Source organism: Epinephelus moara, chromosome 20 (genome assembly GCF_006386435.1).
Source record: "Epinephelus moara isolate mb chromosome 20, YSFRI_EMoa_1.0, whole genome shotgun sequence".
Taxonomy (NCBI): domain Eukaryota; kingdom Metazoa; phylum Chordata; class Actinopteri; order Perciformes; family Serranidae; genus Epinephelus; species Epinephelus moara.
In genome coordinates this window covers 26,932,719-27,002,741 of record NC_065525.1, presented here as the reverse complement: position 1 = coordinate 27,002,741, position 70,023 = coordinate 26,932,719, and the positions used below count along the sequence as shown (strand labels likewise).

The following is a 70,023-nucleotide window of genomic DNA, read 5'->3' as shown; positions in this document are numbered from 1 at the left end:
GAAGGGTCTCCAACACCATCAGAGTCACAACCAAACGTTCCAGGCTCAACGTGACAAAGTTTTTACCAGACAGACAGTGTGTGTCTGGATGAGAAGCGAGGAAGCCTTTTGGCACTGGGTTGAAGGCTGGGAATCCTAGCCGGGTTAATAAAAGTAGCCCGTGGGGCACTGTTTTTCCAGGCGCTCTCTGTGATGTTTGAATGTGAACTCAAACAAGCCTTCATTATGTGGCCACAGCCCTGGAGCCCCTGGTGCTGGGAGAGAGGCCCTGCCACTGACAGCCATGGCCTGCTGGCGGGCGCAGACGCCTTCCCCTCTGCTATGTCTCTTTCTCTCTTTTCTCTCCCCCCGCCTCTGATCCCTTTCTCCACACTGCTCTTAGCCTCTAATCCTGCATTCCCCCTCTTTCCTCTCTGGTGCAATCCTTCCACCTCAATCCCTTTACCTCTCTCTCCCCTACTCTTATTCCTCCTTCACTACTGCCTGTGAGATTTCTCTCTTTCCACGCATTTTTCCAATCATCCTCCATGAAGGACAGCTTTTAAACTGGCCCTAGGACCTGGAAGCCTCTAATCCACCATCTTTGTCTGTGGGTTTAGTTTGGTATGAATGTAACTTTTTACCATACAATGACAGCTGCCAGACATATGGGGGTATATGCCTCATCATGTTTGGTGGTCCACATCATGCTGACCCTGCACTAACATCAAATAACAGCACCTGATTTTTCATAACATACACTCGTCCATCATAGTTAAGAGCAGCACATCATAATCTCAAATTGACACTTGTGAAAACAGCCATTATCGTTTTAACACAACATTATCATTGGCCCGGTCAGCTGCTGCAGATGTTGTTTCGTGAGTAGCTTGGAGCCGAGTGCTGCACAGAACCCTTTATCCTCTTTAGTCTCTGAGTCCATTTCTCTCTTTTAAACTATTATGTTTTGTGTCTCAACTCAAAATAAGCCACACAACAGCTGACTAAGGAGAACTTCAGCCTTTTGAGAGGGAGATGGAAATACAGGAAGAAAGCTAAACAGAATGAGAGGAGCAGAAAGAGAAGGACACACAGAGAGAAAGAGAAGGGAGAGATCTGTAATTAGAACCATCTTTTCTCCAAGTGATTGCAGCCCAGTGTTTCCCAAACCAGTGGTAAAAATAAGCCCTCCTCCTCTCTCTGGCCTGATCCAGAGACACCCGCTGTGTCACTCAGGCCACATCCAGACAGAAATGATTAAGAACACTGCCGATATTAAACTTCTGGGAAGTCAAAAAGGCTGAAATACGAAAGGGCAAGATCTGGAGAACACCGCACAGCATGGTGCAGGGGAAACATCACAAGAGTGCATAATTCACTGTGAATGAAGAAACTGCAGCATGTGCTGTAAACAGACACATCTATTTATCTATTATGTGGCTGGTTAATCTTACAAAATATTTGATGATATTTTCATGGGTTTAAACCATTGAAAACAGACCATGGCCCTTTAAATTGTCGGAAACAGGAGCACCTAGGCTAATAATTTGATCATTTGCATGCTTTAAATAAGCTTTGGTTTGCTCTACAGGTGCTATGTTGGGAGATGATTTGTAAACCCACTTTGAGATGACAATATAAAAACACATTTTTTCTATAAATTTGGCTCTGGAAGATAATTTTCTCTGGTGCAATGCTAACACTTTAGCATAGAGTATATTGAGTGATACCAGGCTGACCCAAAGGAAGAGGAGCAACCTTTATTAATTAAGTTAGTTGAGGCTTTAGCATGAAATAGTCTGTGGGTACATAATTGGCAGTGGGGTGTGGTTTCTGCGTCTAGGTTGGGAGGCTGCTGTGGTTTGCATGGTGCTGTCACTGCAGGGAACTGGGTAAACAGTATTAATGTGACTAATAGTGACTATGCACACAGGCAGCGCCATCCAATCCAGTGCTCATATGCTGCACTCCACTGCATGGTACAGCATGGCTCTACATAACTCACTATTTTTTTTTTTGTTTGTTTGTTTTTCATTAGCAAAAGTTGTGAAGAGGACCTGGTACCTTTTGTGGTACCCCTTAAGTTCCAAGCGAGCTGAGTCAATACTAGAAGGCACTGCAGACCACTAATTAATCAGAGAGTCACAGAATCGTCATTCGTGTAACAAGGGACATCCTGCTCAAACCTGCCATTTTTAAATAGCCAAGCTAATGTACAATAGTGGCTGCAATTCACCGAACCCAGAGTCAAATATTTGTAGCCCACAAAACTACAGTGTACACCACACTGTACACTGCAGCGTACAACTGACGAAGTGCAGACGTTTCTCTTTTGGTTGCAGATGAAAGGATTCAGCGACTGTCACATTGTAGATGTTGACATGACATTTTCATATGTTGCTATGACAATTATCTAAGAAATCTGCCTACACCAAGGAGGAACTATCTGCAGTGGAAAATAAAAATACAGAGAAAGTACCTAGTACCAAATGTGAGTTGAGTCAAGTCAAGTTGAGCCAAACCATGCAGTGGAAATGCGGCAGTAGTCTGGTCAGTATTTGGGATTGTTTGGTATTTAGTTTATGTTCATTAAAGCCAAGTAAACATGCATAAACCTTCTAGAAGTGTATAATTATAAGAAGCTCATTACATAATGCATGTAAGATCAGCACTGCAACTGTGTTTTTTCCAGCCACTAGTCATATACACACACCGAAACTGAGTGCAAGCACTGTAAGCATGGTGCTCTACATGATCTACCAAAGATATGATAGCTGCACATTAACCAAAGGACGATCTTCCCAGTAATGTCAGTCAGGCGACATAATAGAGGGCATCTTGTCCAGTTGTCAGACAGCTCAGCCATCCTGTCACCACTGTCACCAACATGAAACTTTGGCCCATGGCGTCCTATCCCCTACACTGGAGTCTGATTGAAGCCTGTGTGTGAAGGGCCTCTGTAACATCTAGCCAGAGGCAGGGAACAGGCCCAGGCCTAATACTCCGCATAGCTCCACAACTACAAAATGATTCATTACCATAGAAACCACTAATGTGAGTCATCTTTTGAATAATCATCAATTATTCATGGAGCAAGGCTCTCAGACTGTTTTGTCTGCTTTGTAAACACAAACTAACTTACTTCCCCTCATGGTTCCCAAAAGTGAAACATGCGGCTGGTTCTCATCCTGCTCCATGTTTACTAACGGACTTTGACTAAGTGCTTAATGAAAATATATTATCTTGTGCTTTTTATACATATTTACTTTACAGACCCTGAGCAGGCTTCAACTCCACTATTATTAAGTCTGATAAATATTCAGATATTTATGGTAATCATATCTAAATAGACAACTGTAAAACTACTAGACAGGATGTCACCCTCCTCCATCATGGCCACAAGGATGAAATAGTGTTTAATTTGTAGCTATGTCGGAGCTGTGAAAGCTGTGACACCTCCTGCAGTGATGAGGCTGACTGACATGGAAACACCAAACACTCTCCAGGAATCTAAAACACGTGTTTCATCAAGTGGTGTTGATAAGTCAGCATATTCTGCCACTGAGGATCCTGGGGGTATCAGTGTCCAAGAACCCCCACTGTGTTGGGTCTCGCATCGGGCTATTACGAGGAATCTTGCTGATCTCTCCTGTCGTGAGCACTTCGGACGGGTCAGCTAAACCAGAGGGTGAGAACTGCCACCAGAGTCTGGGCAGTGTTAAGTCAACATCGCTAAACAGTTTGTCCTGTTGAGAGGTCAGCCATCCTCACTTCCCTGTGACCTCTGACTCCTGGCTTCTTGCCTCCAGCACTGTGCTGTCTGCTCTGTCCTGCCTATCTGTCAATCTGCCCGTCTTATTCTCCAACAGCACCACAAACCCAACACTGTCTGTGACTGAAATGCAGATCTTTGCTATGAACAAGAATAGAAAAAAGCTAACAGCTCATCTAGTGAGAAGTCTGAATGAAATGCAACTGCTTGTGTCATGCTCCGTAGATAAATGGCCTGGGATAGAGGCCAAAGCGGCATAAGCCACAACAAAGACATTGTCCTTAACATGCTCAAAGGAATAAGAGGGATTTGTTCTAATAGTTAAAGCCCAAAGTGTTTTTCGGGGTTTTTTTTAACAAGGGCTTGTGTGTGACTAGTCTCAAGTGGAATTAGCCTTTCAAAATATGTTTTTTCTCCCTTTTTTTCCTCGCTCAGGGCCAGGATGTCTGAAGCAGATTTCATTTCTTCATGAGGAGTGGGTGATTTCCTTGTGTATATAGAGACATGGCCCAGTTAGATAGCACTGTCTGCACAGGCTGGAGTCAGGGCTCCTCGGCCCACAGATAAGAGTGGGACGGTTTTGTGTGTGCATGTGTGTTTGTGTGTTTGTGTGTGTGTGTGTGTGTGTGTGTGTGTCTGAGAAGAATGAGAGAGTGCTTACAGATCCAGCATATCTGAGCAGCCCACTGGGCAGGCCTTAGACTCTAGTTTTGTGAGACTAATGGTTACTGAAAATAAGAAATAGAACTTCAGCTTGTCTACAAAGAACACCTGTTTACCTGTTGACTCTGGGTGCTGGCCCTTCTACAGCGCAGCATCTCTCCAACTGGTAGAGACGTTTTCATCAAAATTTCTTCCAGTCAGTGTTGGGGTTGTTACTCAAAGACAGGAATGGATTGCACAATTCTTGTTACTTTTAAAAAGAAACACATTACTTTACTAGTTACTCCCTGTAGAAAGTAAGTCATTACACTACAAAGGTAACATAAAGTTAACAATCATGGAACATTAAACCTTACCTATGGCCGCATAGCAGCAAAATACAAGGAGCAGGGGAATGATTATGGCACTGCAGCAGGCTATAACTGCCTTAAACTGAAACTATATCAATATAAAAGAGGGTGGCCTTCCTCACACCACATAGTACAAATAATAACTGTCTGAAAATAATAGGCAGAAATAAAATAATAAAAGAGACTAAACTCCCTAACACCAATAAATTTTAACAAAGAACCTGTTTAAATGGCTTGAACTTGAGTCGCTTGCTCACCAAACCATGGCTTTAGTAAACTATTCCTGCTTGTTTGACGTGTTTATCACCAAAGCAGTGATTATACTGCATGAGAAGAAAATCCCCAAATCATTTTTCAGGCAAACTGTTCCACCGCGGAGTCAGCACAAGACTGCTCCATCTGTAGAGCTTGTCCATGGGCACTGGATGGCGTCGCTGTGGTTGGCACGTTTGATGACGTAACCCAACACTGGTTATAGTATGGCAAATAATGTTTATGCCACAGGTACTTGTTAGGGTAGAGAATTTCACGAAGAAATTGTTTGTTTGAGTTATAAATGTCCTTAAAATCTAGGTTATTAATTCTACAACTAACCCTGAAATTAACTGGTAGCTAGGGCAGCACATGAGCATCAGAAATTATATGCATTCAGTATAACCCAAGTTAACATGGGTAAGGAATGTCAAAAAAGAAAAACATCTCTTCACATGACAAGCATTAAGATCGACTAAAAATGAATTTTGATTAAAGGTTGCGACATAATCTGCTCAGCTCTGGATCAATGGTCTGATGGCCATGTCAGTATGGCATTTTGCTGAATGAGTCAGTGGCACTGAATCAGCTACAATAATTTTAATTGAGGGCAGACCCAGCTCATTCTTAAGCAATAAACCACCAGATAAAAGTGCCTTAGAGTTTATAATTCAGAAAGAGACATGGTACATGTACCGAGCTGAACGTGGATAAGAGATCGTTTGGGGGAGGTTGGGGTGGAGAGGTGGGGTTGTTGGGTCTGCAGTGTCGGACAGAGCTGGAACACTGTCGCCTATTGATCTGCACCCCTGGCACCTCTATGCAGACTGTTGTTGAGAGCAGGTCTGCTGGCCTTTTCTTTGCAGAGCCGGGCAGATTTGAGTGGTGCCGCAGCCCAGCAGCTGGGATGTGCAGTGAATACAGTCTGCACAGATAAACAGTGCCTTGTTTAGCCGTTTCTTTGCCGCTGCTGAGCCAGCTGATAACAGCGGCGGGAGGGCAGGCGGCCCTTGGCGGCAGTGGACAAGGCCTGGGGAGGCAGACACTCTGGCAGCAGCAAGCTCCCTTCCCACATCCCTTACTCCCCCCCAGACGGGCTAATCTCACCTCTTTTCTTTTCTGTCTTTTTTCACAGAGGAGGACGGTGCCAGTTAATTGCCAAGTGAGAGTGAAAACTATCAGTCAGCATAGCGAGCAGAGAGAACTGCGAGAGATGATATCTAGGAGACAATCAGTGCTGGAGCAGTTAATACATACTGACACATTCATTTTCACTTGCGCAACTTCACACAAAGCGCATACATACACGATATTTCGTTCTGTCGCTCAACAAAAAAATTTGCAATGTAAGGCAAGATTTTATTGGGTTATGATGTTTGGAAACCAATTGATCTGAGTACCAGATGGAATTACATTCATTTTGCACACAGCAGGCCGCCATGTAGAGGTTTAAGAAACAAAGTTACAGTGTGGATAGGTCTACTGCAGGCCCACAGCGTACAGAGGAGAAAAGGGAGTTGAGCTGCTCTCCCCCTCAACACCACAAGCTGTCATCTCATTGTCTTGGCCCGGCACCAGGCGCTGGAGTAATTGCAGCAGTGTGGCATTGTGGGGAATACTTTGCATTCCTACTTTCACAAGGAAGTTTTTCTTCTTTCTCTGCCTCACACTGCAACCTGCCACAGATAAAACACTTCTCAAACAGCGCTGTTTCCACTGTCACTCTGAGACAATGTGTGTGTGTGTGTGTGTGTGTGTGTGTCAGGGGCAGGAGAGTAATAAAGTATCTTCCTTCAGTAATGAATTCCATTCTGCAGTGATAGGTGAAAGGTGAAGGTGGCAATGAGTACGTGTGTGGCTTTGGCGCGGAAAACGTGGGATTATCAGAAATCATTAACTATAAAAAAGACATAAAATGGCAGGGAGTGGCATATAAAATCTGCCAGTGTTTGGATAGACTGTTAGCAGCACTACCCTACCATTTAACTTGAGCTAATTTAATATCAAATGCTATAAAAAAGTAGGAAATCAAAAACAAGCAGGCTGAACTCTAAACTTTGCATATCTTGTTATGAATTAAAGTGAATGGCATTTTTCCTCTCTTCTTTGCCCATCGACCCCCATACCATTTCAATTTATCATTGCAGCCCTTAGAACCCTGCTGATAGCCCAAACATACCAGAGGATCGGCAATCAATAATGTGGGAATGTTTTGCCCAGAGCCCCCTCGCCCTCCCCCCATTTAAGACCACCCCCCCCATATTCTCGACTAAGGAGGCCACATCTGTTTTTGATATCCTTGCCTCCGTGCTGCAGAGTTACACAATCATGATCAAGTGTGCTTTCTGAGAGGCAGAAACACTCACAAATACAGACAAGGACTCATGCCAATACCAACACAAACATACACCCTTTTATGGCACACCAAAGGAATGAAGAACAAGATGTCACTGTGATCACTGGGCTTGGTGGATATGTTTAATAACATGTAGCTGGATGCACGCATGTGGCTGGAGGCTATTATGAAATCAATAACCAAGTTGAGAGAACACGTTTTTTATATAGAGAGAAATGAATGGGCATGTTTTGTTTAAAATGTTATGGCTCTACTGGGTCACACAAACCACGATCCAGGGTTGGACTTTCCTTTTTTTCTTTTCTGTCTTCCTTTAACAATATTCTCTGCCATATGTCCATTAGTATTAAAAGCTATATCATATAAACTTCTAGTGGGTTGAAGCTTATTTAGTCTAAATCACATTAAAGTGGGCAACAGTGACCTGTTTAAGATTTCACCCTTGCATTTTTGAGAAATGGAGCAAAGAGGAAGAACAAAATGAGGTCTCAGATGTCACATCTTCTCCCCAATTGAACGCCACAAATCACTTCTAAATTAAACTTTGGAATAATGCTTATTATGATGTTTTGTCATTGTCAAACTGGCCTTACATTTGCTGAGTTGTTTAGTTCTCTCTGTGACATGCATAACATCTTGGACTTCTTGTATTAGTAGGATTACTAGTACAAGAAGTGTATGCAGGGTTTTTTAAAGGCGGGAGACCTGCTTAAATAGGTGATAGACTCCTTTACCATTCAAGTAGACCAGAGCCATGTACTCTGCAGTAGATGAGTATGTACCAAAGAACAGGTTAGTAAACAGTATGGTGTATGGTGTGATGGATGGTGTTTTGTGGCTGAGCATCATTGTATTATGCCGGAAAAGGGGCAAAAATTAGCATGTCCTCCTGGGAGTCTTATTTCCATCTATGCAAACTAAAGCCGATCTGGGCTGGAGCGGATAAATACCTTTGACTACTACAGAATCATTTGTGCCGGGAATGAAACTCAGTCGTAACCTTTCCCATTAAATACAAAAGCCAGAAGATAGCGGGTGTTAGTGTGTTTTTTATGCAGTGGGAAAGGGGCTTCAGTGATAAGATTAAAAAAATATATATGGAAAGTGACTTGTTTGGTAGGAAAGAGTTCAGCTGCAGCCATTGAAACAGGGGCATCCTGTCAACCTTTGCTCCGTGTATTATTGTCGCCACTTTGTCTTTGTTGTTTGCCACAGAGGCCACATTTTGAGAGAGCTACACTGGAATGGATCTCCTACTGAGAATTCCCCGATATGTTACAAAACTGGAAGGACGCCATTGGCTGGTTCAAGCTCCTCATGCGGAGTATGACAGCCGTTATGACTCCAGATCACCTTACACTGCACTTCCCAAGTGGCTCCGGGATTCCTGCAGTTACACTTAGATGTCACGTTATGAGCTCTGTGGCGTGACAGTGGAATTTTTCAAGAACTTGTATACCTCGCTGTGGGTTGATAGCATGCTTTTGATGACCACAACAGTAAAATTGTGAATGAAGCTAGTTGCCGTGTATCATGGTCACTCAAGTATAAAGCAACAACCTTGAGTTTCAAATTGAAATTATGTCTTTGTAAGTTAACTAAAGGTATACACCAAAACAAGCATACAAAGTAGCCATACACTGACATTACTCACATCAAAAGTCCATATATAATGCCCATACACACAATCACTACAGGTACCACCCCAAAACAAAACAAAAAAATGATTGAAATTGCTCCCTGGCTGTCTTGCCACCTCTCCTGACAAAGATGACCACATTTTTGCGAGTATTCCTTTCTTCCATTGTGATCCCATGTTGGCATTCCTTTGGCTCTTTTTACGACAACGCCAGCTCAGACTGGCTCAGCTCTGCCAAGCACTAACACGGCGCTGTTGGTTTATGGCATTCTCTGATTCTGTACAGCAAGTCCTCCATTATAATTATCAGCGCAATTAGCTGATTCACAGCATTTTAACACTGTGCCCGAACATACTCAGACATCTCATCAGTCACAGTTAAAAGCCTTCTGTCTCAGTGGGAAGTTATTCAGCATACTTGGGAAGGCTCTTTCCTGTATAGGCGGGTGCCACAGAGACAATGTCACAGTCTGGAGACTCAGATTCGTAAATGACACTGACTGATGGAATGCATCACACCTTTCCATGTATCACCTGTCTAATTTGGAGTGTTTATGCTGTGACAGGCACATTATTAGAGACTAATGGAGAAAGAGAATAGCACAATGTTTATCTCTCCCATACTGGAGGAAAACAGAGCAGGTTTTGGGGTCCGATTTGCCCTCCAACAATTGTGGGAGACCTGTATGTGTCACCAACCAGATGTTGCGTACTTGTGTAGAACAGGAACATCACTGCCAACAGCATGAATGGGACTTTTGTCTCCCAAGCCAGGTGGACAGTAGAAAAGGAAGCTCAAACTGTAATTATATGTTAAAGGTGCACAGATGCTATGCTTTTTTTTTTTTTTCAAATTATGAGATATTACCTACAATTATATCTGAATGACTAATCTAATAAACAGTCAAACTGGTTTTGGCATTGACAGATGCTTAATAAAATACATGGTATGTGGACTGGTCCTAAAAAATAATTAAAAAATTTGTGCATCTCATAAATACCTTTCTCATAAATACATCCCTGTGCCTGCAGGCTAAAGCTGATAGAAGCCATGAGCTTCATACTCCACCCAAACCTGCTCGTCCACCACCAACAAGCAGGGGCGCTGGCCATGATTCAGCGCAGACAAAGCAAACAATAACCTGACCTTGATGATGGAGATAGAGTTAGTATGTCACCAGAGGCCGGGTGATAACATTTGTGACCTATGCCTCTGGCCAGCTTTGTGCCTGGCTGGCGCTCTGCTGGTGCCATTCTGTCTTCGGCACATCAGCTGATAGAATGTTTCTTGTCTGTTTCTCACAGCAGATTGCAAACTGTCTAGCCATCCTTGAATACCCCCCTGCACCCTCAACTCCACCCATCACGTTACGCTCGACTGCACACTGCAAAGCAGTGAGCGCTCCCAGTGCTATCTGCTTCATCACACCCTGATAGTGAGGAGACTGGCGTCTGAGCTGGCCGATAGCCGTCGGGCGCTCTCCGTTCAAAAATAGAGATGTGCAAGAATGGAAAAACAACAAGAATTAAGCCATTCTTTCCTCTCAATCGGTAATGCTGTTGATAATGCAACAGCAGCTTATTTAACGCTGTAGTTGCATCAGCAGAGGTCGTGTCAGAACACACACATACATCCCAGTTTGACTCACAGCTTTTCTTAAAAGTAAGGATAAAGAGGTACAGTATATACCATATTCCCAGCCTGCTGGACTTAATATCTCTGAGGTTGAGTTCTATTAAAAAAACAACAACAAAGCAACATAGTGTGCAGAGGAGAACGTGCCTCACTACATGTCTCCCTCTTCCCGACTTTTCTCTTTAGGTGAAAGGTGAGGTGTTTGCAGTTCAGAGGTTGAGTACTGGTCTGCTCTGCATGTGCGCTGCTGCTTCCTGTCGACTGTATGTCTACTGGTAGTCTGGTGATGGGGTCATCGCACAGGACTTTTGTATTCAAAGAGGAGAACAAACAACGGAGACCTTGACCCTCCAGACCCTCCCCCAATCTCCTTCCAAAGACTGTCTAAAGACTCAATGACAAAGCTCATGTTCACATCAGCGATGTGTGTGGGCAGTGTCTGGGGAGAGATTCTCACTCTATTCCCATGTTAAGCTTAAAGATCAAAGTTTCAGAGAATTTCCCCTCATTTCATTTTTTTCAAACAGCAGACAACATCACAGGAGTTTGTTTTGAAATAAATCCACAGCTACACTGCAAGGCAGTGGATCCTTAGCTTTTCCAGCTGACTGGCTGCTTTGATTGTAGCCATGCTAAGCGGGGTCAGTGGAGACTCGCAGTAAATGGCCATGTCGCCAGTGCTCTCTGCTGCTGAGTTGACTGACGAAATAATGAACCACACAGGCCTGTTTGATTTCCTCTGGAGACAGCTGAGCGGGAGTCTGATCCACATACAGCCCTGGCTCCCACTAACCCAATCTGCTTCACCCCGCTCTTTCTCTCTGTCTCTGACCAAGAGACGGCGTCTACGCAGGCCTTTTTAGGGTACATCTATTCACTGTGATTTATAGTAAATTAAAAAGCTGGGAGCTCAGTTGCACAGCTAAAATGCCCTCTCTGGCTGCCTGGCCATGCTCCACACTGTCTGAGCTGGATCCCATTTCCTCTCGTGTCCATTTCGTTGCTATTGTAGCAGACCAATAATTCACATGAAATTGTGTGTTTCCAAGGAAAGGTTCATTTAGCCCTACAGTTTGTGGTGCATACTGATTGTGTTAAAATTAGACAGCTGGCATGTATGAATATTTTATGTACCACAATATTATGTAGCTGTACATATAGACTCTGCTGTCAGGTGTAAGACAGTGAAAACAGTGATTTTGGGCCGACTGTGCTGCACTATGGCAGTAACATAATTATGGGTCAGTGATAGTACAGTGCAAAAGTCAGAGAGACTGGTGAAGGCACAGTCGTGAAGGAGCACACCAAATCCAGTATTTTTCTGGGAAACAGAGAGGTTGGCTAGCATGCAGGGAGCCAGTGGTGATGTGTCTTGGCAGGCACAGATAGGGGCAGTGTAGTCATGGACCCAGTCATCATCATCTGGCCGCACATTCCTACCCTATCTGTGCAGTAAACTGGATCTCCTTCTCTCTCTTATCAGCTGTCAGGAATTTTCTATCAGAGGCCCTCCTTCTCTCTCTCTCTCCCTCACTATCTCATTTGCTCTCTTATTCTGACTCCCTTGCTCTTTTTTTCTCCTCTCTTCCTGTCCCTTTCTTGAAGCTGCAGAGCTGACACAGAGCAGAAACGGTTAATGGTCATTAAGATAAGGAAGCAAGGAGACGTCAGGCGGCTCCTAGGACAGCCTGGAACCCAAACAGCTCCGGTGCCTACTGCATCACCACAGCAGGAGGCCCTCTGCCCCCGGGAATCACCACTCACAGACACATCCACAAAAAAAAAAAAAAAAAAAGAAAAATCATAATGAACACAACAAGCTGTTTGTGCCCATGTCTTTAGAATTGACACCTGTTACTTAGTGGACGTTTTATGAACAAAAAAGGCCTAGTTTATGTCTATGAAACACTTCCATGTAGTATTTAGCCAACAATCAGTCAGTTGTTAGATTTCTGTATCCTTCCCCAAATCAAGTACTATATATTTCATCAATATCCTCTCCTTAGGCAAAAAAACCCTCTCTTTTAACTAAAACTGGACTTCTTTTCTATCATATTCTGTCTATTTGTATTCTAATTTATCCAATTGAAATATATGTTAAGTTATTTGAAGTTCCTCTGTGTCTGAAAGGTACTTTGCAACATTTTTTCTTTACATCATCTTAAGCTGTCATTTTAGTCTTTGACAGCGGCAAAAACTAAAAAAAAACGAATGCGTGACTTAAATATTCCTCTCTAGCTGGCACAGTGTATGGCAACGCCCCACTAATAGTCACATTAAATTGTAATCATACATGAGCACATTTCAGACTGACACCAAGGTTTATTGTTTCAGGTTCTGGTATCCCTGATACATTCTTCTAAAGAAAATTCTATAGACACTTAATTTTAGCTGTCTAAAAAGTATTTTGACAACATTATACTCGGGGGTGAGGCTGAAAATCAGAAACTACTTCATACAACTGCTTTTTTTTTTTTTCTTTACAGTTTTATTGAAGCTCTTTTATTGGTGTATCAGTGGAACTTTTCCCCAGTAGCACTTTTATTTCATGCCATTATTTATGACAGAGGTGAGTTAGACATGGTCATTAAAATAAGAAGATAAGAAGCCTCAGGTCATGTTTAACAAGAATCAGTTGAATTATTTCACAATGTTTTCATTCATTCACACTATCTGTATTTATAAATAGGCTTATTTGTCTTATTTAATACAGTAATATTTCATACTGACATTAGTGATGACAGTCTAATTTAATACAAAACACAAGAACATTCATGGTTATATCACAAGTATTAAAAACGTTCTTAAAACACCATCTTAAGATCCTAAAATATGTCCAGAGGTTTCATAACAATAGTTATTTCTACAGTAGTACTTACATCAATTTTATATATAAGTTATATCATGGGAATTTTATAAGGTTATCTCTGTTGAGTAGAAGTCAAATAAGCAGAATCTGTCATTTAAAGAACAAATACCAGTACACTGCACGTTTCTACGTGCACACAGCTCCTGAGAAGATGACCAAGTGCGGCGTGGTGCTGTCTGTGCTACTACAAAAGACACAGTTTTCAGAGCTTAATTTGTTTTAGGTTTGATTTTGTATTGATTTAAGGGGTTTTCAGTAACCAATGCAACACTGTAACAGAGGACCTCCTGGATAAAATGACCCTAGATCCATTTTTACTTGAGGTCTCAACATGCACAGAGAAACCATGACGCCAAATATCTGCTGTGAAATATAGTATTTCCCTGTAGGAAGTTTATGGAGTAATTTGGGCTCACTGCTGATAAAGGATTATACAGACTTCCATTTCACTACTGCCCTGTCCTGCATGTCATCTTAACATCTGGCCTCCACAGACCACAAGCTAAAATATGGCTACAATCCATGCCACTGTGCCCATAATCCTGTAGTATCAAAGCACAAGCAGAGGGGTCTCTCTTTCCTCCCTCTCCCTCCCATTCACCCCTGTGTGATGACAGACCCCTGAGAGGAGCCCTTTGTTGGTAATTGAGCTTACCTCATTTTCAAAATACCAGGAGCCCTGCTGGATAATAAAAATGTGCCTATACTGGGGTACATATTTCTGGCAGAAGCCAAACAGCGCTATGCACAGAAAACAGAGCTGTACTTGTTGAATTAGACCAGAAAGAAGGAAAAGGTTTGTTTTTTTCATTCCCTGACTTTTCTTTGGTCAAGATTTTTTTTTTTCCCCGGCTGCCTTAACTACAGTGGGAGAGCCTTGCGTGGAGTCTGGATCGCTGGGACCTTAGTAATATCCACCAGGGAGCCTGTAATTACTCAGACAGCACTGCTGCCATCAGGCCACGCCTCCAGCACTCTGCAGGCTTGGCGGCCTGTAAACGTGTCAGTGGCAGGATGTCTCTCCTCCTCTCCCTTATACACTTTCTTACACACAAGAAGGTCAAGTATACTCTCTCAATGAATACAAATGACAGAGGTGACCTTCCATGTTTACTTATTTGCTTTAGTTGATGGTAAATGACCTGACGATGCTCTTGGCCCTTCAACTGCAAAAACACAGTTATGTATCTTAATATGACTTCTCTCCACGTAAAGCAGTGTAACTATGCTGGGTTTCTAACTTTAAGACAAGGTGACAACAGCTCCTGGGTGGTGTAAGAAAAGTTTTTCAATAAATCAGCACATAACCTAAATCAAGAGCCTCCACTAGCCATCTCCAACAATTCAAATCACTAGGAAGTTCTCCGGTTTATTTGCCAGAAGAGATAAAGCAGGAATGTCCAAGATGAGTTCAGATAACAGTGCAATGTGTACAATATCTTCCATACTATTGGTAGAGCAAGCGACACAGAGTTGCACGTGACCATACATAGGCTCACAGGAATGCTTTTCTCCTCCTAACTTGCACACAAACTTGAGCACTAACTACTGGCTATCTTACCATCAGTGTGGAGGCTGGCAGACACGAGTCTTTGAAATGTGATCCTTGTCCCAGCCAAGTCCTGCCTCCCTCACCCTAATTGGATGATTATATCCAGAACAACATTATTTTAACTCGGAGTGAGACGGGGGAGTCCTTTAATGCTAAGTAAATTCCTCTCGACTTGCTATTTGTACCCGTGGCAAAGAGTTACCAACTTCACGGTGTCAGGACCAGGGAACAAAGCAAGGCTTGGCCTTGTCAGCGCTTTAGCTATTTCAGTGTATCAAAAAATCCTAAAAACAGACAAAGCCTTTTGAATATTTGCTTAAACTTTCAATGCCCCATAATCATGCCAGTAATGATAGTGTGTTTGCTTTGTCCAAACACCAGGGGCTCTGTTCTAAACACACAGAAACACACACATACACATGAGCATATACACACAGGGAGCGCTGGGACGATGATTGATGTGAAGAAATTACAGGCCAAAGGTACTGCGACTCCCTCTAGTCATTTAAATACACAAAGTACATAAACATAGGAGGACTACACTAAAATCATATTCAATTTATATTGAAACAAAGTATTAGTAAAATCATAATGTTTACAACATGGCCAGCCAGTTGCTGGCAAAGATGATACTCAGTTTGAGTCACTTACAGTCAACCAGAGTATACGGCTGAAGCAGAACACAATAATTTTGTCCTTATTAGTGCTGGATATTACTTAGCTTATGTTTTCCTACAAGTCATCAAATGACTTTAAGCAAGCGTTTCTTAATAATGAGAAACACCCGTACGTTATATGGTCCAGGGATGCAAACGTCCTTGAGTCAGTTGCAATGTATTCCTGAGTGATTTTGTTGGGAGACATTAAAAGCTTGAATAAAAAGACGTTTAAATATCAAAGGCTTTGGTTAAAAAAAAAACAACATCTACCCGGAGGGGAAAATTGTACAATTACCTACAATGTGCCAGGCTGCTTGCCAGTTGAAAACCAGGTCATGGAAAATGTACATATCCAGCACAGAGAAAAGGCAAAACCACACAGTTACATAAGGAGTCCAATAGCATTGTCATTCTTCATTTACAAAAATAATCTTTTCTTTGTTTACAACACCAAGAAATTTTGCAGGCAGTGAGAGTCTGTGTGTGCAGGCACAGGCGAGCTTCAATTCATGCACAGTCATTTCCTCTCTGTTGACTGAAGTGAGTCAGAATAAATTACTGTAACACAAACACATATACTAAATCAAAACCTGATGTATGCATAACCCCCATCACCTCTGGCCTCTACACTGTATTAACAGTCTGAAGTCTGCCATGGCATTACCATGAAGGCAGTCTGAAACCATGCTATTACATGGGCTTCCAAACAGAGAGCATCCTGTCACGACACTGAGTGCGTGAGAGTGAGAAAACGGGAACTTGTTTCCTGAACGCTCCACAGAGGGAATTAGCATTAGCCTTGTCACAAGGTCAGGGTTCACATCAGGGGTATGGTAGCAGGAGAGAAGTCACGTGACCACCTTGCTGGCAACTAATGTTTGAGGTTATTGGCTGCCAGGCCTTCAGCAGGTGAACAAACACTTCACTCTATATTCTGAGCAACATGCGGCAGCTTCTGGGGAGCAGATGCTGTCATCACCTGGCACAGGGCTGGAGGTAATGCTGCTTTCAGGATGGTGTTTTCTCTTGCATCCAAAACTGTCTTAGTGGGTCTGTGTCTAATTAAGGTTTTGATCCCTCTACAGCATCCTAAAAAGCAATCCCTACAATATGTTAGCAAGGTCCCATTAAAGTGCTATTAGCTCCACTTTGTGCCGCTCATGTGTTATCATTGCATTTAAGTTTGAGCCAAGCACCTATTTTTCTGAAGAATAAATACCAGATGATCTTTCCAAAACTCATAAGGTTGTTTAACAACACTTATTGCTTTTCTGAAGGCAGAAAAGAAATCCTGAAAAACTCTTCAAACCAGATGGATGAAAAAATATTCTGTCTGCTGCATGAATAAAACCTGTTTCCGACTTTTTCCTAACCCAAACAAGGAAGGTAGCCCGGAATGACGTATGTCTTTGCTCAAATTGTACAAAATGAACCCAATTAAATAGTTTATTTATAGGTTAAATTGCCTTTACAAATGTTACTTTCCATTATTTTATATGTTTATACAAAATATTTGTATTTCCTTGTACTGCACAAAACGAGCACTGAGATATATCAATGCTACCTGGACAGGAAATAACTTGGGAAAAGCGAACAAAATATACTTACATCAGTCTGTGGGGTTTCTGGAAACGCCTTAAAAAGATAAATAAGTGTTGTTAAAAAACTTTCTGGGGTTTTCAATAATCACCTGATATTTTTTACTACTCTTTTTAGTACTATAAGATGTGGGATTCAAAGATACTTGTTATTTTATGGTTAAGCGTATAATACAAAGCAAAACATGTACATCAATCAGCACAGCCCTGACGATGCTCTTCACTTAAGTATAAACTGAACACGCTCTCTGCCTGTTGGTTAAGTAAGAACATGTATGTATGATACAAAATGACTTGAGACATGTGTTTGCCAGACCTGGGTGGCATTTCCTCTGAATGCAGCAGACAAAGGCTAACCCAAGAAACACATGACGCAGAACAAAAAATAAATCATGAGTGAGGGCGTATATAGACTAAAGAAAAGTATCTGTCATCCAGAGCCTTGTTTGTTTGTACTCTTTCCCAGGCTGCCTGGATTCATTAACACATAGCCCTTGGCAGCACCCACTTTGGCACCGGGTTGAGCTGGAGGACGACCACGGCTGTGCAGCCTCCGCACACCAGGAGATGAGGACATGTCTTCTCCACCCATCCACACTTAACCTTACCCAGCCCTGCACAGCACCCTCCTCTGGCACATATCAGTCCTCTCCACCCTTGCTCCAGTGTCAGCTAGCCAGGTCCTGAGGGCAAATATGCTCAGTACTTGTACGCTCTGGTTCAACAGAAGCAATTAATACAAAGTTGAGCCTGAAGTACGAAGATTTTAGATTGCAGAGACAATAAGCATAGTGGATGCTAGGTGGAGTAAATGGGTGGGAGTAGACAGCCATTTAGAGACCAAGGAAGCAGTCCTAAAATGTTGTGTTTCCAGTCATTACCGCCTTGCTTTGTCTAAACCCCTCAGTTGGCCAGGTACACCCCCTCTGCTCCTCCTAACCCTCACTCTCACCCACAATGCACCTGGAGCAAGGCCAGGGCTGCTGTTAATTTGGCCTCATTATTAAGTTAAATGCAGCGCGGGCGGCGGTGCTAGAGCTAATGAGCAGTGCAGAGCTGGCTGTGCTGCTCCCAGCCTCCTGTCCCAGCCATTAGAAAAATTAGAGAGTGGAAAATGAGTCAAGGGTTGTGGAGGCCTTAATTGAAGTCTTGAATGAAACTGTCTCTGATCTGAGTAAACCCTGCGCTGACTGGGAAGGTCTAAACCCTCGCTCAGAAACAGAATAGCTATGTGCATTTGTGTCGACAAAATCAACATGGTGAAGGACAAAGCATTTTAGGTAGGAACCTATACATGACAAACAGAGTGCCTACATAATTTAGGTAAAAGAATATACTTTCAATATCTTATAGCCATTGTGTGTGTGTATGTATATGTACTTATATGTACATATGTGTGTTAGAGAGACCCCTTTTGGTTGTGTTTATGCATAAGATGGTATCTGAGCTGTGTGGGTGGCAGGGTCCCTGCTCAGGGGGAGCTGTGGCTTTAGAGGAGAAGCTCAGAGCAGGGGCACTACAAAAATACACACGTAAGAGACAAACAGGGCACTCAGCGTATCAAAAGACAAAGTTACACTTAAAGCTTTTAAAGAGTGGAAAAAGCACTGATTTGTATGGCATAAACTGTTCAAAGCTGTCCACTCCTCTGGAATAGTATCCGTCTTAAGTCATCTCAGCGACCGTCTATCAACTAGCCACTCAGTCAAGACCGTGAGAGACTGGGAGGTTTAGGAGTCTCTATGTTTAGATGACTTTGAGGGTTTTTCCTCTGCAGCCTTGCTAAATTGTCCAAACACGACCACACTGGCATTCATTTGCACTTCATCCCAACACAGCTTATCCTGACCACACATTGACAATGTTTTTCTGGGAGATACTGCGGAGATAGCTGGCCAAATCTTTGAAACCAAATCAGCAGCTTACAGAGATCAGCAAGAGGCTCCATTTCGATATTAAAAGAGAGAGAAAGATCAGTTCTCTGTTTAGGTTTGGCTGAACCCTGCAAGGAGGAGATAATAGCCTGAGGTTGGAGGAACATGGGAGGCAGATGACGACGGTGATGTTGTGTGCGTGTGTAGTTTGTGGGTGTTTCCTAAAATCTGACAGACATCTTTGCTTAGATTTGTCTCAAGGGTCAGAGATTGTAGTAACTAAGCTGTGCTCAAGTGCCTCATCCAGGCTCTTGTCTCCCTCTTCTTTTTGCTCCAGTGTGTGGCTGGGGACAGTGAACAGCAAATTCCTGTCACAGTATTGTCCTCCTGCAAGCCCGCTTCTGATGGAGAGCACTTAGCCATGTTTATAGCTGTACAGGTTCAAAGAGAGGCCAGCAGCACAATGGAGCAGGGCAAGTTGGCTGCAGCACCACTGTGTGGGAAACACCATCACACACACACACCAAGGAATCAAAACAAAGACACAGAAGGGGAAAAACTCTGCAAGGATTAAGGAAATTACCATTTTTTCCCATTCTGTTTTGCCACGTTGAATTCGACAGAAAACATTTCCTCAACACAACAGTGTTATTAGCCAAAAGGTCCTCTGGCAAAATAATGGAGCTTTAAGAAACTGACAACAGACATTAGGGTCGTTAGTGCATCAGTCAAAAACATTTTGTATTCAGTCAAAAATATTTTTCAAAAATATTTTTCAGGCTCTCACAAAAGCTGGTCTCTGATTGGAGAATGCCTCTTTCTCAGTGAGCCATTGGCTGGGTGAATGGGTGGGGGGCATAAGGCCATCTATAGGGCAGTGTTGTCAAAATTATTACATCAATGTGCATGACACTGCTGACTGGTTGTAACAGCTCTTACTTTATGTTGACTTCCCGTCATGAGAACAGAAATCTATGCATATTTGGCGTCAGTGTAGGTGAAGGGCAGACACAAACGCCACATTAAAGGGATAAAACTGGAGTTTGGGTTTTGAGTAAATGTTTGGCTAACTCAGCTTCATCACATGTCCGGCATTTAACTAAATAGTGTGCTGACATTGACCATCACATACAATAAAGGCAGCCAGTCTTCTCGTGGTGGCCTTCTCACCCCAACCAGCCCCTGTGACCTGTCCTTCAGCCCCCCCTCCAATGCTTTAATCCAGCTAACCTTGTCAAAACCACCAGACCTCATTCAGAACAAGCAGATGACTCTCTGCACGCCAGTGGCCTCTATAAATAGAAATTTCATTGAGGAGCAGCAGGCTGAATGGGAGGTATTGTAAACAGCGGGCCAGCCTAAAGCCTTACACAGGACTAACCTGGGAAAGTGATGGAAAGTGACATGCTGCAGCCATGAGGCATGCAGTACAATAACAAACTGACACCGATGTACCACTGTCCTTCACTTCAAATGTAAAGGTTTTACCTCACGCTCTTCACTTCCCAAAACCTACTTGCAAAAAGCATACTAAGAACATTCTTTGGATGAAGCAACAAAACAATGTGGTTTATGTTTATTTCTAAAGTAAGAACACTGTCTCTGAGAGATTTAAACTTTCCAAACTTTCCTGTGACCCCCTTAAACAATAAAAACAAGAGATGTTTGTGGAAAGGCAAACAGGACTGCTCACTCTGCATTTTGTATAAAGAACAGTCTGCAACAGTCCTTAACTGACCATGAAGCAGACAACTTTCTTTTACAGTATATACTTGTACAGTACATAGTACGTCTGGTTCTTCTCCACAGATAATATGTATACAGTTGCTTTTAGCCACAACTCTACATCAGCATGTGTTGGGCACAGACCCAGCTGCCTGATTCACTGATCATTAATTCAGTTTACTCTCATACACAAGGCAGTGTAACAAGCCCACTCTGGCATGGGTTAAAAGGTTTGGCATGGGAATTACGTCTTCCTCGAGGGGGAAAATATGTTGGATAAATCAAAGGATTATTTTGTGAACGAAACTGTGCCATTCAGTGACGTCAAAATTTGGCTGACATCTCATTCAGTCAGTTCAGCTATTTGCAGCGTGATGGATGTATTTGATGGGCAAGACAATTTGATCAGCGAGGCAAAGCACACACATCTAGTCTGTCAGTATGGGCCCTACTGTTGGTGCAGCAGAACAGCAGGGGTCTGACTCTGACTTTGACACGTGTCTGGGGAAGGAGCAGAGATTTGGAAAAGTGAGGAAGCAGATAATAGGTGCTTCTGTCCACCTCTCACTCAAAATCTTTAACACATGGACCAACTATAAAAGAGCCTGAACAGCCACCTACCAAACCACACAAACAGAGAGAGAAAAAGTGAGTGAGAGCCAGAGAGAGAGAGGCTGAACCGTTTTTAAGCCACTCATTTGATTCACAATTCACACGCAGATCCCAGCCAGGGGGTAGGGATTTTGAGGAGGAGAGATCAGTAGCCAGGCTTAACGTAAAATGTCAAATGCTTTACTTTGACTTCATGGAAAAAAGACAGTTCAGAGAACCCGACAGACCACATGCTACCAAGCATTTTTCCCTACTTATTTGAAAAAATCCCAGAAGCAACAGGTACAGACTGGCTCTTTCACCGAGCTGTAGTAAAACAACGAGGTGCTTCAGCCCTGAAGGCCAGTGATACCTGATCATCAAACTGCCACCAATTAAAGCATTAGGAGAAGTCATTTATTTTGCCTGTGTTTAAGAAGGTGCTAAACTCCATGAACCATTCCCTCATACCCTTGCTGAAATTTCATCCAGAGCAGCTCTGGCCCCACAGAGAGAGAAAGAGGGATATTGAGGGGCTAAGTGAGACGAGGGCTCTGGAGACCAGGCTCACCGGAGTAGACCCTGCCAGTCCAGGGCCAGCCAAAGACACGACAGCCCCCCTCTATCATTCCTCCCCTCTCTCCACAGCCCGGCTGGAGGACTTGGTACTACAAATTCAGTGTTCACTACAGAAAAAATCTGCATGCTCAGAACGATCAGTCATGGAGGGGCTACCAAAGCACACGGGGGGTTTGAGGTGGTAGCTGACGCCCTCCCCCTTTTTCAGGCTATGACCTAATGCAGGTAAAGGGTGAGGCTTGGTGCTAGACTGCTCCCCTCTCTTCAGCCCCACACCCAAATCTCCCCATTTAGGTATTTGTTGAACCTCCTGCACTGAAACCACTGCCTGTACAGAAACAGATCGGGTGTTGGGCAGCACACAAGTTTCCATGCATGGTAGGCAATGAAAGAAGAGCTCAATGTGCTTTCAGCCTACCCAATTCCAAAACTCACTGAAAGTAACAAGCATCCTGAATAAAAAAAATGGCGAGAATAAACAGCCTTTCAGGTTATCTAATTCAGAAGACACAACTGTCCACAAAAAGAAAGGGTGTTCTTCATAAATCAACATAGAAACGCAAATTGCCATCAGTGAACAAAAGGAGGAAAAAGACACGATGGTGAGATGAACTGTGGTGCACAAACAGGCTGTCTTGTTGTGTGAACAGGAAATAGTGTGTTTGCATGCTGTCTTATCTGAGAGGTGTTTCCAGGTTCTGCTCAAGTGGTTTATCTGATTTAGCCCCCTGAAGATTGCCAGCTAACACCTCAGCTGTCATGGGTTTACCCAGCTCAAATTAATACATCACCCATCTCAGAACACCTTAAACTGAATGTCTAAAACACCAGCATGAAGATAGAGTCTTGATTTACGTGTGGAAGAAACACCGGATGTGGTAGTTATGAAATACCATACAACAATATCTGTAATTTCTTCTCGAGGTGAAAACAAAAAAGGTATAAAAAATAATATTCTGGTCAACAGAACATCAACACATGCTTGCTAGTTGTATCTAAAGCAGTCACTCTTGCAAAGGGCTCACCCCTTCTGATGAACAGCACCCTCTGCTGCGTAGCCTCTGAATTACCTATCCATCCATTTCCCATACAGCTTTGGCTGCTCATGATCAAGGGGGTTGAAGCCTATCCCAGCATGCACAGGGTCAGAAAAGTCACCAGTTCCTAGTGCTAACATAAACACGCAAACAGAAATTCACATACACCCTTTAGCTGAACTAGATTTGGAGTAAGTCAACCCACAGGACCAAAAGCAACAGTGTGAAAATATATCAAAATATCAGAAAATAACATTTATGAAGTGTATTTTATAAAAGCTCTGACTAAATGAACACATTCAATGCTTTTAAGCTTGTCATTACCAAGAAGAAAAAAAAACACAATGTCCGCATTTTGTCCTCTACAGTGAACGCCATTAATCACATTTCTGGGAAAAGAACATAAAAAATCCCGGGAAAACACAGTCAGCCTATTCTTTTATTGTTGATCAAAAGTCTTATTAAGTACCCAATGAGTCACATAGAGTGCAGCACTGTATCATCATGAACAAATCTTATTAATCGCAACATCCAAGTCCAACAGCACAAATCTCTGGAAAACTGACCACTTATGACAGCCAACTTTTCTCTCCTTACAAGCCAGAAAATAAACACTACAGACATCAGATGATGTATGGATGAAAAATAAAAATGCCGTGAGAATCGACAGTCGCACAGATGACCCTGTCACTTGTATTTGCCATTTTAATGTAAATCATATTACTTTTGTCTGAATTGCTCGAGACAGATGATTATGCATAATTCCTTACAATCAGGAGTGGCGGTCCTGTATCAAGAGTCAATCCCAAACTGGGGAAGAGGATATTTCATCCAGCAGCTCTGCACAGGGCTCCAACAATAACACCTCCCCACTGAAAGGAAATTCCTCCACCTCCTCTGCTCTCGGCTGGAACACACAGCTCTCTTAATCCGGCTCTGGTAATGAGGTCATTTCACAATATAATTTTCTCCCTTCTTTTTTTTTCATTTTAACAAATTAAAATCTGGCCAGTTACAGAAAGTCAACTCTGTGAAAGATCTTTATCTTAAATAAGATACTTTCTTTACAAAACTTTAAATGACTTAATAAAGTGTAATGAAGGCTATATTTCCATGAGAATCTTTGATCCTTTAGATGTTCAGCAGTGTTTCTGCAGCTAAGATCAGAGGCCTTCAGTGAGGTGGGAGTGGAGGGAGAGGAGGTGGTAAGGCAGTAATGGAACAGACAGAGATGTTGTTGAGAGCTATGCCCTGCCAAAAGCAACTCTGATCACCGCTCTGAAACCATCTGATCGCAGGAGCAGCCAGTCTGGCCTTAAGTGGAGGTGACAGTGTGTCTAGGAGACACGTTACAAGTCAGAGGAAATTGGAGATAAACAGATAAAAGAATGCAATCTCTGCTGGAAGTAGCAAGGCACAGGGGGCAGGAAATAAACCTGTATTTAAGCTGATTACCCGAGCAGAGTCCCAGCCCCTTTCAGCAGCTCTGTACAGCCCGGGCCTCACCACTACCAACGTTGTTAATTAGAGATTTGCTAAGGGGAAAAAAGGCAGCCTTGTCAGACTTGCAGGAGTGTTAGTGATGGCTGGCTGGAGGGGGACATGCAGGGCTCTTAATTGGGTCTGTATGCTGTATCGGTGGCTGGCTGGAGCGCTGGTGATGATTGCTGTGAGCAGGTGGCCGTGGTGGCAGCTCCATGCAGGCCGTCCCAGGCCAGCCTGTCTGTTCTTGTCAGGACCTGGAACACTGAGCAGACAGCTCCTGAGCCCCGCGCTCATTACGCCAAGTTGCCCACCCTGTTGCCTAGCAACGCCCTCACGGCCCCTCCACAACACTTCCTCCCTAGTCCCACAATGTAACCCGTAGTCGAGGAGGACTACTTCCACACAGTCCAGCTATGGGAAAAAAGATGATTACACTGCTACCTCTCAGTGTCCTCCTGAAATTCAACATGTAGTACTTCAAGCCAGCCCCAATGCATCATCTTTTCCAACCTACACTGTTCATCAAATAGTAATATGTCAGTGCCAATCAATGAAAGTTGCATAACCACTCTGACTCATCACCGTCTCCCCAAAAGTGTGTTTTTATATGAAACCATCTTTATTATGTTTGCTGCTGCAACTGCAAAGTGACACTGAAGACTTAATCGGAGATTCATTATCCACTTTCATCCAAGGTGCGTGTCTGGATTTTAATCAGACTATGTCTCAGACAAGCCACAGCTGGTCATACATGACGTTTGCGATTACAATCTGCCTACCAACAGTACATCACAACACTTGAGCACACGAATGCAGACATGAACATGTGCAAGCTTTCACACACGCACAGGAGTAGTTAAGATCTTGGAGGCATTCTTGCTAAATCTGCTGTCGACTTTTTCTGGCAGTAATCTCCATTTGCACTAGAGTGTATCAAAAGTAGGAGTGGGGAGGGGGTAACCATATGCATACACTGCTTACAACTTCAACTGCAATCCTGCAACTGCAGAGAGACAATTCAGCATTCTAGAAATCAGTGTTCACCTATATTCCTATATTCTGACAAACGGTATTGGTGCTAACATGAGACGTGTTGGCAATACCTAAATCCTGTGCAGTTTTAAATGACACAACTGCCTGAGGCAAACTTTACAGGGAAAACTCTAGGACTGTATGGGGGCAGAGCATTTTCAATGCAGTATTTTTGTTCTCTTTGTGTTACCAAAATGTCATCAGTTCATTTGGGAAATCCACATCCCAAGAGGACCCAGCATTTCTTTTGCTGCAGTTAGATTACTTTGGACGGTAGTCAGCCAAAGTTTCATGATTCAATGGAATTTTGATGAATGCTATAAATGAAGTGTAAAAGAATCAATCATGTCAGGGTTTGACTGGACGGACTTTGGAGGGCATGTGGAACAGTGCCTGAGCTGGAAAATGACAGGAAACAGTAGAATGACATCAGTTATGGCACAGTGCAAGGCCTGTTTAATGAAATGGAGAAGTCAATGGGCTTCTATAACGCCTTTTAAAACATGGAGCACACCTCGTGACTCCAGTTGTGAATTAAAAAAGGACATATTTCATGCAACCGCAGAAGAAATTGGAGCAGAGTTGGAATCCAATCAAAACCAACATCACCCCCTAATATGCAGTGACTAATCTGGCAGTAATAGATGTTATTTTCACTTTTCTCTTCTCAGAGGGTTATGGCTCGAAACTAAAGCGAAACCAACTTCTTTTGTGCTGTGCCTATAATCTGTAATGTCACCTCCACCAATGAGGTTATGTTTTTAGTTCGGGGTGTTTGTTCATTTCTCTGTTTGTCAGCAGGATTATGGAAAAACTACTGGCCCGATTTTCATGAAACTTGGTGGCAGCATGGGCCAAGAAAAAACCATTATATTTCGAAGCGAATCAGAGTCACAGGGCAGAAACGAGAATTATTCTTCACTTTCGTTAACATTGTAATATGAGGCCTTTAGCCTTGGCGGAGGTCTGGCCTCTCCAAGTGCCCCTCTAGTTCAAGTTGATTTAATCCAGTCAACAGTTCACTAAATGACACACAGTCCCCACAGTCCTGTCAATGCTCTCAGTGCAGGCTGTCCGCTGTTGAAAAAGTTCAATATTAAATCATAGCCCCACCCTGAAGGCTCTCTCTAACATAACAATCCACACCAGAACTTGTCCACATTCTGTGGTGCCGCTCCAGTTACTGAAGTCGTAGAGAGGGGAAAACTCTCAGCCCTGGACCCACCTCACTGTGCCAAGAAACCCACAGCATGCGAAAGCTGAAAACCCAAAGGGCGATCATTTGTCACGGGCAGTTCACACGTCTGGAATGTCTCAGTTTGTGCACTCAGAATATCAGACAAGATGGGTGGTGTTCCTAAAGATCAGGGCCACTCTCACGTCGGACGATCAAAGTGAGCAGGGCTGGCGCTACAACGTTCACACGCAGCTGTGTCTTCCCTGGGGTTGCACTTGGGCCGCGGGTGCTAGACCTCGCTGTGGAAGTGCCTGTAAATAAATGGTTTTGTCACTGTGTTCACACATTCCTCTGACCAATGGGCCTGCTCTGCCTTATACCTCTATTAGCATAGGCTGCCATCCTCACAGCTGACTGCTGACATCACCTCATTACATGCATATGGACTTCACAGAGGGAATAAAGCGAACTTGTAATCTAACACTATCAGTTAGGTGACATGGAAATGGCCTACAGCTATCTATTCAAGTAATTTCAAAATTGAACAATCTTTGAAATCATTGTTAAAGGAACAGTTTGACATTTTTGGAAATACTGTCTTCTGGCTGTAGCTTCATATTCAATGGATGTATGTGAGAGTCGTCAATTCTCATGTTACTCTCAAAATGAAAGAGAATAAATGCAATTTCCAATTAACAGTTTCTTTAAACATCACTATGACCATGGGGAATGTGATAGTTCACTGCATGCCTCTGGCTGAAGTGGTACAATAGGAGCAGATGGTTTGGTTAATGAGTGAGGAAATCAAGAGGAAAGGCAGAAGTGCAGTACCTGTGCTATGGTCTTTATCATGAGGAATGTGAGGAATGCCCAAACCTCTGTAGTCAATATTTGCTTTAGATGAAATGATAAGAACAGCTCAGTCTCTCACCAGCTACAACTGGGATGCAAGCCAAAACATTGAGCCCAAAAGAACACATTCTAACCTGCAAAATAACCAGCCAAACGTTTGACTTGCATCACCTTCAGAACATGACACACAGTCCCACACAGACAAACACTGATAACACTCTGTTACCTAGCTGATGCAACGTCATGACCACAGCCAATCCTATGGGAGTAATCTGACCTTGTGTTTTTATCTGACCTTTGACCCTGGCATTAGCACCTCAGACTTTCCCTTACCCAGTGCTGTACTGAGCCTTAATTCACAACCCTGTCATTTTTCACTCATTTATGCTGTGGTGAACAGGGTCAAAAGGGTTTGTTTATTCTCACCTTTCTCCAAAAGATCTTTTACCGCATTTTGTATCCAAGCAGTTGGATATTTGAGATTGAAAAGGCTCACTAAAAGGAGAAAAATGAGCCTGCAGACTTACTAATAATGAATCATTATGAAAAGAAAAAACGACAGCAGAAAAGGAAAACAGTGGATTTCCTTCTGGCTGGTTTGACATTACAAGGATGTTTAACTTAGGGTACCAAGGGAGGTGAACTACACAGACTAATACACCAGGCTCAGGAGAGCCAGAGAGTGAGCGAGAAAGAAAGAGGGAGAGGAAAAGGGAAATGTAATTAATCACACTACAGTCAGAGGGCCTGGTCTGGTGGAGGTGTTCTTGAGCTCTGGGTTTGTTTGTCAGTCTCGAGAGAAAGGCCAGTGGAACAGCAGTGCTGTGTATGGGTGGTCAATCAGTTTACAAACTTCAGCTGTGACAGAGGCATTCTCTTCAGCCCCAACCTCCCTCCTGCCATCCCTGACCAAACCACATCATATCAGGGCCCAAACCTCATGCCATGATCTGAGGCATTCCCCTGACTGCAACATAAAGAAGCTCACTCGATTTAGCTCAACCTAAATCAACAGCCTTTTACTGTGGTTACGTTGGATTGCCTTACATCCAGGATTTGCCAACGCTTTTAGCCCCTTTTCCATGCATCCAACTTATGTCTGACAACCAGACCTCCACCACTTTGTCACTCTGCTTTTTCACTTCCCTGGGATCACAACATGTCGCACATCCTCTCCAATTTGACCGAATGTAATTAAACCTCTCTGGGCAGATCAATTTAACTATAAAAGCAAAATAAAAACCACATAGGCGGACAGAAATCAAATCTGAAAATGGGATAAATGTGCTTTCCTGAACTTTTCATGATCAGGGCACAGAACCAAGACCGTCTCCTGGTACGTTAAGTGCTTCAGATAATAAAATGCTGACGGCAACAATGACTCTCCAGATGGACAAGGGAGCAACACTTGACTTTTACTACACTTGCTTGACGAATGAGGACAGCATCATGGCTGCAGTGGGCACCTACGTATACACTTACACCTACACACATACAAGTGTTGATAGACAAAAACCACACTGTGAATCACACCACACCGCTGTGGTTCATGAGGTGTTTAACACTATTATCAATCATCTTCTGTGATGCAGTGACAGCGAGCCCACTGGGATTAAGCAGCTGACTGATTTAGTGTGAAAAGTTTCAATGTGCAAAGACCTAAAGCAAACCGGACCATTACTCTACATCTTCACTTACATGTAGAGGATATCTGCACACTACAACGATTGCATAACATGAAATATGAACATGGTTCCTTCTTATGGCACTGTATACTGCATGCAGGGGTATGCAGCATTTCTGGAAACATGTTTTTAACCACATAAAGTCCATCTGTTCACACATGGATCTGTATGCGTGCACTTACACACCCACGTATGCTTAACCAAAATATGCACTAATATCTTTCTGGCTCTGTATACGTGCCGAAGATTGTGCTGATTACGTTAAATGCGCTCTATTTGTCCCACTGCGTATGCGTGCCACTTTGCATGAATATGTGTGTGTGGGAGTTCAGGACGGGAAGTGTAAAGTTGAGGTAGTTCCTTGGAAACAAAGGCTCCTCCACATCCCCGCATCACCACGAGTCCTTTCCTTTCATAGGCGCCTGAGGCTCCTGTCCACATCACTGTAATGCTTAAGAGGGGACATCCTGGAGCTGCCACCCCCACCTTTCCCTTCACCTCCTCCTATAGATTGCTTGACCTATAGTGTATCACAGTCATGTGAAACATTGACTAAAATGTTCAACTCTGTTACACACAAGCACGTTTCAGAATAAGGCTCTGTTTAACTGGGCGCCTTGTTCCTGAACCTGAGACAAATGACAAGCAATGCTGGCCATGATCTGTTTTTTCTCAGCTGTGATTGCACGACAACCCATGATTCGCCGGTGAGTCACCGACCCCATCGACTTCACAAACGCTTCACTGCTGCTTTACAATCTTATCTCTCTGGGCCTCACCTTACAATCTGTATCATCATCTTCCCTCCCTCTCTCCTTCTGCATCTTTCATCCCTCCTCTACTTCCATGCTCTTACTCTGTGTTTTACTGCCACGATTAAAAATTGAGTCATAACTTCCTGACGGCACTGTTCAAAAGTCACCCCCCACCCCCCCTTCCCCCCACCCCCACCCCCTTCTTCTCTCTCGTTCTCTCCAAGTTCCCCCGCCTCCTTTCCTCCTCTCCCTTTTTGGAGGCCCCTCATCCAACACGCCCAGCGCTGCATTCCACAGACAGTGGGAGCACCTTCAAACGCTGCACAAGCATAACAGACCACCACTCGCAGCGGCACGCAGGGTGACTGAGCCCCGGCCTCAGCTGCCACCAGGCCTCAGCACTGGGCTCAAGCCCTGCCAAGGAGAGCTTTGATTGGGGAGAAATTGCAGTGTAGCAGCAACAGAGTCTCCGTGATGACAAGGTAAAGCAACTGTAGCTCTCAAGGAGCAGAGTGATAACTGTACAGTATTAGCCACCTCTGAGCTGATGAAACCAGCTCCAAGTAAAACCCTCATGCCAGAGTGGGGCCTCTCGTGTCTGTGCTGGGAGGGTGGCAGCTGCGATAGTGGGGTGCAGGCCTCAGAGCACCTTTTCGTCTGACCCCCAAATCCTTTAGGTCTCTAGTACACTGACACACAGCTCCAGTTTCACCCTCCCAAGGCTCACTATGTGCTTGGCTCTTTAAACAACAATGTTCTTGTACATGGTGACATACCACAACATGGCAAATGTACAGTACTGTAATGAACACTCAAATTGTCCATTAGTTGATGAACACAAAATTGATGTCACTCAGCAGCAGCAAAACAGTGGAAGTAGAAACATCAGAAACATCACTGAAACATCACTGCCTGACTTATTTCATCGCAAAGATCATGACTCATTTTGTACTTTGGAAAACCCCTACAGCTTTTACATGTTTAAATTATAGGTGGCAGTTGCTCAGTCCATGGGGACTTGGCTTGGGAACTGTAGGGTCGCTGGCTCAAGTGCCCATACGAACCAAGTATGGAGTGTGGACTGGCAGATGGAGAGGTACCAGTTCACCTCCTGGGCACTGAACCGCTAAACTGATCTAGGGGCGTCATTCATGGCTGACCCAGTGCTTCCACCTTGTTGCATGTGTGTGTAGGGAGGCTTTGCAAAAATGATGCATTTCAGCTGCTTATTGCCTGTAAATTGTATAGACTGCTCATAATATTGTCATTTTCTTAAGTCAATTCACCTGTAGATACTGTAGAACAATAGTCATTTAAGGGCTTTAAATACAAACTGTTTTACATTGCAATTAAGTTGTAAAATTTAATGGTATGAAAAAAATTTGTCTTGTAAGTCACCAAGATGCTGCATGTTTTAACTACATTTTACCTTGAAATAAGTCAGGCATAGTATGACAGAGTAGAGTGCAATAATACTAGTAAAAATAATTTTCTTTTTCTGAAGAATTTATATATCTTGCCCATGCCTGCTTGCAGTACAGCTCAGTTCAGAACAGTAGTGACATGTATACTTGATATCAAACCTTTATCAGAGACACATGGACACCCTCTTGTCAGCTCCCATCATCTGCACTGCTCTGTTTCATCTGAGAATGCTCCTGGGTCTTCAGCAGTGGCAGCAGTGGTTGCACCGAACAGCTGCTGCTTCTCACCTGGAGCACAGACAACATACAATATTTCTACAAAGTGAAATTACAGGCCCAAAGATCAAGACAACAGTGCAGTGTACAGATGAGCTAAAACAAGAAGCATGTGCAATGAGGGTAAGTGAGCTACATCTCATCCCGATGACATAAAATAGTGCGACTATACTGTACGGCAAGTCAGTGTTTGTGAAAATGTAAGTATTGTGTTTACAGGATATTAAAAATAAAGCAATTCTAAATCATTCAAATAATATTTTGACAGAATACTACTCACAATTTACAGTTTCATCACATAGCCTTGTAATGACCTGCGTTGTTGAAATTATTGTCTAGCAGCACACCAATAGAAAGCATCTGGTTTGGGGAATTTGAGGAACCTACGTCCTGCAGCAGTCCTGTTTTCATGTGTGTGTGAACAGAGACAGGTATGTCTCTCTTTTTGGCTGGGCTCCATTGTTAGACTCCAGTCGTGCCTGCCTGCTGTGATTATCAATGCACACATCTGGATGGAGTTAGTCAAGGAATCCTATAAAGAACCTAATGGGCTCTTCTAACATTTTTTGAAGACTGATTAAGAGCAGTTTCAGATCTTGTTCACATCAATGAGTTCCATCTGTGATTTATTTAAGTTTTCACTGGATTCGTTATCTACACTCCATGCCTCCTTTTAGTGTACTTTGGGGGGATCTATGCTTTCTAGGCAATATGCATGGCTGCTGAATATTTGCTTATGGGGCAGATCAGATACTTGAATAAACATGAAAAGCTGCTCCATCATCGTAACACTGAGCAAGCATGAAAACTGTAGATTTTTCTGTAGCATGAAAACTACCCTTCCTTATCATGCATGAAAATGCATAAAAACTCTAACAGATATTGCTATAAATCTGTTTGCTTGTCATCAAAATATGTTTGCTTACTTTTATTGTGTGAGTGTCATTCATTTTTAGTCTTACCAAACACAAATTAAAGCCACTATCTGGAGTCACGCCAGCATGAAAGGCAAATTTACACCTTGCATATTAGCTCAGTTACAGCCAGCATACAGTCTGGTGAAGTAGCAAACAGGCCTCGCTTTTAAGGCCTATTTGCCTTCCAATAGTGTGACCCTTATGTTTTATGGGGGAGACTAACACCGTGAACTACATTTGTTACAAATTAGGCTTCCTACTGCTGTAAAGTTGACACCTGCCACTTCAAACCTTTCTTTGGAAAGGAGGACGGCCATTGATAACCGACCAGAAAGAAATAGCTGCATTAATTCACGTTAACGTTAATTAGCCCGGCTAGCTAACAAATGTACACCTGGTCAAATGACAGCAGGGTACCACTAAGAGTAACTTACAATAGAATTGCTGTGGTCTTTTAATAAGTATTTATTTAACTACGTGACTCTTCTAAAACAAAGCTAAGTTTTCTTACCGTCTAATAACCACATTCTGTTCAAATAATTATCAAACAATCTTACTTTTAACCCGAAAAAGCAAAGCGGCCATTACCGTTATTTGACCACGAGATGCCGCCAGAGTCAACGTTCCTTCACTACGAATGATGCCTTTAGGTGCTTCTCATGAGGTCGGATTTTCGGAAAACAAGGGATAGTTATGCCAGTTGTGAGTTATCTTCGACTGTAATTAAATATTAGATTAACAGCGAAGTACAATACATATATTGTTCTTTAAATTCTGTGATGTGTGAAGCCATTTCTTTTGAATACATTTTCTGGCAACAGGTTCGTAAAAACTTTCGGACCTTTTAACAGCAACTGGCTTTTACTGTTCACTGACAACAACTATTAATAACGTTGGTATTAATGGTTATTGTTGAATCACAGGTTTCAAGTAAGTCGCCGTCACTAGAAGACCTCTGCTCTGATAGACCTATTTGACACACCGTTCGTTCCTGAGACGAAAGTATAAAATTTCCGATAGCTTTAAAGCAACACCAAACCGGATATGACCGCACAACCACAGGAACCAAACTTTAGCTAGTAGCTATACATGTAGCATAACAGCTAGGCTATCAGTATTAAAAACAAAAGCTGTCGGGAGCCCGTTATTTTATTTCTCACCGATTTCGACCCTATTATGGAGCTGTAGGCAGAATTTATAAACAAAGGTAATAGTCTCAAACTGGGGTTTATTCCTGCATGTGTCGGGGAGAAAGTATAATTTTGGGGCACCGCTATTTAGCCACATTGTTTTCCGTAGCTAGCAGCAACAGTACAGTGTCTTTGCCAGTTTTTGAATTTGACATCATCTGTCTCTGTGGAGATTAAACGCCGATCTACTCGTAAATAAATGTGGTAGAAGCGCTATTATATTGCACTTTAAAATACTTAATTTTAGCCGACTACATTGTCTGGAAGCTGGTAAACAGAGTTCATGAATTGTAATATTTTTAAATGAAATCTCAATGACTGGAACAGGATCAGAAAGAACCAGCTAACTAGCCAGATTTCCCCATTATATTCCATTCAGTATGGTCTTACATACTTATAAGACTTGACAGGTTAGAAAAGTTGCCACCCCTAAATTTACCCCTTTGTAATCAACATAAAATCAGGCATGATACTGCATCTCTGACCACTGATGTCTTCCCTTTCAGTGTTTAGGAATGGTCTGACTGCAGCAGTACCAGTAAAGATGCACAGCCGTCTGCAGGAGTTGAAGAAGGAAGAGGAGACTCTCCTCAAAATCAAAGTCATGCTACAAGACCAGCTGAACAGGCTGAAGGTGAGTGAGATAATCCGCAGAGTGAGTATATTGAGGTTTGTGTCTATGTTTGTGATACCTGTGGTTTATATGCCATGTGTTCACTCTGTGTTTCAGTTTGAAGAAGGGGCCTTGAAATCCATCATTAGTGCTCAAACAGAAGAAGGAGCCTCCCAACGCTCTACCCCAGAAAATGAGGTTAGTCACTGTACCAGAGAGAACATCAGGGGACAACCCTGCTAAATGTCATATTGTTGTTGTCACCGCTACTATCCAACTGTTCCATCTTACTGGGGTGTTACAGTTTGCAGGCCTGCATAACCTTACTGATTACATTTACACCCACGCAGATGGTTGCTCTGCGTAATACCTTTAAGACAGGATACTGGTAAATATATTTATGTGCGTAATCGGAGTACTTTAAAACCCCAGTTTACATACAGTACAACTACAATATACACAGCCAAATAATCATCATTCACTGGGTTTATTCTAATCCCTTAATTTGTGGAGAATAATCACAATTTTTTTTTTTCAAAATATATTTTTATTGCTTTTTGGTTCCAGAGTAAACACACATCAAGCATTTAGCATAGAAAAATATTTCTGAAATGTACATAGCACCTCAAACCCCCCTCCCCCCTCCCTCACAAAACAAACACTCAGCACGTCACATGAACAGCTCAGCCATGGTTATCATCTAAAGCAGATATAGAAAATAATAATAAAATAAAGCCCAGGATTTCAACTTTACATGTACACAGCAATAGAGGACAGATAGTTAAACCACCACTAGCTGTCTTTTAGAAATTCTAGGACAGGGCTCCAAATTCTGCTAAATATTTGAATCTTGTTCTTGTTAGAGAACCGCAACCTTTCTAAGTGCAGGACATTCATCAGCTCTCTTATCCACATAACATACGTTGGTGCGCTGTCAGATGTCCACAAAAGTAAGATAAGTTTTCTTGCTACTGCCATACCATACGCTATAGCCTGAGATTCGTACTTGTCTACTGCAAGTAATACACTCGTGGCTCCTTAAACAGCAACTAGTGGGCTGGGTTCCCAGGTCTTCTCAAAGGCTTTAGAAAAACATTCAAAAATACTCTTTCAATAAGAAAACAGCTTCCGACATGTCCAAAGAGAATGTGTCAATGACCCGTCTGTCTCATTACACCTGTTGAATAATCACAATATTACAGTACACCTAAAGGCACGGAGTAAAACATTTTAGGACTGTTTTTGTTTGTCAGTGCTTCATTTTACTCAAAAACAGCCTTCTCGGGAGGCTTGTTTGAACAAATTGCTTCATAAATAATCGAATTATACTTTGTTTACCACAGTGATAATTTTATAGATGGTTTTATTTGTCTTGTCCAGACAACTATTATACCTCTGAATTAGAAACACCTCTCCTTTCTACTGCTAATGCACTATACACTAGCATTCTATTCAGCATGAATAAAGAGATATGGACAAACCAAGGGTGTCATTTTAGATGGCTGAGAATCATTTTCCCAACATGACTTTATAACACTCGCAGGTGTAGCTAGATTTTTTATTTTTTTTTTTTTTGCTGCACTTTACCAAACTGTGTGAAGAGATAATAATGTGTCTCCAGCTAGGTGTTGACTCCAACTTTTTTTTTTTTTTGTCATTAAAATACAACAGGGCCCAGAGTAATGTTAAATAACTATGAAATTTACCTGCAAAAAAAGTGTTTTACAGTTTTTCTCCTGTTCTCATTTTGTCTTGCACACTCAGTTTGACATTCATTTGTGTTAACAGGTTTTATGTTTTTCTTTTTTCTTTCTTCTTTGTTTCAGGTTCATATCAACCTCGATGATGAGAGCGAGATCAACCGAACCAAACTGCTACTGAATGCTGCTGTAGATTTTGACATGGAAGAGGAGGAGGAGGAGGAGGCGGAAGATGATGAGGAAGAAGAAGAAGAAGATGATGATGAAGAACAGGATGATAATGAGCTTGGGTTTGTGCCTGAGGAGGACGAGGAGGAGGATGATTACTGAGATTCTCAGTATTTCACGGAGCTTTAGTGTTTGCACCACTGAAGAAGAACCATGCGTAAACGGACGTCTGTTTATTTGTTCACCTGTTTATCACTTTTGAAGTTTAATTTATTTGGATGGAGTGAGTAACAGTTACAGTTTAATGGTGTGTGGTGCTAACAGTACACTCTCCTCTTTGCCTGATTTAAGGCATGTCATCCACAGCACACCATGTTAGAACTCGTGTCAAATTTTGTGAGAAATGTCTCACTGAAATGCAGTAAGACAGTGTTATTAGGTGCTTATAGCTTACTAGACATATTGTGCATTTTGAGGATTAGCATTAAAATGTATGGCTGGGCCATATAAGAAAATAGTGTGTATGCGTTGTGTAAGAGATGGTAATTGTAAGCACAAAATAAAATGTTTTGCATAGGTTCATCTGACTGATTTTTACAATGTAGCCTACACTCATACTTTGTGTCAACATCCTTCCCAACATACAGAAATGTTTTTCAAATATAATGAATGGTTAATTATGTGCAATAAGAGGATAAATCTTATTTTCAATTAAGGTAAAACATATGTAAAATTGTCCTAACCTGACCCAGGCAAATGGGTAATGCAGTGCAAACACTTTCCACCAGCAAACCATTCAGCATTTTCTAAACAGCTAAAACAATACAGTGAGCTTGACAATAAGGCCAGCTTTCACACTGACAGCAGGGACAGCTCTGGAGAAGGGTGGTGCTACAACAGGCACCGTACAATAGAGAGTGCACCGATAGATATATACAGCTTTCTACGTGGTCTGCTGTTCCAGGAGAGGCTCCCATTTACCCAGGGCTAAGCACACACACCTGCTGCAAATGAATTCCTCATAAGGTAGGCAGTTAACTGGATGTTTTATTTGGTATATTTGCAATTGTAAATCAGATTTTATGGAGTGATGCTTATAGATTTTGTGATGAAGGAATACTGAGACAAAAAGTGAGGAATTACATGTGGGAAACAAAAACAAATGTAAACAGGAATGTGTGCTGTAAATAGAATTCACAATTGCAGGAGCTTTAGATTTTTTTTAGGTTTTAAGTCTAAGCTTTTAATATATTTCTGATGTAAAATCCATGAAGTTATCATGGTGCAATGTCTTAAATTTTGCATTATGGTAAAGCTCATGTGTCACACTGATTGCAGGCGTATTACACCATAAGACCGGAGCGTGATATGATGCAACTAAAAATCTGAAATTGCAATTATCTACAAAGAAAATTGTTTATTTTTTGAGAGTTGTAAGAACTCAAAGCTGGACTCTAACCATGGCAGTGTAACATATCAATAATGTCCTTGTAATTATCAAATGATGATGTTATGAAAGCTCCAGTACCCACATTTAGTCCATATGTGTGAACAGGTTTATCATCCACTGTCATGTGATTGTGCACTGTAAATATATCAACCTCTCTGACATTAACTTTGCTTACAGAGGTGAAACCATCTTTTGTATGGGATCTGTGTGCCTCAGCAAGATGAGTTCACACTCCATTGAGTTTGAAAAGGGGTATTTGGCTCTGCATTAGGGATGCGGGACCCCCCATAGTCCATCGCGTTGGATGCTTTCAGACTGTTTGATGAACGTTTATCGTGATTATACTTATCATTTTTGTTTGTTTTTTAATTTTCGACAATTTTTTTTCTTTAGAAAACAGGAGTGCAAGCATGTGTTTATATGTTTTAGATATAACCGGATTATTGTGATTAAGAGGTGATGCTGAATGGTTCTCCCCTGTGTGTAGCCGTCAGTGAGGGACTGGAGCAGAACCAGACAGTGACTGTGCTGCAGGCTCAGAACTACCATGCTGCCCCGCTGTGCATTCAGTGTGTGTCATGTGTTTGTGTTGGTGCTGTGTCTGTCTTCGGCTGAGGACTTCGACTGGACAAAGAACGACCACGGCTCCTTCTATTATGGCACTTTTCCAGCTGGTAAACACAACTTGGTCTTTTCTTCAGTGGGACAGAGGCGGTGCATTTTAATGATTCAGTAATTGGTGACATTATCCCTCCTGTAAGAGCCGGTCATCTGGTTGTTGTCAATTTTGTAATCATTAGGATTTTCGTGGGGTGCCGGCAGTTCAGCCTATCAAACAGAAGGAGCCTGGGACAAAGATGGAAAAGGACTGAGCATCTGGGACGTGTTCAGTCATAAGAAAGGCAAAATCCAATATAATGACACCGGAGACTCCTCTTGTGAGGGCTACCACAAAGTCAAGGTGGGGTGATCAGGTGTGGTGTGTCTGAGGGATATGGAGAGAATAAAGTGGGGCAAAAGAATCTCTAAATGTAAATATTTCACTCCACTGTGTGTGTGTGTGTGTGTACAGGATGATGTTGCCCTGATGAAGGAGCTGAAGCTTAACCACTATCGCTTCTCCATATCCTGGCCTAGACTCATCCCCACTGGCATAAAGTGTGAGTAACTGAACTGAACTGAGCAACTGAACTATGATTAGACTGTTGAATGCTAAAGCTGAGGAATTATTGACACTTTAATACCATTTGCAGCAGACCATATAAATGAAAAAGGAATACAGTACTATGATGAACTGATTGACCATCTGCTGGAGAGCAAGATCACCCCTGTCGTCACTTTGTATCACTGGGATCTCCCACAGGTCAGTATCCAAAATCCTTATAATCCCTAACTTCAGCCTTTTGCATTACAGCACTTTTCTTATTTAACAAGGTACCGTACTGTTTCCTTTTCCAGGTCTTGCAAGAGAAATATGGTGGATGGCAGAACATAAGCATGGTCAATCACTTCAATGAGTTTGCTAACCTGTGCTTTGAAAGATTTGGCAACCGAGTCAAGTACTGGATGACATTCAACAATCCATGGGTAGGTTCAAAATCATCAGCTCGAAAATGCATTGTCACAAAGCTGAGAACAGGGTTGTTTTTCTGAGTTTTTAGAGATGTGTTGTTGTGCCAGGACAACCTGATACACAATCAGATACAATAGTAAAACACCAACAGGTAACATTTTACTGCACAATGAATACTTTTACTCTTCATACTTAAAGTAAATATTACTTAAAACACTTATATACCTGTACATAATTAAGTAGTATTTTTTACAACATAGTATTAGTACTTTTACTTAAGACTCTAAGTGCTTCTTCCACCACTGTCATAGAGCATGGATTAATATGCATCTACATGTTTGTAAAAGTACTGCTGTCTCACTCATACTCCGTAATCTGCTCACCTGCTTCAGTCTGTCGCAGTTGAAGGTTATGAGACTGGTGAGCATGCTCCTGGACTGAAGCTGAGAGGAACAGGAGCGTACAGAGCTGCACATCACATCATCAAGGTAGGAGAATGCATTCAGCTATTAAAAACACTTAGCAATTAATGTACTACTTTAAACTGAAATGTAAATACATTAATCTTTTTTTTAGGCCCATGCCAAAGTTTGGCACACTTATGATACACAATGGAGGGCGAAACAAAAAGGTAAACTAAACTCTTGAAAGTGACTTTGTTCAATATTTTCTCATCAACAGTCCTGTCTGTCTTAATGTTGTGAGCTGCTGTTCACACCTGCAGGTCTGGTTGGCATCTCTCTGTCTGGAGACTGGGGCGAGCCGGTGGATATCAGCAACCAGAAAGACATCGAAGCAGCTGAGAGATACGTCCAGTTCTACCTGGGCTGGTTTGCTACACCCATCTTTCATGGAGACTACCCTCAAGTGATGAAAGACTTCATTGGTGAGTTAAAGTTCCTCTTGAGCGTACCTGCTCACCTTCGACACTGGTCATCACTCACACCATGTTGTGTCCGAGAGGGCCTTAACTGGAAGAGTTAATGTAATATATATAATTATGATTGATGATGATCATATTGGCCTGTGTTGGTGCCTGTTCCGGCATTGGTGCCCTACATACAGCGCCTGCTACAAGTGCCCCTAGCAGCTGCGCTTGCTAATAGATAACATGAGCCTTTGGTTTGACTAGGTTATAAAACAGCCGATAATGTGTTGCTAATGTTGGATAAACTTTGTTTTCAATCATCGGCTCTTACGAGTTGAAGCGAAAGTGAAACTTGCAAATACCAATACGTAACTACACCTGGTTTTTCCTCTGATGTACCCCTCTTTTTGCTGTAGCGCTATGCTAATGGTATGGAAACCCCCACCCCAAAAGTTGACAGGATTGGTTCCTTAGGTATGTGAGGTATGAAACCCTGGTTCTTTAAATCCGTGTTTTTGAGATTGACATTGGTTAACTGCAGTTTTAAGGAAGAAATTATCAGCAGTGGTGTTGGCTGCTTATTTCACTCATACAGTATGTCTTGTAGCATATAAAAAAACCAACATACAGACATATTGATGACTAAAAACTTGATTTTCATCGTAGGGGGTCTTTAAATTAGAAACAGTTAATCCTAAAGTAATATTAGTCATTGGGAATGAACTAATCACTATTTGTAACTGTGTGCAGGAAGGAAGAGTGTCCAGCAGGGCCTCGGGACGTCTCGCCTGCCAACATTTTCCCCCCAAGAGAAGAGCTACATCAAGGGGACGTGTGACTTCCTCGGCGTCGGCCACTTCACCACCCGCTACATCACCCAAAAGAACAACCCATCAGGTCGTAGCACCAGCAGCTACTTCACTGACCGTGACCTGGCTGAGCTGGTTGACCCACGGTGGCCTGACCCTGGGTCTGAGTGGCTCTACGCCGTGCCTTGGGGTTTCAGACGCCTGCTCAATTTCGTCAAGGTGACCTATGGCGTATAGTTAATGATGCAGAACAGGCTTGTTGACATTTGTGCTGAACCTGAAACTATATAATTGCAACTTATTACATATTGATTTGTTTCTCATCTAGACTCAGTACGGAAACCCGATGATTTATGTGACTGAGAACGGAGTCTCTGAAAAGATGTTGTGCACAGAGCTGTGTGACGACTGGAGGATACAGTATTATAAAGACTACATCAATGAGATGCTGAAAGGTGAATGAGCTCGTACATTTATATTTGTGTTTGGTAAGTTGGAGCAGATTTATTTAAAATCCAACCCAGCTCACTCTCTGTGGTTTCACTCAGCTATCAAAGATGGAGTCAATGTGAAGGGCTACACTGCATGGTCGCTGCTGGACAAGTTTGAGTGGGACGAAGGCTATTCTGAGAGGTTTGGCTTGTACTATGTGGACTTCAGGAACAAGAACAAGCCTCGCTATCCCAAAGCCTCCGTTCAGTTTTACAAACGCGTCATCAGCTCCAATGGGTTCCCCAATCAGAGAGAGGTAAGAGACACAAGGTGGTTACTGCAAAGTCCTGCCTCGGATCCCATTTCAGACAAATGTTTCAGATATATGACTCTAAAACAGGGATACTCATCTTGCTATTGTCCAGGGACCACTTTGCAAAATGACAGGAAGCCAGGGGAAAGTTAATAAAGAAATATTGATAATATTTATCAGTATAAATAGGCTAATAAATGAACTGCTGCTTTCAGACTTTCAGCATTTTCTGTCCTCACCCACAAGGCAAAACCACTCAGCACCCTGGCAGTCAGATGTACTCTGGAGGGACATTCGGGGCTTAGCTTAGCACTTTTTTCTTGGATAAATAAGCTGCATTTTGATGCTTTTTATGCACTCTGGCCCCTAATTTACAATCATAATACAAGAAAAATCCCAGTGTGAATCAGTTATTTTCATTGTGAATTGGCAAAAAAGGCCTCCCAGCACCCTAGTGTGGGCCAGATTTGGTCCACGGGCCACAAGTTGAGTATCACTGCTCTTTAACATTAACATAAAATTTTTTAGTTAATGCTCTGTTATGCCACAAAATCCATTTTGGTGATGATATGCGATTACATTGTAACCCCCCACAGGTTGAGAACTGGAGGAGGAAGGCTATTGAGACCTGTTCCTCCAGCAACCAGCTCCTAGCTGCAGGTCAGTTCATCTAGAGCATCCCTGACCATGTTTTATCAGTGATCAGAGGTGAACAACTAGCTGGGGTAAACAAACAAAGATTCTGAGCTGAATATTAAAAAAAACTTGCCAACAGTTTTTAAATGCAAATGAGATCAAGATTTATAATTTGACTTGAATGTGTGTTGCTGCACCTCAGAAAACACATGGAAAAATTATTAGCTGAATGAGAATGATGGAATTATTAAACATTAGTAACACAATCTCTAACAGAATATCTGAGATATCTTTTTTGTTTGCCCCTCCAGCTAGAAGAAAATCCAAGGAACATGCAGAAATGCCAAAGGTTTGGCCAGTGCATGATGAAGTTTAGAACTTGAGGGTATATGTCTTCAATTAATTTTGTTTTTTTAAAATTGTTATTGCTGTGTGAGTGTGCTGTTTTACACGCAACTAACAGAATGAAGCCTCTGCAGTTTAATACTAAGACATGCCTCTGAAGCTTGTACTCCCTGTATACAGTGTGCAAATACGTCGTTATTTATTTGAAGTTTTACGAGTGTGCTTAAATCTAATTTGCAAACAAGAGCAGCCCTTTTGATTTCACAGCAGCTTTGACAAAAACTCAGTGAGCATAAAGCTTATCTGTGCCCACGGGGTATTTCATAAAGCAGGATTATAAATTTAACCAGATAACATCAGTGAAACTGTTTTATATATTGGAATTAAATTAAGACAAACAAAATCTCAACATAAGATTAAAGAGCTTGACTCAGCCATGTCAGCTGATGACAAGTAATCACATTTCAAATTTGATTTATCAAAGTTATCTGCCTATGACAATCCAAATGCTGCTTTCTGAAATATTCCCCAGTAGCTGCATGCAGTTCTCAAAGGGTTAAAGTGTCGTTAATCAACTCTGAGTACTTTCTCTTTCTTTATTAGAGGAACAGCGGAGTACTGCTGCCAATATTCTAAGACTTATACATGGTAAGGAATCACTCATGCTCACTATAAATCAGATGCAGGATGATTTGATTTAGGGGGAAATTATTAACCCTTTGAGTGCTGTGCTTAAGCATTATCACTCGCTTCGTAAGCAGTGTGTGAACTACATATTAATGCTAGTGAGTTGTTAATGTGTGTGTGTGTGTGTGTGTGTGTGTGTGTGCTTTGCAGACCCTTTGACCAGCCACATGGAGATGGTAACTGAGATCGTTGTTCCCACTGTGTGCACGCTCTCTATTTTGCTCAGTGCCGTCTTCCTTATGTTCCTGCTGCGGAGGCGGAACTAGACAGTGTGCATGTTTACAGTCACAAACATCAACACACACACTACCTATAAGTGCATCATTTCTTTAAAGGATCGTGTGTGAGCATAAATACGCTATTTAATCTGAATTTCAAGATTAGTGACTTCATTCATTTGATGTGCAGACAGTGTTTGCTGTAAAAACATTGGTTTAGCCTTTTAATAATGAATTTAGCACCAGACACTCAAACTGTGTGGATAGCCCTACAACATGTTGGATTTTATTATTACGACATTGCTGTGGAATATTACCATTGCAAACAGCCCTTGTGATCTATTGTACTTTGTGTTTTGAGTTGTTAAGCAAAATTTCTTTCAATCGCTATACTGAACATGAAAAAAATCAGCAAATGTGATAATAAAGATGCAATTAAAAAACACATGACAGTGTCACACAACATATATTCAAAGGACTGAAAGTTATTTATTTAAATCACTTGACAAAAATACAGTATATTAACAGAAACAGACACTTTGTGGTGCAGTATAAGCTCATTTGGCTATTTCTTCTGGCATTTTAAAATGTGTTAATTGCAGGGGAGAATATTAAAAGACAATGAACATCTCCTTTGTTGTTTAGTTGCGCTCTGTATGAATTTACGCAAAGTTGACGAGACTGCAGCACACCTTGGTGGAGAAGAAGGCGGGATCCTCACTGTCCCCGTTCACGGTTTCATTTGGGTAATCTAAAGATGGGACAGTTAAAGAAAAAAATGTTTGTACTTTACTGGGACTACTTTTAAAGATATACTATGCAGGAATTGTCAGTTACTCTTTGTGAACAGTATTGCCAGCAAAAGTGAAAGCCAACACCAGAGTGGCGTTTGTTTTTTTTCAGTGATGTGTCTTTGATTTCCGTAGCTTCCTCTTGGATGCGTGCTGCTTACGGTCTGGCACCTGGTTGCTACCTTTTTATAACATCCTGACCTTACCTGCATGCTGGGCCCAGGAACGTCCCAAACACAGCCAAATAAGAAAATACAGGCAGAGAGCAGAGTCTCTGCAGATAAATACACCACCACACCCTTCTCGTGGGTCACAAGTGATGTTTGGGTATATATATATATATATATATATTTTTTTTTTTTAGGAATATCCATGTATGCACTATATTTTTAGGTGGTGCATAAAGATTACCTGTGTCAAAGATGACATGATCCACCAGTGGTCTGTCACTGAGCTGTACAGATGTCCTGACCTCACGAGGGCCGTGGCCGCTGGATACCTCAGCCCCCCACACTACTGGGTGCTCCCTGTGGAACAAACACACACATAAGGAATGAGAGAATGGCCCCTGTTAAAACTTAGAGTTAGCACTTTAGTGTATATCAAGCGATCTGATCACATGAGGGCAGCTCTAAATTCTGTTGCAAATGCATCAAAACCATAGGACACAGTGGGTGAATCACTGCAGCTGTGTTTCGGGCAGACATTAGAAAACAACATGGGAGAAAATGTGTTTCTTGCAATATTCAGTACAACAAACCTCATGAATACACCTGAATACAGTTAACCTGCTCCTTTAAAACGATTCATGCAAGTTTTTAAATTCATACCTGATGCAAGATACAAAATGGCCCCCACTACCTTTCTCCTATCTTGCTCACTTTTTTGACAGTTTTGAGGATGAAAAAAATACCTACTTTCTGTTGAAACATGAATATAAAGGCAAAAGTCCCACTTCATTTACAATTTTCTTTAGATATAATGAAGTAGTGTGTGTGCAAAGGCTTGTCCTCCTTACTTCTGGTAGAAATGGCTGATCAGCGCAGGTTTGACTTGCAGTTTGAATTCATGCTCCTCATCATACGGATATGTTTTGTAGTGCTGCAAACACGATCTATGGGAGAAATTAAATTGTATACTTTAATGTCGTCTATAGGAAAATACATTTTGTGCATGAACACGTCATTGGAAAACTGATTTACTGTGTGAGGAGGAAGAGCCGGTCGTAGGGCAAACCCAGGAAAGTACTGCAGGTCACAATTATTTCCAGCAGATGGTGCAATTTTCTGAGTCGGATCACTTGCTCCTGCAGATCAACCTCGGTGCTCAGGTAGTAACACTACAGAGAAACATATTCAAACTTAGACTATTTTGTCCACAGTAATTCGAAAATTGTTGTCAGTAAAATAATCTTGAGCTTACCAGATGATTTAGAGTTGTCAATTCTTCACCTGAGGAAAAAAGAAGCAAAGTTTATGCTTAAGGATTCATCTGCAGTGCGGTTACATATTACTGTAAAGCTTTGAATCATATGTAAAGAACAAAGAAATTTGCAGTGGTAAGTAAGAGGTTACCTATGAGGTAGTTAATGTAATCCTTCCTCATCTTGTCCAGACCCATCTCTAGCAGCATGTGGACAGGTGTGACACCTGTGAGAGACACATGATCAATCTGCTTGTGGTAGGACTGCAGGATGAGCTTGCTGAGGGAGCTGCTGCTATCTCTGTGAATCTGGGTGAAATGAAACAAAAAATCTTAACACCCAACAACCTTCAATATTTCCTTAGTAATAAACAGTTTTCAGAAGCTGCATTATCTCATACCCAGGGTTTGATATCACCGTATCTTAGGGCTTCCGTGACCAGTTTCAGGCAGTCTCCAATATCTTGATATGAAGTCACACCTGTAATGAAAAACAAAATGGAGGAGAACGGTTGTCACTGTTTGTTTGTAACACTAAATCAAGTGAAACCTAGTTTCCTTAATAGAGGAATTGACTCGCTTTTTCTCATCCGAACCCACAGCTGCTCCACAAAATCTAAATCGCCTCGTTCCAAGAAAGAGTTGAAAATGGGAGTGTCAGTCTCGGTCTTCGACTTTGTGGCCTTTAAGAGGAGATGAAAAGGCAAGAAAGCTACAATGTTTATTCTAAAATGAATGAATTTGGGAAAAGTCAGTTGATTTTAGCACTATCATACCTCAGCTATTTTTGCAGCCTGGTCCTGTTGTGTCTTTGCAGTGCCCTGAAGCTCTGAAAGAAGATAAAAAATAAAATAAAGAAAATAATCTTCTTAACTGTTAGAATTAAATTATAGTGAAGGTGCATTGATTTAACAAAGCAGCTACCTTCTAGGAGGGCCTTGGTCAGATTTACAGCTGATGTGCTTTCCAAAGGTTCCATCCATTCAGTCTCACCAGTTCTCAAACCATCAGCAAGAGTCTGAAATGACAGAAATCGGATATATTTAGATGTTTATTTGTGTACTGATACATTTTTCTCAGATTATTGTGTGACACAAACCTGAAGAAACTCTAGCTCCCTGTACATCTCATACATTGGGCTCCTCATGTCCCCGCTGGAAACTTTGATATTCTGCATGTGAACAGAGATAAACAAATCAAGTGCACAAAATGTACAACTTTATTCTGTATTGTTAATGGTATTACTACATTATAATTCAACTTAATACAATATAAAAAATGAGTGATTATGGTCAAGTATGTTTTGAGTGTGAAGTACTGATGCTTACCAGCGTTGCTGTAGAGGACAGGGGTGGGGTCTCAAGAACACTCTCCACATGGCTCCACTTGATATCCACTGTCACACTACTCTGTGACTCAATCATGGTGTTTTCAACAACACTGGAGCCAAACAAGCTGAACCTGGCACTGCCTTTAATGGCCATCTGGAGGCATTGACAAATGTGAGTGAATGAACATTTACTCAAACTGAGTTACAAGAAAGGATGCACACTAACTTACTGCGGATGGAGGGTGCCTTTTCTTGTGCTCTTGTTTAAGCTCATCCAAGGTTATGAGAGATTTTTTGTCCACAGTTGAGCCTGAAACAATTTAAGCTGGAGTAAAACAAATGCCAGAAACATCAAAACCGCACAGGACTTGATTAAAAACAAATACTCCACACTGATAATAGATTATTCAAACAGATATGAACCATTGCAACTATACCTTTGCAGGTAACAGAGTATAATTTGACACCAGACACTTTATTGCCCACGCAGACTGTTTCAGCTCCAAACCAGGTTGTTCTACCTGGATCAGACATGTCACATCGCACCCACAGAGGATGTAAGGCAGGGTTGTTGTCCGCAGCTGACACATTAGTATTGTGAGATAATGTGTACCAAGACAGCAGCTGCCTGTAAAACAACAAAGAAAACATTGTGATTGTCATCTACAGTGTATTAAATATACCAGTTATACAGTCCTACTTGCACTTGTTTCATTTGGATCAAGTGTTAAACCTCTCAGCATTGGTCACCTTGCTTTCATGATTGTGAGCGGCTGTGGTCCCAATTCTGTCTGGAGAGCACTGGCAACATCATCATCAGCATCATCGTCAGTGCAGTTTGATGTCTCAGTCATTGGTTGATCATCAGGTTCATTTATTTTTGGAACCTTGTTAAAGAAGAAATAACAGCATGGTTCAGTGGTGAACATTAGCAAGATGTAATTGCACAGGAAAAAAAGGTATCCGCAGGTATTTTGTGTTATATCACTTGTTCTTAAATGGTGCATGGTTATCATACATCATCATCGAAACTGAACTGAAATTCAGGGCAAGTGGACTGAATCCAAATTAAGCTGTTAAACTCAATGTGCACCATATAATAGCAACATTAGACTGTCAAAAAAATCCTAAGCATGAGAATCATGCACAATAAACCATACCATAGACTACAATGCAAACAGATGTTCATTTACCTGTAACTAAATTCCAATATAACACAGTGATATTTGTCCAGGGCTTGCAGACACAGTGAATATATTCAGTGAGTCACAGCATTAAGATTACTCACAGCTTTTTCACAGATGAAGACCGGCTGGTTCCCACAGTACATGTTCAGCACAGGGATTTTGTCTCCATTCATCTTTAAAATCTGGATGTCCTCCTGAAACCAATCAGACAGTGTAACAACATCTTTACTATGACATAGATACAGACACCACATTGCAATAGATTGTGCTTTAGGTAAATTGAATATAGGACCTCATATGTACATGGACCGTTGCTTTCCTCATTTTGAAGAGACCTTTGATCAAACGACACAGAACACACAGAAATTAACCTTACTTTCAAGATAAGCAGTTAGTGGTTACCGAAGCAATCAAATAGTGAGAATATGCTAACGGCTGACATCTCATCTACTGCTTAGCGTTCGTCTGACGTTAGCTAACAGAGCTAAGTAATTAATAAAAAGTAAACTCACCGAAGAATATTATAAAACTCCTTAGCACTCGATATCACCTTGGAGCCCATTGCACAATTATAGTAAAGACCACCTATTACAGTGCGAAGAACATGGAGAAAATAAAAGAGAAGTTAACCAAGTTTACAACTGTTGTGGTAAAGCTTGGGCTGCTACTGTTGATATTTTGACGGTCGCGCGCTCACTCTGGCGATGACGTCACGAGGTTATAGGTCATCACTTGAGCAAGTTTTACAAATCAGAAATTATTTAATTAATTCAGCAAAGTGCATATATAATAACACCACATATAAACTAGGAAATGCAAATAAATAAATAAATAATATATTATATACAAAAAATGTTTCGAAGAAAATAGTTCGGCCTTTGCGTTCATCCTGCGCCAACATGGCGTAAAGAAATAGTCCCAGCTGTAGCAATCAACTTCAGGGTGTATTTGTTTAGCCGTGAGAAAATGTTTGAAAATGCTAAAGAAATTATTGTTTACAGTCATACACATTTCATCATCTGTGTTTCTTTGCTGTTAGTAAAACAATTGTGGAAAATAATATCTCGGCGGAAGTGATATCCGTCAAGGCGGATGCATAAAGCATTTAGGGTGAGTTACCGACTTCCTTTTTACTGTGGCCGCCATAGTGTGAGGAGCGTGGTTCCCGGCGAGCCGAAAACTAAATACCGAAAATGGTGAGAAATTACACTTAGATTGCTATAAACATACGGTGTAATACATGAGATGTATCTCGCTGTGTGTTCTTATCAAAGTAGGCTGTATTCTTAGTCTGTGGAAGGCTTAAATTCAGGTTGAAAACAGCAGTGAGTTGAAATGCTCCCGGCTAGCTAAGCTAACACGAGGAGCCATTTTGGACGAGCAGCTTCAGTAGTTCAACCCAGTTACACGTGTGGTTGTCGCCTCAGTGGCAGACCAGTGACAAGTAGTTAGGAAGTGTCACATAATTACATGGCAACTATATTTTTCTCGGTGTAGATACTTCTCGTGGCATTCGAGTGTATTTATGCTCCCAACAGCCTAAACGTTATTTACATCGGTGGACAATGTAACGTAGAGTAGCTTGCTAATTTAGGTTAGCATAATCGAGCTAAGCTAACACCAACGGTCGCAGATTTCTCGGTGACTTTGTCCATATACGCAAAGTTAATGAGCAGTCTCAGCTGCTATTATGTCAGTTAAGTGTGAGGTGCACGTCTGGATTTGACATGCCAGTTTCGCCTAGTCGCATATTACCGTAGTTAGCAGTTTGTTGGACCGCACATGTCAGGAGATGCTTTGGCTAGTTCTTGTGACAGGTTAATTGAAAGAGCTACTTCACCTTAAACAGTAACGTTATGCACGACCTTTTCCAATTCAACATTATGTATCTGCCTTAAGCTAATTGTTCGCTTTTCTTCCCAGGCCTGTGCCCGCCCCCTGATCTCGGTTTACTCCGAGAAAGGAGAATCCGCAGGCAAGAATATTGTCATGCCTGCTGTGTTCAAGGCTCCAATTCGCCCCGATGTTGTGAACTTTGTGCACACCAACATGCGCAAGAACAGTCGCCAGCCATACGCAGTCAGTGAACTGGCAGGTGAGTGTATACTGCTGTTTTGTCCTGGCATGTTGACCAAAATTTACTATCATAGTTTCATAGATTTAAAATGGTGATCGAGGTCATGCATTAGATTGTTTATAATTTTAGGTGTGTAATTGTTTATTTCAGGCCACCAGACCAGTGCAGAGTCCTGGGGTACAGGAAGAGCTGTGGCCCGTATCCCTCGTGTGAGAGGTGGTGGTACTCACCGCTCTGGCCAGGGTGCTTTTGGAAATGTATCCTTTGACCAAAATTGAAGCGTTACATATTTTCTGTCTTTACAAATCTCTAACAACTAGAATGGACACAAATGACTTGCAGTGATGGTGTAATTTGCGACTGACTCTGTGACCAGTGACAGAATGCCTGCTGTCATATGCTGGCACAGATGCTTGACGAACATTGAGTCTGAGCAGGTATTATGTAAAAGTAATTATGCTGCTTCATTTGTTGTCAAACCTCCTTAACTTTAGCCTAGATGTGTCGTGGAGGTCGCATGTTTGCCCCGACCAAAACCTGGCGCCGCTGGCACCGCAGAATCAACACAACCCAGAAGCGCTATGCCATCTGCTCTGCTGTGGCTGCCTCTGCCATCCCTGCCCTTGTGATGTCCAAAGGTAAGCTCCACAAACTATATTTTCTGAATACAAAGAAAAATGGGTGAAGTGTTAAAAATATTCTCATTAACATTTCTAACCTACTGTATAATTGTCTTGCCATGATGGTGTAATTTGCGTCTGATCCTGTGAACAGTGACAGTTGCCTGCTGTCTTTAAGCTGTCACAAGGTATTGATGTATAGTAAATTCTGAGCAAGGTTAGGCAGCATTGTAGTTTGTGACCGACACAAGAAGTTTGTGTGTGGACATCTTCTGACACGATAATCTTGTCTTATAGGACACCGCATTGAGGAAATCCCTGAAGTCCCACTGGTGGTTGAAGATAAAGTCGAGGGCTACAAGAAGACCAAGGAGGCAGTGCTGCTGCTGAAGAAGCTTAAAGCCTGGAACGACATCAAGAAGGTAATTTAACATTTTCAGTTTCTCTAGTTGCTTGACTAATACTCCATTGGGGAATTGAATGGAAAGAGATGATTTTAGCTTTAAGGATGTTTGATTTTGTTCATATCTGTATTGTATGGAAAGTGTCGAAATCACAGCTCCTTTTATACATTGCCTCCTGCATCTATGAGAAGTCTTTTGAGCAGGTTTTACTCACCTGAAGTAAAGATGGAATCTGAAGTGAGAATGCTGCAGCACAGGCAGAGTAAAGCATGGGGATGCCTAGCATCTGTTAATCTGATTCATATGTATGATATGGAGTGTAGCAGTGAGACCTCAGACTAAACTTGTTACTTTCAGTAGGATTAATTGGAACAGTTTCTCTGCCTGTGATAATTGCTAATGTATAGGATATTTATAGGTATTACCAGGTTTCTTTGTTTTATGGTGTGATGGAATAATATAAACTTCTTCATTCTCAGGTCTACGCCTCTCAGCGCATGCGTGCTGGTAAGGGTAAGATGAGAAATCGCAGACGGATCCAACGCAGAGGTCCATGCATCATTTACAACCAGGACGCCGGTGTCACCAAAGCCTTCAGAAATATCCCAGGTGTGTAGTTTGTACAGTCATAGAATTCGTAACTCGTAGGTGAATGGATGTGAGAACATAAGCTAAATGTTTATCTTAAATACTAAACCATGTTAAGTGCATGTGCAGTGCGTGTTACAAACTTGGAAATATGTAGTAACACTGCTATCCTTAACTTGAAAAAACTTTAATCAATCTCTTTAAAGAAGCAAGACAATTCAACATGTGGGTGTTTGATTATTGTGTTTTAAAGGCATCACTCTGCAGAATGTGAACAAACTGAACCTCCTGAGGCTCGCTCCTGGTGGTCATGTTGGACGCTTCTGCATCTGGACTGAGAGTGCTTTCCGTAAGCTGGATGAGCTGTATGGCACCTGGCGCAAACCTGCTTCCCTGAAGGTTGGCTACAAGTAAGTGTTTCAGGAGCAATCACACTGGCACATGTACATCTGTTGGTCACATCAGTGATGAGCTTCCACTTCATGGTCCGTGTTTTTGATACTGTGTGATATTTAACGAAGTTCTGAGTTTGAGCATCAAAAGACGCATCAGTCAACTATTCATCATCTCCAACATGAGGAACTGATTATATAATGCCTTCTTTATTCCAGCCTGCCCATGCACAAGATGACCAACACAGACCTGAGCAGGATTCTGAAGAGTGAGGAGATCCAGAAAGCACTTCGTGCACCTAAGTACGTACTGCGCACTTTGAGTTCTTGAACATTTTTTTAGATGGTCAACTATGATGATTTTCCCACTTCAGGTCCGTGTTTCTGAATCCTGATTATATGGAAGTCCTGAGCAACACACATTTCAAGTTTGTAATACACTTGAGCAGAAGTTTGGAAGTCCTGAGCAACACACATTTCAAGTTTGTAATACACTTGAGCAGAAGTTTCCTTTGTTAAGCCTGGGTTATATTGTCATTACAGCAAGAAGATCAACCGCAGAGTACTGAAGAAGAATCCTCTGAAGAACTTGAGGATAATGCTCATACTGAACCCTTACACCAAGACTGCAAGACGTCATGCCATCCTCCAGCATGACCCTGCGGTAAGAATTAAAATAATTCAAGCTGGGAGCAAAAATCATAGACTTACTGTGTTGATTATGACTCTGATATCTTGTTTGTTCTCTCCGTAGATCAAGGCCAAGATGCTGAAACCCGAGAAGAAGCCTGGAAAGAGAGGTGCACCTGCCAAACCCAAGGCATAAAACTCTATACTTGCAGATGAGAGTTCAGTGATAAATAAATCATCTGTTTCAAATAATTGAGTCTAATCAGTCTTTTTTTAAATTTTGATTCACAAGACTTATTTATTTCACATAAGCTAACAAAGACTTTATTTTGTTGGCGCTGTAAGAACACAAGGCAAAGAGGAATATCAAGCACACAGGTTGAGCAGCATTTGTCATGATTAAATAATTTGATCATTAGAAAAAGATGGCTTTTCAGGCAGGCCTGTAACGTAGCCCAAAGACTTGTTCAATACATAGTTAATTTCACTTGGCATGTAGGTTTGTACACTAAATATACAACTATTGATTGCACAACTTTTGAACCCATGTAGTACTCAGTATAAATACATATCACCCATAATACAAACCCAGTCACCAGAGGACCTTGGGATATGGGGTTTGTTGTAGACACAACAGGCCTCACATTGCTGTGCCGTGGGTGGGAGTCAGAGGCTGATTGAGTCCAATGGTGCTGCACAACCAACCAGCAAAGTCAACCTGCTCTGCCTCCGACTGTTTGATGAAAGGATGCACCTGAGGAAAAAGAGGCGTGTAAGATAGCTAAAAAGATAAAGAAAATGTAGGGAGTGAGAATACTGTAAAGTATGAACACTCACCATCAACTGTTTGAGGTCTGCTCTCTCTGCAGGATTCTTAATCAAGCTGCAATGGAGACACAAACCTTTTTTAGAATGTAATATCTTTTAACACCACTAGGTGGCAGACAGTCTGAAGGAGATATTCCATTTGTGTTTGATGCTAGTGAAAATTTCTCCTACGTACCATTTGTTGACAAAGTCTTGAAATTCAGGGCTAAATATCCCGGGCAGCTTTGGTGGAGGCTGAAATTTAAAGGTCCTGTCAGAAATGCTCAAATTGCTGGCAAATGTATCACAACAATATACACTGATATACAGGTATGTTCATGTTGGGATGAGATCATAAAATGGGCAACTCACCTCATTGACTATGTAATCAAGCAGCTCAAATATGGCCATTGGTGGTCTGCTGTCAGGACCATATGCTGGGGGGAAAAATATTTATCAGCCTCTGTCATAATTCACAGTTCCCTCTGCACCAATTATTACTCAAAGTCCACTTATTTGTTAACAACTTCAACAGAACTTTTGAAATACTGTCATTCAAAGCTGCTTTAATCTAAAAACAAAAAGCCACTCTGCAGAATGACAGGATGAACCAGCATCATCTCAGACTTACAGCTGCCTGGTCTCCCAGGGGGCCGTGGCTTTGGGGAGGACTCGCTGCAGGCTGCCTCCCCTTCCACTGGGAAGCCAAAAATCTGTTCCAGTTCCTTAGCATCAGGTGGTGGAATAGGGAAGCGTCCAATGGCCATTTCAACCAGAGACAGACCCATACTCCAGATGTCCGACTGAACAGAGTAATGGGTGCCCTGTAAACGCTCCGGCTGCAAAACACATGCAGTTATATCACCGACAGAACCATTACTTGTTTGTATAATTATTAAAATGTTGCAGTGATAATACAGCATCACAAAACACTGAGTCACAGTCATTACGTCCAGCATACTGCAATGAGACAGTGGAATTCTTAGGCATTTATCAGGCTATAACTTATGACAGTCAATAAATTAGACCAGTGGTCCTCAACTATGGGTCTGGGGACCCCCAGGGGTCCTTGACAGAGTGCCAGTGGGTCTCCAGAAAAATAAGGAATACTGTATTTTCACTATAGATGAAATCACTGTGATGTCACACTAACAACTCCAGGTAAACAATTGGCAATTGTTGTGAATCGTGGAGGTACAGTATGTGACATCAGCTGTTCCTGTTATTTTCAGCTGTAACTAATGTTTAAAAATGTAAAGTTAAACACAGTGGTTCGAGCCCTCTGACATTTCTGCTGCTCTTCTGCTGTGTTGCTCTTCTAGCCTCTTTGATAAAACCTATTCTACCAGCCCTGAAGCTAAGCAATATACTGCTGTGGACGTGTGCTGCAGCAAGACGTGTTTTACCCATTCAAAAAAAAATCTGCATTAGTGAATGCTATATTTTGAATATTTTTCACAGCTTTACATTACACACTAACTGATCAAGGCAGTGGTAGACCAGCAACTCCCTTGTTCTAAAACAGGAGTGTCAAACATACGGCCCACTGGATGACATTGCACACCTAATAGCAACACACAAGTAAGGCAAAGAGGTGCTAGGTTTTAGGAGCAAGTTAAACAGTGAGTAGCTTTCTTCATGTAAAATGCTGCATCAGAGGCTTTTCCACCCTGAGCAGAATACAGTTCTTTTCTTTCACTTTAGCTTGGTGTAGTGATGTCAAGATTACTACACAGGAGTGGGAATGCATAGAAAAATGCACATTTAATGACAGCGAGTAGTTGGCTGACTGTATGTGGAAAAACTGAGAATTGTTAAAATTTAATCTATTCTTCTGAAGACATCACAGGCTTTTTGTTACATGATTTGTAAATGGATGAGCATTTTTGAAATGAAATTCTTTAAACAAAAAAAGGGAAAAATTTGAAGGTGTTTTGAATTTACAGGATATTATGCCATGGTTTTACTGGTTACTACACCTGCGATCGAATCGGACTGTATGTGGCCTATGAACTTAAATAAGTTTGACAACCCCTGTTCTAAAATGACTGTTTTTGTCAATGGAGTCTGGTGGCACCATTTCATTTAATGTACATGACCCAGGGGGTTTCTACCTGGAAGTTACTGTACACAAACACTATGATTCAGTCTATTTAATTCACTATAGAAGTGAGCCCAATGATCATAAGAGTGACTGTTGTGTGATCATAGGATTCACTTCCTCCTCGGTTATCTCCTTAAATGTATTTGACAACTATAGATTTCTGGTTTTAACCATATCTAACAACCAAAATCTTTCCAGTTGGAGGTCCGTGAAGTGAAATCTTTTCAGATGGGAGTCCCTGCATGATGATTTAGTCCAGCTCACTTTTTATGTCAGTGTTCAAATCCAAATCACTCAGGACATGTCCCAGTAAGAGTTTAAGTAACCAGTTTTTGTCACATGATGCTAGCATGCTAAGGCAAATTGATATAAAAATAATTTACATCCATCACATCAGTTAATACAAATGACTGTAAGTTTAGAAATTTAATTAGTATTTGATCAAGTAATATCAAATTAAAGCTCTGCATTACATCATCCCATCAGTGGTATGAATTACACAAATTGCATAACCTACGTCTACATGTGGGTCTACTCTGAACACAGCTGATGCTTAAAAGACATGAAACCCTATTTATAAAGCCAGTCCCAGTTGATTTGTGACTCATCAAAACTGGGAATACAGTCTGAACTGGGGACTCTGGTTGCCTTACACACATAAATCTGAGATTCTCTTCAGGAATCGTAAAAGCTAATGTGTGAGCGAGAGCAGAAGGAGAGGAGGAGTGTGTCCATTTTAACTCACAGACATGTAGGAGCGAGTGCCCACAAAGGAGTTGGCCATGGAGTCTATGAGCTGCCCGCTCACTCCAAAGTCGCACAGCTTGATCTCACCGCGGGAATTCACTAGGATGTTAGAAGGCTTGACATCTGAGAGAGGGACATGCAGTATATTTAGGAGCAATGTGTGCTTGTGTGTTGTCTTTCATCATTCATATGTACGACACTGAGTGCAACAAAGATGCAGCTGATGCATCTAAAATAGAAAATTACTGTAAGGTACAGATCAATACTCTCCCTCGAGTTATTTAAAGCTCAGTCTTCATTCATAAATGTAAAGGGTTTGTGAAACCTTTTCATATTGATGACATTATTAGTGAATAAAATAGTGACTGACCTCTGTGCATGATCTTGTGTTTCTCCCTCAGGTAGGAGAGTCCTTTAATGACCTGGAAAAACAAATATTTCACATCAGCGTGGTAACAATTCTGATTACTTTAGCACATACTGTATGCATCAGTGATGGTCAGAAATATAGCTGTATGACGACCAGAGCATGAAAGTGGTGGGAGAGGTGTTGGAGCTACGCACAGCGATGCTGACTTTGCCAAGGATCTGCTCGGGGATCTTGCCTGCCTTTTTCAGCGACTGGTCCAGGGAGCCACCATCCTATAACCAGCACGGAAGGCAAAAATATGGAGAGCATCCACTGAGAGGACTCTTTGAAACTGAAAACACCATTTATGAAATGCAACACATTGAAACAAAGTGATTCTTTCAACACTAATGAGGTTGTACATGAGAGGGAAGACATACCAGACATCCACAGCACAGTCTGTAAAGCAGCACTCAGAGTGAATGCTGTATAAACAACACACTGGCAGCCAGAACTTATTAAAGATAAGTACCATATGCTCCATGCAGATGCTGATTTCTCCATCGCTGTAGAAAGCTCCATAGAAGCCCACAATGTAGGGGGAGTTACACTCGTGCAGCACCTGCAGCTCCCTAATGATCTGGTTCCTAATGGCTGGTTTGATCTCCAGGTGGATAAGCTGGAACATGGCAGACATCAGGTTTTATTATGTGTCCTCGTATCACACAGAACAGAAATAACAGGAAATTAAAGGGACAGTTCACCTTCAAATCAAACATACATATTTTTACTCTTACCTGTAGTTCTATTTATTAATGTAGATTGTTTTGGTGTGAGCTGCAGTGTGTTGGAGATATCGGCTGTAGAGATGTCTGCCTTTTCTCCAATATAATGGAGCTACATGGCACTCGGCTTGTGGTGCTCAAAGTGCCAAAAAATACATTTTAAAAACTCAACAGCAATGTCCCTTCCAAGAAATCATGACCCAGTTACCAATGATAATCCACAGACCTTGTTATGAGCAATTTCATGTAGGAACTATTTTCTTTCTACTGAACTAAACAGCAGGTGTGTTGAAAGAAGCGTGCTGCTCACTCACCTAGCACCACTGAGCTAGCTAACGTTACAGCTCAGTCAAGCTCTGCCACTAATGCCTACATTTCACGCTGTCATGAGCATAAGCCTCTCGTCAGTGAGTAGATGCACGCTTCCTTCTGTGCAGCGATGCGGTTGGTAGGTGTAGCTCAGTGGAAAGAAAATAATTGCTACATGAAACTGCTCACAACAAGGTCCGTGGATTATCTTGAGTAACCAGATTGTGATTTCTGGAAAGAGACATTGCTGTTGAGTTGTTCAGAGGTATTTTTTTGGCACTTTGAGAACCACAAGCTGAGTGCCATCTGGTTCCATTATATTGGAGAGAAGGCAGACATCTCTACAGCCGATATCTCCAACACTTAGCAACTCACATCAAAACAATCTGAACTGAAGAAAAATATGTATATTTGATTTTGGGCTGAACTGTCCCTTTAAATCTTCCTTTTGTACATTTGTGCACACACACAGGAACATTATTTACGATACAAGTTTTAATATAGATGCATATTTTTTTTAGTATTTCAATTTTTTCTGTCAAGTGTGAATAACATACAGTGGCTCTTGAATGTTGTGACAGTTGTCCCACTAACCCACTTGTTCATGTGGTTCACAAAATACAGGAAAATGAGAAACAAATTTGACTCCACACTCTTTCAAAACAGCGATGATGCATGGAAAAATCCGTTTCTGTCAATCATATACAAAGGAAGAAAACCGCTTATTGTATATTATGTATTGTTAAGGCTGAGTGGCATCCTGAAAGTAAAAGCTTTTTTTTCACAGCCTCTTCACCACAGTGCTTCCGATAGGCCACAGCTTACCTTCCTCGCCATAATCAGACCAGAGGGTCGGTGAGAGACCTTGAAGACAACTCCTCCGTTACCAGCGCCCAGCTCACAGATCTTTTCAAAGTCATCGTCCTTCAGCTCTCCCACCTTCTGCTTCTGTGTCAGGAAGGCCTCCAGGCGCTTCCGCTGCTGCTCATCCAACTCAAGCTCCTCTAGTTTCTTCTGCAGTGCCTCCAAATTTGTTCTACGAGAGAAGATGAAGAGTAACAGAGACAAAGATGAGTAAGTCATGTATTATTAATGTATTCCTTCCTAAATGCAAAGGTCGTTGAGTCCACTCAGACTGAACTCATGCAGTCCGGCTGTCCCCCCTGGGAGATGTGAGACAATCTAAGGTGCATCCAGATCTATTGTATTATATTACTGAAAGCTTGGAGAAAAGACAGAGCTTGGTGTGTGACAACTGCTTCTCGTGCATACAACAACGACAATTGACCAAAGAGCCGGCAGGAAGACAGACAGGGTCACAGGGTGTGTTTCGGTGTTCCTTCCCAGATCTGTGTGTGAGGAAGCTCCAAGTTCCTCTGAGCGCTGACGCCGTTCTCCTGGCGCTGTTGTCATGGCGATGCATTTCCTTGAGAAATCAATCGCAGAGTGAACTCTTTTGACATGCTGCTCTTTGACCTCTCCTTCCCCTCCCGCTCCACTGTCTCCAAACACTGCAACACAAAGTCTGTCTAAGCTTTTATCATTAGCTTGATGAGCAGGTAGAGACCAATGAGTCCTCAAGGCACCAACGAGCATTAAATAAATAAAAAATAAATAAATAAAAATAAAACAAAAGCATGCCAGATTTGATGGTAAAGACGTTTTACATGCTTGCAAGTGTACAAGCCTCTGTAAGGTGCTCCAATTAAAAAAACATCATTAGTTTAAGTGCTAGTCTTCCACATTTGCCTGCTTATCTGATCATAATAAAATGGTTTTCTTTAAGCTAAGTGGTAATTGTGCTTTTTAAAAAAAATCTTCGTACCTAATCACGACTCAGTGGAGAGCAAGTAGAGCAGGGCAGCGAGCTCTTCTCTCCACTGCTCCACCACACAGCAAAGAGAGGGTTAAGTGGTTTTATTTTTGACAGTGGGCCTGCATATCCATGGAGACGAGGTGCTGAGTTTGAGTTGGTTGTGGGTAGCGTGGGCGTCTTGTCGACAAGAGCTGGAGGTGGAGGAGGCTGGAGATACTGAGAAGAGGAGCAGCCTGAAACACACTCCACAATACGTATGTGGGAGGGACCACGGCAGCTGCACACTGCAGCCCCCCCCACCTTCCTGGGTGCAGGAGGCAGTGAGCACGATGCCGGCCTTTTGTGCTCCATCCACACAATGTCCAAGGACATCTAGTAGAACTTGAATGCAAAAGATGAAATATTTCTACAGCTTGCCATCAAGCCGCGGAAAGAGGATGGCATTGCTGTTTTTCCTTGTGACTTTGGCTGCAAAAGTGTTCGCATACTTTACATAACATGAATCACAGAGGATGGAAAGCGGTTCAAGGGAAACAGATCATCATAACATCCTTGCTTTTTCAATACAGAGGACTCTGAGCTTTGTTTGAAATTTTCCCAGTACATCATAAAACTTAAGTCTAACTCAGGCAAAATGCACATATGTATGCACATATGCAGTATAGACTGATGTATCAGAAGGAAGGCGTGATTGTAGTTTGAAAAGATTTTTATTGTGCGAGAAAACTAAACCGTGTATTATTGCTTTTGCAAGCAAATAAGACCCAACTCCTTTGTGGTAAAACAGGATATGGTAAGTGGTATCTAACTAACGAAGAATCAACACTACAAACTATGGTGAGCTACGCTGTATGAGTTAATCATTAATCTTCTTTTCACACATTCACATTCACACTGTGTCAATATGAAAAAAAATCATTACCAAGTTTTCTAACAGCTTCTACAAAAGAATGAACAGCAACACTTCTGAATAACTAAGCAGAAAATATTCCCTGTAGAACACAAGCGTGCTCTGTAAGTCTGGATGTATCTGACGGTAGCATATTATCCAATATTTTAGCAACTAGCAAATTCTATCCAGAACAGGTTGTTTTTATTTGTTCTCAGATCTCCTCTGATAATATTACATGCTTGGCTGGCATTATGTGGGCCACTCAGTACAGTTCTCCCATGGCTGCCAGCCATTTCATGCTGAGAAAGCATTTCGTGGGCTGTAATGGCAATTCCTTTTCACCAGAGCGGTACGGTCTGGTTTCAATAAGAGAGATGATCGATTGCATTAAGATCATCTGCACCCAATATGCAACACCTGTGCTGCTGGTAGGGGCATCAGATCCTCCTGTGTGGGGTCCAAATTACCTAAAATAATGTGATAATTCATGTGTGTCTGTTCTGAAACATGAGCATTGTCTCTCCTCTCTATTCAAAACAACTGCTGTGTTTTCAGCTATAATACTGACACTGTATTATGACACTAGATGTCATCTGGAATTATTGATTTAAAATTCTCATAGAGCACAGGCTTATTATCTCACAACACACCCTGACATGTCAGTTGAAAAAACTGTACATGCTGCTGTCACACTGCTAGCACACACGGCTTACTGGAACACTTAAGCAGAACAGAGCATCATTAATGTAATTAGTAACACCTGTGCTTTTCCTATAATGACAAATCCAAATGTCTGCTTTGACAAAATGCCTAGTGGGCGGAGCTATGCTGAGGATCACATGACATTATTAAACTCAGTATACCAATAAGAATGAGAGTGGTGTAAGCTGAGAAGAGGTACCATCAGCCAAAATATGAAACACCTGTGGCGATGAAGCATGGTCTTATAACTGTTTGCAAAATGGTCACCTAGTAAAACTTCTGACACTATTCAACCCTTTGAAAGCTGAGCAAACTGGCTTTATTTCTTTTGACAACATGGGAAGAGGACAACGAGCAACGAAAGAAGAAATTACACAAAAAATTAGCAAGAAATTAGTAAAAAAAAAAAAAANAAGAAAATTAATAAAAGGAAAAAAATTAATAAGCAAAAAAATTGTAAAAAAAAAAAAAAAAGAAAAGAAAATTAAAACAAGAAAATTTGTAAAAAAAAAAAAAAAGAATGAAAGAAAGTAAATAATAATTATAAAAATAAATATTATAAAAATAATAATAATAAAAAAAATTACTTGGATAGAACTTAAAAAAAATAATAATTCTGTAACATAATTTTGAAATATAATAATAATAATAGTTCAAAATATAGGTTTCCCTAGCTTATTTCTTTTTCTCCTAGTTTATTTTTCCAATGATTTTCTAAATCTATCATTTTTTGCAATTGATGCATTTTGCAGTTTTCTTGCTTTGTTGCTAATATTTATAGAATTGGAGCATTTCTATGATCTGATAATTTATTTATAATAATTATTTATATTTATTGCGGTTTGGTACTTCACAAATATAGCAAGTACAAATAGTGCAGAGGAGGATGGGAGGAGCTCGGAGCTGCATACATTGTTCTCTGAGATTCTTTAAGAATATTTAAAGCTTATTTAGAAGATAATTGTAAGTATGTGACTATTTACAAAAAAAAAGGGGAGAAGAAAATGAGAAGAAGAGAAAAACAAATGGAGGAAAGCAAAAAAATAAGTGAAGAATAAAGTGAGGAAGAAGAGGAGAGCAGAACAAACTTAGCCTCACTGTTGGCCTACTTTGTGGTTTGGAGGGTAGATTGGTTAGTCTATTATTTTATGTATTCAGAGAACAGTGTTTTTACAATTTTGAGTGAAGACGTGTTGAATGGTTATTGTTTTATAGATCATCTATCACTAAAGAGTGCACATATGTGGCACTGTTTTCTTTGTCGTTGCCTTCTATAAATAAATGATACATATATGTGAAGATGCTGCTCGGTGCATACAGTAAAGATACTGAGTCACCTTTAAAATAAGCTAGATAGACATTTTCCTCGCTCATTACTGTGCATAAATGTACTGTATGTTCTTTGGCCTCAAGAACTGTTCTGGTGCCAGCGACACACAGAAACCTCCTGGCAGGGTGCACTTTGCGAGCTTCTTGCATGTGTGCAGCACTTCCCTTTTTTCCACTTGAGCATGTGCCCCACAAAATGTCTGTGCACGGCACTGGGTAGCCTCAAACACACACCCATCCTATTATACCACATGTGGAGCAAAAAAGCCTGGTCCTTTAAATCCAGTCTTCCCCTCCACTGGTCTGCAAATGTATGGCAAAGCTCCAGCTCTCCACAAACAAATCACCCTTACACCTTTTGGTTTCTTAAAGCCTGTGCAGAGCTAAAATTAGGAAATCAGGAACTTTGGTTGAGATATTTGCCCTGTTTACATTTACACTTCTAGAGCTGGCCATGCATCGGCCCACTTCTTCTTCATACCTACAAGTTCAGATGCCCATTGGTTCGAGGGTGTATTTAATTCCTTTGGCATCTGACATGCAACGTACAGTTTAATCACTAGATAAATACAATTTATCTTGCAATGTATTTACAAATCTTACCCCTCCTCCTTTTTCGTGTGGGTGTGCAGGAGTTTGGTTTTATGCAGTGTTAAGGAGCAAAATGTGTGCCGACTGTGACGGACAACTGTGTGCCCGCAGACCCGTCATCTACTATCACTGGCCTGAAACGGGATTTGCTTTCCCTCAGAGCCCCAGACAGCTGAACGTGTGGACCTAGATGTCTTTTTATGGAAAAGAGGTCAGGAGTGACACCAGGCTGCATGGCTTTCTGTCAGCAGTGTGTAAGTCTGAATGTCACAGTGGCACAATACAGCAGTATTACCAGACACACACGGACACACAGACACTGCGAGTTCGCTCCACAGCAGAGACTTCCAAATATCTGATTCAGAGTTCCTGATTGTTGCTTTATCCCGACATGCTGCTCCTCTGCCAGCCAAACATTACATCATCATCGGCAAACAAAGCCAAGGCACAACTCCCCCCCTCTGTGTTTGTTCTTGCTTCTTAAATGTGAGAATTTACTGCTTGTCTTTGTCTTGAACAATAAACTGCAGGTCTTTGTGTTTAAGTCGGACAACAAAAGCAATTTGAGGACGTAGTTTTCTTTATAAATGGACGTTCACAGTGTTTTCTGACATTACTAACATTTAATCAACCAATCCAGACATCTATTGGCAGATAAACTGAAAATAATTGTTGGTTGCAGCCCTGTGAATATTCACTGAAATGCTGGGCTGTTGAAATTTACACTTAAATGTTTAATGCTAAATTATATTCAGATTTAATGCAGGATTTGATTTTAGTCCATCACTTTTTAAGTAATTCATCGCAAAAGACACACATGTCCTCCAGATGTGCGATCCAATGATAAAACAATGAAATATTACACCTCTGCAACACATTAGAAAACCAGCCATCACGAGGGATGACATGTTATGTAATTCTCATCCCAACTGATGCAGCTTGTTGCTGGACTGGCTGGGCTCTTCTCTGTGCACTGAGAACTGGAGCATGTTGTCACAACAGTTTAATATCCCCATTACCGTGGTGGGAGAAGGCCTACACAAAACTTCTTCGACGCACAGAAATATTATTCCACACGGTGCATCCCTGCAAAAGTCAATCTCTGACTAATCACTGTCCACACAAAGTGGGCTGTTAGAGTTATGGAGCGACCTGCTCATCCGTGACACCACCAAGAGAACACCCGAAGACCCGAGCTGCGCGTTAGAGACCTTTCTTCAAGGCAGACAAACAGGTGATACAAAAAATCGTTAATGATGGCTCAGATCCATCAAGTGTCCCTGTAAGCAAAGCCAGTGAGTGGATATTAGGAGCCTGGAGCTAGCTCACTGTCTTCAGTGAGAAAGATCAATGATGTTTACTTTTTCTCTGCTGAGGAGCAATGTAGCATGATCAATCCATGAAAGCAAATCACAACAGAGCTTGTTAATTGGAGTTGTGAACATGGGAGCAGTTGCAATATTTAGTGTAAACTAGTGTAGGAAACAATTAGATTATCAAACAGAGAAGTAATCAACCAAAACTAGGTAACTAGTATAATAAATGCTAAATCATTTCAGCCATGTATCAAGCATAACTACTTAGTGTTTTGGACAATTATACTGACTTACAATTGTGTTTGAAGTTGTCAACTTGAGCTCAGGTTTTTCTTTTACTATTTTCTTACATTATATTGTCTAGACGATTAATTTAAAAAATGACTGATGGATCGATAATGAAAATGGTCATTTGTTGCACCACAAGACAGGCGAAGATCTCACCTCAGGTTCTGTGAACTTACTTAAATAATCAATTTGTTCATTTCACTGAAAACATCTCAATATATACAACACTGACAGCAGTATTCAAGGACATATTATGAATGTCCTTGAATATATATCATTCAAGGACACTGACAGCAATATTTACCTACATTCGGTGCACTATTACTTAATACAGGGGTGTCAAACATACGGCCCGTGGGCCAGAATTGGTGTACCAAAGGGTCCGATCCGGCCCACTAGATGACTAGACTAAGAGGTGCCAGGTTTCAGGAGCAAGTTAAACAATGCGTTGCTTACTTCATGTAAAATCCTGCTTCAGAAGCTTTTCCACCCTGACCTGGATACAGCTCTCTGATATAACAATGAATACTTACTGTGACCATGTTAAGAGATATTGAACATCGTGCAAAATTTGTCAATCAGCAGCTTCAGTTCAGAAGAATCTGTATCAGGAAACGTTTGGATAAATGCTCATGTAATGACAGTGAGAAGTAGACTGACTGAATTTGGAGATATACTGTTGACATTGCTCTTATTTTTCTTGAGACATCTCAGGCTGTTCATCTGTTTTGTGAAATGATGAACATCTACAGAATGTACTTGCAATTCTTTACCACAAAAAAGGGGTAAATATTGGAGCTGATGGTACCTATAGGTTATTGTGCGATGGTTTTACTGGTCCGGCCCACTTGAGATCAACTTTGGTTGTATGTGGCCCATGAACTAAAATGAGTTTGACACCCCTGACCTAATATGATGCACATTACCACTTTTCAAAATCTTGTGCAATGTTTTTCTCAACACCATGTGCAATATCATGCTTCAGTAATCATGGTCACTTGTCAGTACAGTGCAATATTATTCTCTCAGTCATGTGCAACACTTACTTCTCATTGTTATATCATATTCAATATGAACAGTCTGTTTTTTTTCCCACCATTTTAGCTCATTTTTAGTAACTCTTGTACTTAATGTACTCCTATTGTTACTCTAGTAGGCACTGGATTCTGGTTTTGCTCCTGGAAAACACTTCAATCTTGTATGTTTGTATATTTTGCCAGATATTTATTACTCTCGTCATGTGGGAACCCACTCGTTGACTGGTTGTGACTCGTTAAAATTGTGGTTACTGTATTTAGTGTTACTGTAATTTGAAGCATTCTGTGGTACAATAATTTGCTTTGGGGTAAATAAAGTTATATTGAATTGAATATGAACTGATGATGACGATAATAATAAAGATGATCATTGGTTGCAGCTCTAGTGTAATCTCAGTGAGCTCACACACACACACACACACACACACACACACACACACACACACACACACACACACACACGGTGCAGAGTCTTATATTAGACACCTAAGACAGAAGTTTACACACACACACTGTAAAGGGGATCTTCAGGTATCTATACGTTGCATCTGTCAGGAGCCCTTATAGCATATGAACATGAATCTAACATAACTGATCAATCAGTGACCCATTATCAATAACCCTCATATAACACTGTGAATATCAGTAGTAGATGGATATTGACACTCACTCTGTGGCTCCGGTGCCGTTGATAGTGTTTCCATCGGGGATCGGGTTGAGTTGGATCGGCTCTGGCTTCCTTCTCTTCTGCATGTTCCACACAACAAACAGGCTGCTGCTGTAGAAACACACGGGCTGGCTGCAGGAATATGGCAGGAAACCCCGAAGAAGAAGAACAGAGCTGGGGTTTCAGAGAGGCGCTGACAGGCTGCTCGACACACACCGACAGGAGAAGACACACAGCTGTGCAGTCATGAGCTGGAGGGGCTGATGTTCTTCTTAATGGGTGGATGTGAATGATCCGGGAGATGAGACGTCACAAAAATATTTACATTCGTCTTCCGGACAGCATGGCTGTGCTTGGGACAGCGCTCCCTCTGCTGGTGATGGGTGATGTTACAACAGTGGAGGAAAAAACATTCAGATATTTCAGCAGGTACCCATGGGCGGATTAGGAGACAGTTGGTCCCTGGGCACAGATATGCAACAGGCCCCACCACCTCTCCTACTTTGTTGTTGTTTTGCATCTGTCTTTAGTCCTAATGCACCTTTTTGTGTGTCTTTAGGGTTATTTTGTGTCTTTTGTTGTAATTTTCTATCTCTTTGTGGTTGTTCTGCCTGTGTGTGTTGTTATTTTGTGTCTCTTTACAGTTCATTAGCATCTCTTTGTGGTCTTTTTGTCTTTTTGTGGTGACATTTTGGAAATGAAGGCCAGGAGCACTTTGAGCAGCCTCGTTCAGATGGCAAAACCACAGTGTAGAAAATAGTCTGTTACAAATAAAACATTTCACTTACATAAAGTCCTTTATTCCCTATATGCTATACAGGCAATGAACACAGAATGACTGTATCAGGGATCTATCTATCTATCTATCTATCTATCTATCTATCTATCTATCTATCTAAAAGATTAAGCATCAAAATATACTTAACCCTTTATTATTCACACTAAGACAAAAGAAAAAAAACAATGGAAATTGTGTTCTTCAGTTTTTATTTCCTTTACCACTTCATGGTATTCGTAAAACATAAAGAAAAAAAAAACACAAAATTGCAATCCATGTACTGTTATAATGCCAGTAACATGTTTGTATACCAACATGAACCTATTTGTAACCATGGAATTAGTACTATTACCAGTACTAATATTATTTCCATGTATTTATTCTACATATTTACCATTACTGTGCTTCTCATCACATCTCATAGAAAAGGTGGGAAATCATGCTAATATTTTTTTTTTAATCAAATATATAATGGAATAACATTAAATATATGGTATTAACAACAGAGACTATTCAACCTTTTTTTAAATAAGAAAAGTAAATTTATTATCTTAGCATCACCGCCTTTACCATAAAATGACAATTCAATTGTTCAGTTGAACATGGTTTTAGATAGTAAAAAATCCTTCTTAAGAAATTACGCTGTGATGAGTGTAGGGCTTTTACCCAGTCTTGAACATTTTTCAAGTTGGTGCTAAGAACCCCCCCCCCCCAGCACCTTATCGCACTGCCTGTGTTTGTAGTGCAGTATAACTCACAGCACTTCTGTTGCAAAGCATCAAAAAATTAAAAAAAAAAAACGCTTTGGTGAACATGGCCCCAAATGGCAATAATTGTTTTATTACAAACCCACTGTTTAAAAGAATCAGAGAAGAGCTGGGTAATGAAAGTATTCTCACCTCTGACCTCTGACTCCAATTCTGAACATTTTGGTACCAACATTTTTGAACAGCACCCTCTAGAGAGTGAAATCTAATGAATGTGACAACCAACCCTGTTCTCCCCTACAACAAAAGCCATAACCTGTATAATCCAGTGCAGTTACAAAAGAGATGAGATGCAAGTTTGGCTGTTGTGCCACAGAGTCTAACAATGAGAAAACCAGGCAGCATAAATAAAACTGAATATGACACATTTCTCATAAAATAAACCATTCTTATTCAGGAGCTCTTGTCCCACCATTATCTTCCTTTAAATATTTAATTACCCAAAATGCAGCATAACAATGATGCACTTGGACCTTCCAATAATCTCCATGCTAAAATGTATAATTTCAATTATCCTCTTTCGGGTAATTCACTGATTTACCAGATGTAAGCACAAAATATATTCAAATCAAGAGCCAAAAAGAGTGTCCCAGCAAAATAAAAATGAATGACATGCAAATGTTACTTTCATGCAGGTTGTGTCATTATTATGCAAATAGTGTCAATGCTTTTAATGCAGACTCTTCGAACACATTTGTAAGGCACTTCATTTAATGTAATTAATTTCTGATCAGGATGGAATACATTTATGATCAGTGGACATTAAATAAACATATTTTAAGTCTCCATTTTTAACAAAACAATGTAAAAGCTACCTATTTAAGGACTGTATTGGGTAAACCTTTTATGAAGACAATGGGAATGAAGGGGTGAGAGCCCTTCGTCTTCTGAAGACAACGAGCCTTCTTCCACGCGGAAGAATCTCAGAAAGAGGAGAATAAAGGTGAAACATTGGTCACCTGAAGAAAACATCTCTCTTGAATCCTGTGACCTGGAACTCGAGAGGTCTCCTTCTCTAAGAAAGACTGGCCTTCCTATGTTTGAGGAGTCACAACAGAGTAGTGAAAGATGTCCCTCTATTCAGGGCAAGGACAGGGAAAGACAGGAGGCTCTAAAGTAGGAAGACAGGAGCAGGAGATGAAAGAGAGGAAAAGAAGAGTCCAACAAATTATCAAAGACTGGGACAGGGAAGAGGAGGAGAGGAAGCAGGAGAGGATTAGAGGAATGGAGGAATATTTCTTAGTGTGGCAAGGGAGAAAGGAGGAGAGAGAAAGACTGGAAAGGGAGAAGAAAGGGAAATGTGAGAGGGTGGAAATGGAGGAAAAAGACAGGAGAAAGAAAAAAAGAAAAGGAGAACAAGGAGAGGAACAAAAGAGAGAATCAAGAGGAGAGGACAAATGTTGGTCTGCTTTCAAGTCTATACAATTGGTGGCTGAATGCCCGGAAAGACAGTGTCAACAGGGACATCAAAATGAACGTTCAGCAGGAGCACCGCCTCTGACGCAGAGGTAAGAAAGTCAACTGACATTCTTTCAAAGCAAATGTCATAAAAATTTACATCG

At 41.5% G+C, this 70,023-nt stretch overlaps 5 protein-coding genes, 1 long non-coding RNA gene and 4 other non-coding genes across 12 annotated transcripts; 8 read left to right on the top strand and 2 right to left on the bottom strand.

The window, feature by feature from the left end:
- The first annotated feature begins 30,455 nt into the window (after positions 1-30,455).
- LOC126407565 (uncharacterized) lies at positions 30,456-32,248 on the top strand. The gene is made up of 3 exons (XR_007571804.1): positions 30,456-30,599; positions 31,710-31,940; positions 32,157-32,248. It is a non-coding gene; the product is annotated as an uncharacterized LOC126407565 (long non-coding RNA).
- Positions 32,249-33,790: 1,542 nt separating this feature from the next.
- snapc5 (small nuclear RNA activating complex, polypeptide 5) lies at positions 33,791-36,985 on the top strand. Its single transcript, XM_050072563.1, has 4 exons — positions 33,791-33,941; positions 34,431-34,558; positions 34,655-34,735; positions 36,364-36,985. The coding sequence occupies exons 2-4, from the start codon at positions 34,469-34,471 to the stop codon at positions 36,565-36,567; spliced, it is 375 nt and encodes a 124-aa protein (XP_049928520.1). The 5' UTR covers positions 33,791-33,941; positions 34,431-34,468; the 3' UTR covers positions 36,568-36,985.
- A 260-nt stretch (positions 36,986-37,245) lies between these two features.
- On the top strand, positions 37,246-44,183 carry lctlb (lactase-like b). Of its 3 annotated transcripts, XR_007571803.1 has the most exons (16): positions 37,247-37,431; positions 38,343-38,529; positions 38,656-38,816; positions 38,928-39,015; positions 39,109-39,218; positions 39,314-39,442; positions 39,821-39,916; positions 40,005-40,059; positions 40,153-40,314; positions 41,047-41,324; positions 41,434-41,560; positions 41,654-41,853; positions 42,447-42,510; positions 42,798-42,871; positions 43,435-43,479; positions 43,669-43,763. XR_007571803.1 is itself a non-coding variant. In XM_050072561.1 (15 exons), the coding sequence occupies exons 2-15, from the start codon at positions 38,403-38,405 to the stop codon at positions 43,782-43,784; spliced, it is 1,755 nt and encodes a 584-aa protein (XP_049928518.1). In that variant the 5' UTR covers positions 37,246-37,431; positions 38,343-38,402; the 3' UTR covers positions 43,785-44,183. The 3 variants fall into 3 exon arrangements, 2 of the variants coding, with proteins under 2 accessions (XP_049928518.1, XP_049928517.1); XM_050072561.1 differs by lacking the exon at positions 42,798-42,871 and having other exon boundaries at positions 37,246-37,431; positions 39,112-39,218; positions 43,669-44,183; XM_050072560.1 differs by lacking the exon at positions 42,798-42,871 and having other exon boundaries at positions 43,669-44,183.
- Positions 44,184-44,201: 18 nt separating this feature from the next.
- On the bottom strand, positions 44,202-49,163 carry zwilch (zwilch kinetochore protein). The gene is made up of 18 exons (XM_050072559.1): positions 48,979-49,163; positions 48,759-48,801; positions 48,568-48,660; positions 48,030-48,166; positions 47,717-47,907; positions 47,510-47,589; positions 47,278-47,433; positions 47,049-47,120; positions 46,874-46,967; positions 46,726-46,778; positions 46,530-46,632; positions 46,351-46,430; positions 46,102-46,258; positions 45,950-45,978; positions 45,730-45,866; positions 45,546-45,641; positions 44,939-45,054; positions 44,202-44,487 (listed from the first exon to the last, which is right to left on the bottom strand). Exons 1-18 carry the CDS (start codon positions 49,026-49,028, stop codon positions 44,399-44,401), a joined length of 1,776 nt encoding a protein of 591 aa, XP_049928516.1. The 5' UTR covers positions 49,029-49,163; the 3' UTR covers positions 44,202-44,398.
- Positions 49,164-49,518: 355 nt separating this feature from the next.
- Positions 49,519-53,429, top strand: rpl4 (ribosomal protein L4). The gene is made up of 10 exons (XM_050073078.1): positions 49,519-49,662; positions 50,390-50,561; positions 50,694-50,800; positions 51,043-51,181; positions 51,461-51,585; positions 52,047-52,176; positions 52,409-52,565; positions 52,767-52,850; positions 53,091-53,211; positions 53,302-53,429. The coding sequence occupies exons 1-10, from the start codon at positions 49,660-49,662 to the stop codon at positions 53,371-53,373; spliced, it is 1,110 nt and encodes a 369-aa protein (XP_049929035.1). The 5' UTR covers positions 49,519-49,659; the 3' UTR covers positions 53,374-53,429.
- Positions 50,881-50,979, top strand: LOC126408692 (small nucleolar RNA SNORD16). Its single transcript, XR_007571927.1, has one exon. It is a non-coding gene; the product is annotated as a small nucleolar RNA SNORD16 (small nucleolar RNA).
- LOC126408690 (small nucleolar RNA SNORD16) lies at positions 51,279-51,378 on the top strand. Its single transcript, XR_007571925.1, has one exon. It is a non-coding gene; the product is annotated as a small nucleolar RNA SNORD16 (small nucleolar RNA).
- On the top strand, positions 52,615-52,686 carry LOC126408687 (small nucleolar RNA SNORD18). Its single transcript, XR_007571922.1, has one exon. It is a non-coding gene; the product is annotated as a small nucleolar RNA SNORD18 (small nucleolar RNA).
- LOC126408688 (small nucleolar RNA SNORD18) lies at positions 52,896-52,963 on the top strand. Its single transcript, XR_007571923.1, has one exon. It is a non-coding gene; the product is annotated as a small nucleolar RNA SNORD18 (small nucleolar RNA).
- Positions 53,430-53,471: 42 nt separating the features above from the next.
- map2k1 (mitogen-activated protein kinase kinase 1) lies at positions 53,472-67,201 on the bottom strand. Its single transcript, XM_050073077.1, has 11 exons — positions 66,920-67,201; positions 59,104-59,314; positions 57,717-57,863; positions 57,400-57,477; positions 57,206-57,257; positions 56,834-56,958; positions 54,616-54,823; positions 54,357-54,421; positions 54,181-54,239; positions 54,015-54,060; positions 53,472-53,931 (listed from the first exon to the last, which is right to left on the bottom strand). The coding sequence occupies exons 1-11, from the start codon at positions 67,000-67,002 to the stop codon at positions 53,818-53,820; spliced, it is 1,188 nt and encodes a 395-aa protein (XP_049929034.1). The 5' UTR covers positions 67,003-67,201; the 3' UTR covers positions 53,472-53,817.
- Between the last annotated feature and the right edge of the window lie 2,822 nt (positions 67,202-70,023).

Excerpts from the sequence above, each read along its gene's own strand:
- lctlb (XM_050072560.1), top strand. The coding sequence starts at position 38,403 with ATGCTGCCCCGCTGTGCATTCAGTGTGTGTCATGTGTTTGTGTTGGTG. Across the intron at positions 39,917-40,004 it reads CTGCACATCACATCATCAAG|GCCCATGCCAAAGTTTGGCA; the intron begins GTAGGAGAATGC and ends TCTTTTTTTTAG. Across the intron at positions 41,561-41,653 it reads CATCAATGAGATGCTGAAAG|CTATCAAAGATGGAGTCAAT; the intron begins GTGAATGAGCTC and ends GGTTTCACTCAG.
- zwilch (XM_050072559.1), bottom strand. The coding sequence starts at position 49,028 with ATGGGCTCCAAGGTGATATCGAGTGCTAAGGAGTTTTATAATATTCTT. Across the intron at positions 46,779-46,873 it reads GACCAAGGCCCTCCTAGAAG|AGCTTCAGGGCACTGCAAAG; the intron begins GTAGCTGCTTTG and ends ATCTTCTTTCAG. Across the intron at positions 45,867-45,949 it reads TGACAACTCTAAATCATCTG|TGTTACTACCTGAGCACCGA; the intron begins GTAAGCTCAAGA and ends GTTTCTCTGTAG.
- map2k1 (XM_050073077.1), bottom strand. The coding sequence starts at position 67,002 with ATGCAGAAGAGAAGGAAGCCAGAGCCGATCCAACTCAACCCGATCCCC. Across the intron at positions 57,258-57,399 it reads TTGGCAAAGTCAGCATCGCT|GTCATTAAAGGACTCTCCTA; the intron begins GTGCGTAGCTCC and ends TTGTTTTTCCAG. Across the intron at positions 53,932-54,014 it reads CAGACCTCAAACAGTTGATG|GTGCATCCTTTCATCAAACA; the intron begins GTGAGTGTTCAT and ends CTTTTTCCTCAG.
- snapc5 (XM_050072563.1), top strand. The coding sequence starts at position 34,469 with ATGCACAGCCGTCTGCAGGAGTTGAAGAAGGAAGAGGAGACTCTCCTC. Across the intron at positions 34,559-34,654 it reads ACCAGCTGAACAGGCTGAAG|TTTGAAGAAGGGGCCTTGAA; the intron begins GTGAGTGAGATA and ends TCTGTGTTTCAG. Across the intron at positions 34,736-36,363 it reads GCTCTACCCCAGAAAATGAG|GTTCATATCAACCTCGATGA; the intron begins GTTAGTCACTGT and ends TCTTTGTTTCAG.
- rpl4 (XM_050073078.1), top strand. Across the intron at positions 50,562-50,693 it reads CGCAGTCAGTGAACTGGCAG|GCCACCAGACCAGTGCAGAG; the intron begins GTGAGTGTATAC and ends TGTTTATTTCAG. Across the intron at positions 52,566-52,766 it reads TCCCTGAAGGTTGGCTACAA|CCTGCCCATGCACAAGATGA; the intron begins GTAAGTGTTTCA and ends TCTTTATTCCAG.